Genomic DNA, 71,854 nt, shown 5'->3' on the forward strand with positions numbered 1-71,854 from the left:
CACCATGTCACGTTTGGAGAGCCCCTGTGTGCCTAAACATTGGAGATCCCCCACATATGACCCCATTTTGGAAACTAGACCCCCAAAGGAACTAATCTAGATGTGTGGTGAGGACTTTGAACTTCCAAGTGCTTCACAGAAGTTTATAACGCAGAGCCATGAAAATAAAATAAAAATTTTATTTTCTCTAAAATGATTTTTTAGCCTGCAATTTATTATTTTCCCAAGGGTAACAGGAGAAATTTGACCCCAAAAGTTGTTGTACAGTTTCTCCTGAGTACGCTGATACCCCATATGTGGGGGTAAACCACAGTTTGGGCACATGTCGGGGCTCGGAAGTCAAGTAGTGACATTTTGAAATGCAGACTTTGATGGAATGCTCTGCGGGCGTTACGTTGCGTTTGCAGAGCCCCTGATGTGGCTAAACAGTAGAAACCCCCCACAAGTGACCCCATTTTAGAAACTAGACCCCGAAAGGAACTTATCTAGATGTGAGGTGAGCACTTTGAACCCCCAAGTGCTTCACAGAAGTTTATAACACAGAGCAGTGAAAATAATAAATACGTTTTCTTTCCTCAAAAATAATTTTTTAGCCCAGAATTTTTTATTTTCCCAAGGGTTACAGGAGAAATTGGACCCCAAAAGTTGTTGTCCAGTTTCTCCTGAGTACGCTGATACCCCATATGTGGGGGTAAACCACTGTTTGGGCACACGTCGGGGCTCAGAAGGGAAGTAGTGACTTTTGAAATGCAGACTTTGATGGAATGGTCTGCGGGCGTCACGTTGCGTTTGCAGAGCCCCTGGTGTGCCTAAACAGTAGAAACCCCCCACAAGTGACCCCATTTTGGAAACTAGACCCCCCAAGGAACTTATCTAGATATGTGGTGAGCACTTTGAACCCCCAAGTGCTTCACAGACGTTTACAACGCAGAGCCGTGAAAATAAAAAATCATTTTTCTTTCCTCAAAAATGATGTTTTAGCAAGCAATTTTTTATTTTCTCAAGGGTAACAGGAGAAATTGGACCCCAGTAATTGTTGCCCAGTTTGTCCTGAGTACGCTGATACCCCATATGTGGGGGTAAACCACTGTTTGGGCACACGTCGGGGCTCGGAAGGGAAGGAGCACCATTTGACTTTTTGAATAAAAGATTGGCTGGAATCAATGGTGGCGCCATGTTGCGTTTGGAGACCCCCTGATGTGCCTAAACAGTGGAAACCCCTCAATTCTAACGCCAACACACCCCTAACCCTTATCCCAACTGTAGCCGTAACCCTAACCGCAACACACCCCTAACCACAACCCTAACCCCAATACACCCCTAACCACAACCCTAATTCCAACCCAACCCTAACCCTAAGGCTATGTACCCACGTTGCGGATTCGTGTGAGATTTTTCCGCACCATTTTTGAAAAATCCGCGGGTAAAAGGCACTGCGTTTTACCTGCGGATTTACTGCGGATTTCACCTGCGGATTCCTATTGAGGAATAGGTGTAAAACGCTGCGGAATCCGCACAAAGAATTGACATGCTGCGGAAAATACAACGCAGCGTTTCCGTGCGGTATTTTCCGCACCATGGGCACAGCGGATTTGGTTTTCCATAGGTTTACATGGTACTGTAAACCTGATGGAACACTGCTGCGGATCCGCAGCGGCCAATCCGCTGCGGATCCGCAGCCAAATCCGCACCGTGTGCACATAGCCTAATTCTAAAGGTATGTGCACACGCTTCGGAAAACGCTGCGGATCCGCAGCAGTTTCCCATGAGTTTACATTTCAATGTAAACCTATGGGAAACAAAAATCGCTGTACACATGCTGCGGAAAAACTGCACGGAAACGCAGCGGTTTACATTCCGCAGCATGTCACTTCTTTCTGCGGATTCCACAGCGGTTTTACAACTGCTCCAATAGAAAATCGCAGTTGTAAAACCGCAGTGAAATGCGCAGAAAAACCGCGGTAAATCTGCCATAAATCCGCAGCGGTTTAGCACTGCGGATTTATCAAATCCGCTGCGGAAAAATCCGCAGAGGACCAGAATACGTGTGCACATACCGAAACCCTAACCCTAACCCTACCCCTAACCCTAGTTCTAACTCCAACCTTAGTGAAAAAAAAAAAAAATTCTTTATTTTATTATTGTCCCTATCTATGGGGGACAAATGGGGGGGGGTCATTTACTGTTTTTTTATTTTGACCACTGTGATAGATTATATCACAGTGATCAAAATTCACATTGGAACGAATCTGCCGGCCGGCAGATTCGGCGGGCGCACTGCGCATGCGCCCGCCATTTTGGAACATGGCGGCGCTCGGGGAAGAAGACGGACGGACCCCGCCAGGATCGGTAAGTATGAGGGGGGGAGATCAGGGCTCAGGGGGGGGAGATCAGGGCACGGGGGGGCGTCGGAGCACGGGGGGGAGGGATCGGAGCATGGGGGAGAGTGATCGGTGTGCGGGCGGGTGGATCGGTGTGCAGGGGGGGTGGATCGGTGTGCAGGGGGGGGTGGTTCGGAGCACGGGGGGGGATCGGAGTGCGGGGGGGTTTGATTGGAGCACGGGGGGGTGTGATTGGAGCACGGGGGGAGCGGACAGGAGGACGGGGGAGCGGAGCACAGGACGGAGGGGAGCGGGCCACAGATCGGGGGGCTGGGGGGGCGATCGGTGGGGTGGGGTGGGGGCACATTAGTATTTCCAGCCATGGCCGATGATATTGCAGCATCGGCCATGGCTGGATTGTAATATTTCACCATTTTTTTAGGTGAAATATTACAAATCGCTCTGATTGGCAGTTTCACTTTCAACAGCCAATCAGAGCGATCGTAGCCACGAGGGGGTGAAGCCACCCCCCCTGGGCTAAACTACCACTCCCCCTGTCCCTGCAGATCTGGTGAAATGGGAGTTAACCCTTTCACCCGATCTGCAGGGACGCGATCTTTCTGTGACACCGCATATGCGTCACAGGTCGGATTGGCACCGACTTTCATGACGCATACGCTGTGTCACAGGTCGGGAAGGGGTTAATATTTTGGTCCAGCTGATCCAACCAGACTAACATTGATCTGCCAGGACATGTGGCTGAAATCGCCGGCTTGAATGCCGTGACACAGGCTTCCCACGATTTTTTAAGAAGTGCGTCTGATTTTCGGTCCATAGGGTCTGATAAGGAACCTGCATCCTCCACAGGCAAGGAGAAACGGCGAGATGTAGACGCGACTGCAGCATCAACCTTTGGTATTTTGGCCCAGGTATTTAGATCTTCATCATCAAAGGGGTAGCGCCTCTTACAGGATATTGGCATTAACCCTTTTTGACCTCTACTCCATTCTTTTTTAACTAGGTCTTTTATAGCCTGGTTTATAGGAAATACATGGCCTTTTTTGTGGGAAAGACCAGCGAACATGACCTCCTCTGGTGTTTGGGGTTCCTTTGACTCAGATACCCCCACTGTATTTCTTACTGATTTCACTAAGTTACTTATGCCCTCAGTTGGAAAACAGACGAAATCTTCCTCCTCTGAAGAATTGGACAGCTGAGAACCGTCTGAGTCGACTTCCCCACTCTCTGCTGACGTATCAGCTTTAGGTGAAGATATTCTTCTCTTCCTTTTTTCAATATTTACTGAGGAAGAAGAACCACCTCCTAATGACTGAAGTTCTTCCCGAATTATAAGTGGTATCTCGTTCATTTTAACCGATTCCTCCTGCCGTAGGGTATTATCTATACATGCCTGACACAGACTCTTAGGATAGGAGTCAGGCAGGGGTTCGGTACATATAGCACATTGTTTGTGCTTGCTCTTCCCAGTCCTCTTTGCCTAAAAATAATATAAGCAAAGGAATCAATATAAGCCTCAGTGGAGCTATATATACACTCACCCAGCGTATTATTTTATACCGGCTGCGGGGTTGCCTTAGCTTGGGATGTAGAACGGGATGATTTTCTTCCTGATTTATCAGTGGAGTCACTTATTTTAGAGTGTCCACTACTTCTTTTCCTGGCTTCACCACTAGTAACTAATGGCTCTTCCATAAGGTGCACCCTGACCTCCTCTTGGGACGACATAATGGCACACTGACTGCACTTACTGACTGCACTTTATAGTGCAGTAACTACCTGTACACACCCCCTGTGTTTTTTTTTTTTTTAACTCACAAGTCCGGTGTTTAGGATAGTCGGAAGCCTCCCCTCCTAGCACCGCATGGGGGAATCCAATATGGCGGTTCCCCCGGAAATGATACTCCAACCCGGAGCCCCGGAAGTTCACCACCATTTCCGGGACGCCGACGCTACTGCGCATGCGCCCGCGTCTGCAATACATCGGAGGACGCCGCTGCGAGCGCTTCCCTTCACATCATGTCGCCTCTTACCTGGAGGGACAGGAGGGAAATCCGGACCACGGAATCATCACCCCGCCGCTCAGATAACATCAAGAGGGCGTCATGTACCTGCTCCCAGTCCGGCCAGACTAAGGTACCCCCGCAGTCAGCGCCTCACACAACGGTGTCCCAGCAGGGAGACCGTTGGTTACCTTCAGGCTGTATGTCAGCCGCACCAGATGAGGGGGGAGCCCGCAGGAACATTCCCCCGACACTGTCCACCTGCTCTGGGACCCCTGACGCTCAGCAGAGACGTACAGGCGGTAACCCAGGCAGGTCTTCCTCTTAGCCATAGAGTCTTCTCTGTGGGTTCCCTTCTAGGAACAGGAAACCAACTGAGGAGCGAGGGGGGGCCGCCCCTTTTATCTCTCTGTAGGTTTCCTGTTCCTAGGGGCGGATCCCCTCTCTCTAGTGGTTGCTGTCGTGGCGAATAGAAAAAAAATTGTTTCATTGGTGAGCCAAAATAGATTCCATCTTGAAGGGGCATACTACCAAACACTCATTTAGAGCTCTAAGATCGATGATAGTCCTGAAGCAGCCATCTGGTTTCCGAACCAGAAAGCGGGGAGTAAGTAGAATCCTCTACCTCTCTCCGACCCCGAAACCACCTCAAGGACCTCCTTATGACATAGCTCCAGGACCTACGCCTCTAGGACAGCCTGTTTTGAGGGGGAGGACCGGAAGGGGTCACCATGAAATTGTCCAGCGAAATAGCCCTGATGGATATTAGGCCATGCACCCAGTCACTATTGGTGATCCCTGACCAGGCTGGGTAGAAGGCAGAAAGTCTATACCCCACAGAGGCTGCCAGTCATTGGGACAGTTTCTTACGCTCTTGTGATGAGCCTCCAAACATGAACCCTGTACCTCTTCCTCTCATCCTACTTGGCTCGGTTCCTGGAAGGCTTCCTACGACTGAACCTTCTACTGAAGGAATGCCAGCAGGAAGGGGTCAACAAGCTGGGGAATTTCTTTTCATCGTCCCCTGCCTTCTCCAGAAGCTAATCCAGGACTGGTCCAAAGAGGAATTACCCTTCACATGAGATGGAACAAAGTCTGGACCTGTCCTGAATACCCCTGGCCAGAAATTTTGCCATAACGCTCTCTGAGCTGCACTAAGAGAGGCCCACTGCTATAGCTGCCATCCTGACAATCTTCCTAAGTATCAGACCAAAAAAAAGCCACATCACCCAGAATCACTGGTAAGGTGTTTCGAATAGCCTCACGAGAGGCTCCCCTTTCAACAGAGTCTCGAGTTGGTCCAGCCAGACCATCATTGACCTGGCCGTACAAGCTGATGCCACTGCTGGTCACAGGGATCCTGCTGACATCTCTCATGCCTCCTTAAAGGAACGTGTCTGCCTTCTTGTTTAGAGGGTCCTTCAGGGTCCCCAGGTCCTCAAAGGGCAATGAGCATATTTTGATGCCTTGGCCACTGCTGTATCAAGTTTTGGGGCTTTATACCAAGTATTCACTACAGTTTCCTCAAAGGGGTACCTTCACTTAAACGCCAGAAAGCTGCAAGTTCCAAACCAGAACTGGGAAGCGGGAAATAATTAAGTCCCTGAAGAAAGAACTGGGGCAACCAAACCCCCACAGTGAAGCCTCAGTCTGCTGGACACTGGGCTGACAATCTTTTTTAGACAAGAGTCCGGCAATTGGCATCTGCAAAGGGCATATTCCTTGTGTCTTGACTTCCCTTGTACATTTCTTTCCCTGGCAGGACAGAAAAATATGGGGAAGACTGCATCACTGTGTGAACATTCATGAAGATCACTTACCAGTGTAGCAGTCAGTAGGTACCCGATTAAGAGGGAGGCACATCTCAGCCGACTCATCCACTCTGGAGGAGCTCCTGCGGCTGGACCGACCACTTGCCTGGCCATTACCCATATCATCACGGGTCTTTCGCCAGGCAGTATGGAGCTTCTGAAATTGTATCGCTGTGCAGGGTGCTCCTGCTGCTCACTAACTTCCATTATGCCAAATGGTCTCTGAAGCACAGGTGCCTGTGCGGTGTCCATCTTTATGCACGCCTTCCCCCTGATATCCAGGTCAGCAGATCCTAGCCCAGGAACCTCTTCATCCCCCCAGAACTGTAATGCCCCCAAGCAAGTCATCGAGACACCAGCCACCGCCCTGGACCCGGATGCCCCTGACCGTTGCCCCAACGGCTCTGCCATGCACACAACCATTATCCCGCTGTGTCGGCAAGGCACCTGGGATGCAACCCCAGGCGCCGCCAACAGACACGTTACCATGGCGAGCCCAGCACCATCACTGCGGACACCGATTGTGTCAGAGGGCCTACCCACGAGGCATCAGTCAAGCATCTGCTGGCGGAACCCAGGACACCCTCAGCTGCACTAGCATGCCTGCATCACCAATCTAAAGGGGCATACTTTCATTCTTCTGGTGCTGGCCCTCCATAGTTTGGAATCCTCCAGAGACTGCTCCACATGCCCACTCACTGCACTGCGGTCCACCCTGGCGCTTCCAGGAACCCCGCACCAGCCGAGGTAGGGGACCCCCGATACCTGAACCGACCAGCTGGGCCTGGGATCCATCAAATCCTTCACAGGTAGGTCTGTAGGAAGAGAGTTCCCATCAGGGACAGGAAACCAACAGATTCGTGGGGGAGGTTTTTTTGCGGTCGCCGTGTGTTGTCTTGCGTTTTGTGACGCATGCGTCTTTTTGGCGCAACAGAAAACGCTGCATGATGCAGTTTTTTCTGAGCCAAAAATCATGAAAAAATGAACGCATGCATCACAAAAAGCTGCGTTTTGCATGCGTTGTGTCGCCGATGCAGCACTGCACAACGCAAATGTGAACGTAGCCTTATTTGGTGAATAAGGCCTTTCACACTTCAATTTTTACAATCTGCACAGGATCTGTCAAAATGTTGAAAAGACGAATCCTGTGCAGATTGTAAAAAAAAAAACGGGTGCACTGGGCCCGTTTTTCTGACAGACCTGTCAAGGCTATATGCACCTGTTGTGTATGAGTCTTCGCAGCGGTTTTCTGCTGCTTAAATGCATACACAACCTAAGTTATTAAAAAAAAAAAAAAAAAAAAAGAAAGAGGCTTAACTGATTGCAACACTGGGGATGTAAAAACTGGCCCGAATCATGCTCTCAGGGGTCTCAGCTACCCCCAGCAGCTGAGACCTGAGATTTTCACAAGCTGGGGCACTATAACCTTATTTCTCAGCGCCATTAAAGCAGCGCTGAGGAATAAGCACCCTTAACTGCTGCCGTTAAAAAGTGTAGGCGGTCATTAAGAGGTTAAACATAACTGTAGACAAGTCACATGCAAGCTACCATTTGCTGCATTTTATATGCGGCATTTTTACTGTGAACCTAGTAAACATATCAAGGTTATCTACAGATGACCAAGTTTAGAGAAAAAAAAAAGTTTTGAAGTTTTTATTTGTAATTAAACAATTTTGCTGAACCATTCATCTTCAGAGTGCCATGTTGAGCAAACCGCCATCTAAAAAAAAAAAAAAAAAAAAAAAAAAAAAAAAGAAAGAGGCTTAACTGATTGCAACACTGGGGATGTAAAAACTGGCCCGAATCATGCTCTCAGGGGTCTCAGCTACCCCCAGCAGCTGAGACCTGAGATTTTCACAAGCTGGGGCACTATAACCTTATTTCTCAGCGCCATTAAAGCAGCGCTGAGGAATAAGCACCCTTAACTGCTGCCGTTAAAAAGTGTAGGCGGTCATTAAGAGGTTAAACATAACTGTAGACAAGTCACATGCAAGCTACCATTTGCTGCATTTTATATGCGGCATTTTTACTGTGAACCTAGTAAACATATCAAGGTTATCTACAGATGACCAAGTTTAGAGAAAAAAAAAAGTTTTGAAGTTTTTATTTGTAATTAAACAATTTTGCTGAACCATTCATCTTCAGAGTGCCATGTTGAGCAAACCGCCATCTAAAAAAAAAAAAAAAAAAAAAAAAAAAAGTTAAAACAGAAGAGAAAAAAAACAAAACAAACAAAAAAAACAAACACCAAACTTAACACAATGACTTCTCTATAAGTGGATATCACTATGGCGTGACTCAAATTAAGATTAAACAAGGGGAGAAAAAAAAAAAAAAAAAAAACAGTCATAGGAGCGCATGCGAGATGTTGAGTTGAGATACAATCTTCATTCATTAGTTTCCACAATGCGTTTCAACCGAATAGCTCCATCTTCCTCAGGTGACAGTTATAGGTAGACTGGGGTGGGAAAAGTACCGTATATAAAAGGGAAAGCAGCCTATGAACAAATTGGACAATTCCACAGTCCGCCCACAGTTAAAACGGGCTAATCAAGGCAACACTAGAATGTAACAAGAATGGTGCAAAATTAGACAAGTTAAAAAAATTAAAAAAAAAAAAAAAAAAAAAAATCTAAAAATTAAATGACAACAATAGTACACAAAATGTACACATAATGTATGAATAGCAGCATGCATATATTACGTAATTTTCTCAATAGTGAGGTTTAACCCCTCAGGGGCCAGTGTGCCAACCTTAAAAATCCAGAAACTCCCCCTTCTTAATATATTATACCGGTCAGGTCAATCATCTGGAATCTGGTCCATGACAGCAAGCTTTAATGTATTCAAATTGTTTTGATGCACAAAGAAGTGTTTAGAAAGACTATGTAGCATGAACCCATTACGGATGTTTTGAGGCTGTGTGCACACGATGTGGAATTAGTGCGGATCTGCAGCAGATTTATCCATGCAGAAACGCTGCAGTTCCGCAAAGTGATTTACAGTACAATGTAAATCAATAGAAAAAAAAAAAAAAAAAAAAGCTGTGCTAATGGTGTGGAAAAATCCGCTGCGGATCAAAAGTGGCATGCTGCTTCTGTTGTGCGGAACTGCAGCGTTTCTGACCCCTTCCATAATAGAAATCTGCAGGGGTAAAAAACGCAGAAAATCTGCATCAAAAATGCACAAAATCGAGCCACAACCACATTCAATTAGATAAATGGCGTAGCAGGATTGGCAGCCAACATGGCAGTTGATTTTGAAGCTGGCACCTGTAGTACGGGACTTGGAATTCCTGTGTCCCATTCAATATGGAAGCACAGCACAGGCACTTAGGGGTTTTGCATGCAAAACAACCTGGTCTAGGGCATATCCGGGTTGTGCAAGATGATGAGGACTTGAGAGTTATATTGCTGGGGAAGGGGGGGGGGGGGGAGGGGGCGACAAGATTCCGAAGGGTACGATTTTTTTTTTGAAAGATCGTTCTAGGTTGTGTAGGTATGTGCATTGATAATATAGGGTCCCCTTTAGGGATAAACCAAATGTTTTTTAATCAAGCTACGTATAGTGGTGTGGGATTGGTTAAAAGTAGTGATGAAACTTCTGTTCAACCCTTCTTTAAAGTGGTTGCTATTCTAGAAAAAATAAATAAAATTTCAGGAGCAAAGGTTATCCTAAAAAGCTGTTATGCGATGCCTTTAGTAAAGCCAAAACCTTTACACAAAAGAAATGTATAGAGAATATAAAAATCTAAGGACAACATGCTGGATAAAACCTCCAATGGAGTGAACAGGAGTTTCAGCACTACTTTTAAACAATCCCACACTACTATACGTAATTTTTTTTTTTTACATTGGTTTATCCTTAATGGGGACCCTATATTATCATTGCACATACCGGTACAACCTAGAACAATCTTTTGAAAAAATAAGTCACACTGTTGAGAATCTTGTCGCCCCCTGCAATATAACTCAAGTCCTCATCTTCTTGCACAACCCGGATATGCCCTAGACCAGGTTGTTTTGCATGCAGGACCCCTAAGTTTCTGTGCTGTGCTACCATATTGAATGGGACACAGGAATTCAAGTCCCGTACTACAGGTGCCAGCTTCAAAATCAACTGCCATGTTAGGCCTCTTTCACACTTGTGTTTTTTTTTTTTAATCCATCACAATCCGTCGTTTTTTGTGAATGCAGGATCCTGCATTTTCCCATAGACTTCTATTAGCAATGGATTGTGACGGATGGCCATCCGTTTCATCCGTTGTGCACTGGATCTGTCGTAAAATAGCGGTCCGTCGTGCAGAGAAAACATTCAGAGGAATATTTTTTGTGCAAGTTGGGGGAAGAAAAAAAAAAAAAAAAAATAGGTCAGCGTCAGCAACGCATCCTGTGCTGCCCGTCGTCGGCTACAATGGAAGACTATGGACGCAGGATCTGACGCTGACGTTACACAGGAATCCAGTGACGTATCATGTATTTCCCCTCTGAGCATGCCCGGAAGGATTTCGGGAAAAAGTCAGTATCTCTCTCAGAAATTTCTAGATGACGCATCCGTCATTACACTGGATGCGTCACACACGGTTTTACCTATTTTGGTGACGTCCGTTGATACGTCATTTTGCTGTACGACGGACAGCAGAAAACGCAAGTGTGAAAGTAGCCTTCGCTGCCAATCCTGCTATGTCATTTATCTAATTGAATGTGGATGTGGCTCGCAGTAAATTGGTCGGACGATACAGATGATGCATGCTAGACTCAACAAGCACCGTCAAAACATCTGTAATGGTTTCATGCTACATAGTCTTTCCTAACTTCTCCTTAGTGCATCAAAAGAATTTGAATACATTAAAACTTGCCTGACCGGTACAATATATTAAGGGAGAGTTTCTGGATTTTTAAGGTTGGCACACTGGCCCCTGAGGGGTTAAACCTCCCTATTGAGAAAATTACGTAATATATGCATGCTGCTATTCATATATTATGTGTACATTTTATGTGTACTGTTCTTACTTGTCTTTTAATTACCGTAATTTTAGATAGTTTTAACTTGTTTTATTTTGTATCATCCCTGTTACATTCTAGTGTGGCCTTGATTGGCCCGTTTTAACTATGTGGGCAGTCTGTGGAATTGTGTCCGATTTGTTCATAGGCGGCTTTCCCTTTATATACTTTTCCCACCCCACTACCTATAACTGCCACCTGACGAAGACTGAGCTTTTCGGTTGAAACATGTTGTGGAAACTAATAAATGAAGTTTTTCTCTCAACTTGTGCATGCTCTCCTATGACCGTTTTTTCCCCTTCTTGTTTACTCCTCCGGTTGGAGCTGCAGCGTATCTTCCGATTTAACCACCCCTAACACCAGGTTGGGCCTCATGTGAAGCAGTTTGTCATTTCCTTTTTTTCCTACTCAAATTAAGATTAGACTTTCATTGGTTTTGCCCAGTATCCCAATATTGGGGGCCTAGTAAACAAGACACCCATGATCATGCCCTCATGGGGTCTTATTTTGTGCAGAAATAGTTGTAGCTTTGAATGACACCATATACACAGGAAATTCCAACTGTTTCAACGTGTGGTAAAAAGGTAAACATTTGCACTATGATGCAAAACACGCACCCTAAGGCTATGTGCACACGTAAGAAGGGTCCTCTGCGGGTTTTCCCGCAGCAGATTTGATAAATCTGCAGGGCAAAACCGCTGCGGTTATCCCTGCAGATTTATCACTGTCTTGCGGTTTCCACTGCAGGTTACTCCTGCACTTGTTTTACTATTGATGCTGCATATGCAGCATCAATAGTAATGTTAAAAATAATAAAAAAAAATGGTTATACTCACCCCCCGACGTCCCAATCTCCTCGGGGCTGCACGCGGCGGTCCGGTTCCAAAGATGCTATGCGAGAAGGACCTTCATGACGTCACGGTCATGTGACCGCGACGTCATCGCAGGCCCTGCTCGCATAGCAACCCTGCGACCGGATGGCCGCGTGCAGCACAGAGGTGAGTATCTTATTTTTTCTTTTTTTTTTTTTAACACCAATATGGTTCCCAGGGCCTGGAGGAGAGTCTCCTCTCCTCCACCCCGGGTACCGTCCGCACATGATCCGCTTACTTCCCGCATGGTGGGCATAGCCCCATGCAGGAAGTAAGCGGATCAATGCATTCCTATGTGTGCAGAATTGCCGCGATTCTACACAAAGAAGTGACATGCTGCGGAATGTAAACCGCTGCGTTTCCACGCGTTTTTTTCCGCAGCATGTGCACAGCGTTTTCAGTTTCCCATAGGTTTACATTGAACTGTAAACTCATGGGAAACTGCTGCGGATCCGCAGTGGCAGAAACGCTGCGTATCCACAGCAAAATACACAACGTGTGCACATAGCCAAAAAACACAACCCAACAAGCAATGGTTAAATTGCACTTTGAACCCCCTTCTGTACATTATATAATAAAGTTAATGGTGTCATTCAAAACTACAACTCATCCTCAAGACTTCAAACATGTTGACAAAAAAAACAAAGGCAGCTTATGGAAAAGGTAATAATAGCAGTAACCATCTCCCTTTCTGAAGCCATTTTAATTTACCTTGAAGAGAACTAGCGCAACCTTCTAGCTTCACGTTCAGATTCTAGCAGTGTCAAGACGTCTCCTTCTCTAACTGGTCCCTTCACATTCCTTATGATGGAACGGTTGCTGTCATCCATAAATTCTACACGGACCTATAGAGAAAAGGGGAACACCATGAGGATTTGCAGCGTAATAAACTAACAATTAAAAATTGTGTTTACAGTGAAACTAGAAAAAAATAAAATAAAGTTTTGAACCAAAAATCTGGAGGAAGAAGATGGAAGCCAATGTCTATGTAAGGCTGGTTTCACATTTGCGTTTCGTGAAGCTGCATTTGTACCGCATATAAATGCATGCGTCATGTTTTCCTATACTTAACACTAAAAACGCATGCGTTTTTTTTTGTACGAGTTTGACGAAGCATGCGTTTTTTCGATGCTTGCGTCTTGCCGCGGAAATGCAACATGTAGTAATTTATAGAGGCATTTATTTGCCGCCAGGAAACGCATGCGTTCGATTGCACACGGTTTGCGTAAAAAAAGAAAGCATTGCTGTCTATGTAAACGCATGCGTTTAAGCACATGCGTTTGGTTGCGTTTTTTAACGCATGCGTTTCAATAGAGAAAAACAAGTCTAGACACTGATAAGCCACCCCCCACCATCAAGGTGATAAAGGGCTCCAATCCCTAACCCTAAGCCACCATCAAGGTGATAAATGGATCCAATCCCTAAAGGTACCGTCACACTAAACGATATCGCTAGCGATCCATCACGTTGCAGCGTCCTGGCTAGCAATATCGTTCAGTTTGACACACAGCAGCGATCAGAATCCTGCTGTGATGTCGTTGGTCGCTGCAGAAAGTCCAGCACTTTATTTCGTCGCTGGACTTCCTGCTGACATCGCTGAATCGGCGTGTGTGACGCCGATTCAGCGATGTCTTCACTGGTAACCAGGGTAAACATCAGGTTACTAAGCCCAGGGCCGCGCTTAGTAACCCGATGTTTACCCTGGTTACCATCCTAAAAGTAAAAAAAAACAAACGCTTCATACTTACCTTCAGCTGTCTGTCCCCGGCGCTGTGCTTTCCTGCACTCACTGAGCACAACGGCCGGAAAGCAGAGCGGTGACGTCACCGCTCTGCTTTCCGGCCGCTGTGCTCACAGCCAGTACAGAGAAGCAGAGCGCCGGGGACAGACAGCTGAAGGTAAGTATGAAGCGTTTGTTTTTTTTTACTTTTAGGATGGTAACCAGGGTAAACATCGGGTTACTAAGCGCGGCCCTGCGCTTAGTAACCCGATGTTTACCCTGGTTACCGGCATCGTTGGTCGCTGGAGAGCGGTCTGTGTGACAGCTCTCCAGCGACCAAACAGCGACGCTGCAGCGATCCGGATACGCTGCAGCGTCGCTTAGTGTGACGGTACCTTAACCCCAACGATCCAATCCCTAACCCTAGCCCTAACCCTAGGGATCCAATCCCTAACCCTAGCCCTAACCCTAGGGATCCAATCCCTAACCCTAAGGATCCAGTCCCTAACCCTAGGGATCTAATCCCTAACCCTAGCGGGAAAATGGAAATACATTTTTTTTTTATTTTTCCTTAACTAAGGAGTTGATGAAGGGGGTTTGATTACTATTTATAAGGGGTTTTTCTAGTGGATTTTTATGATTGGCAGCTGTCACACACTGAAAGACGCTTTTTATTCCAAAAAATATTTTTTGCGTTACCACATTTTGAGAGCTACAATTTTTCCATATTTTGGTCCACAGAGTCATGTGAGGTCTTGTTTTTTGCGGGACGAGTTGACATTTTTATTGGTAACATTTTCGGGCGTGACATTTTTGATTGCTTTTTATTACGATTTTTATGAAGCAGAATGAACAAAAACCAGCTTGTGAAATTTCTCATCATGCGTACCAAAAGCGCAAACGCAGGAAAAAACGCATGTAAACGCGTACAAACGCGCCTTTTTTTAGCCGCATGTGTCAACGCATGCGTCTAAAAAACGCAGCATTTGTACGTGTTTACATGCGCTTTTTCCACCACTTGCGGATGCGTTTAAAACGCTGCAGATTTAAACGCCAATGTGAAACCAGCCTTAGCTGTTTACATGGTCCTACACTTGATAGAGTGCCAAAGCAAGCACCTGCATTTCTGCAGGTGGCTCAATACAGTAACTAAAAAAGTTAATAAAAATAACTATTCAATTTGTCATTACCATGTTAAATTGATCAATCCTATGAATTTTTTTGTTTATTCCAGGACTTGATCTTGTTTTTGCCATTTCAAGTGTTGACAAGTGCATGCACATGTAATTTATAATACATACACATTTTGTGGTTTTTAGACTAGCGCTACAATCATAGTAACTTTTAGGGATGCTCATTAGGGATCCCACAGGCTCAGAATTTTAAGCCTGTACTGCACGATTGTTCTTTAATCCAATGAGCATCACAGTTCTCACATCAACAGTACAGAGCAGAAGTCTCTTGCAGGAGCGCTCATATGCCAGTGAAAAGTAAAAGGGAGACTGGAATAATTTACAAGAGGCATTGTTATCCATAACGTGTCCTCCAATATTCACTTAAGTATGATATGAAGTGCCAAAAAACTTTAAAATTAAGGCACAAAGAGAATGCTCTATAATGCACCTTTTGTATATGATGATGTATAGTCTGCTGCATGTATGATAGACGTCATAATGTATAATTTGAAGGCCAAAGAGCAGCAAGGGGCAATAGCGGAATAGTCCAATACTTGGCATTTCACACTTCTAATCAGCATTCCCATAGCTGCTTAAAGGGAACCTGTCACCCCCCCCCCTCAGGCGTTTAACTAAAAGAGCCAGCTTGTGCAGCACTAATGCTTCATTATGACGAGGTGGCTCTTTTAGTTATGCTTCCTGCACACACTGAAATAAACGCATATAAAATGTGACCCCTCATACCGCGAAATCGCCAGGGAGACGGGACTTTCCCCCATAATCAGACGCCTCACAGCCGTCACTCCGGGCCTGGGGGCCGCCTCCTCTTGCAAGCATTTTTTTTCCGGGCACACGCAGTTACGCTGCCCTTCGAACTTACAGCGCAAGCACGCTAATGAAGCAAGCGGAGGCGGCGCGCAAATGCCCGGAGTGATGGCTGTGAGGCGTCTGATTAGGGGGAAGAAACCCGGCCCCCGGACGATTTCACGGTAAGAGGGGGCACATTTTATTAGAGTTTATTTCAGCGTGTGCACGGAGCATAACTAAAAGAGCCACCTTGTCAGTATGCAGCATTAGTGCTGCACAAGATGGCTCTTTTAGTTACAGATACCTGAGGGGGGTGACAGGTTCCCTTTAAATCTCAGACCTTTCCTCTTTGAATTTATCCTCAGCAGTAGAAATATTTACCCGGCTTGTTACTAGGGATATAGAAATTCTGGCCCTCAATCAAAAACATAGGGATAATTTGTCCAGTGCGCATGGCATTGAGGGAGTTGCAAACGTGGGATAATGTTGTATACAAGCTAGCAGACATGGGGGAATTTAAAGGGAACCTGTCACCCCGTTTTTTCAGATTGAGATATAAATACTGTTAAATAGGCCCTGCGCTGTGCGTTACTATAGTGTATGTAGTGTACCCCGATTCCCACCTATGCTGAGACATACATTACCAAAGTCGCCGTTTTCACCTGTCAATCAGGCTGGTCAGGTCAGGTGGGCGTGGTGACATTGCTCTTTTCTTCCCCAGCTTTCCGTTGGTGGCGTAGTGGTGTGCGCATGTCGCAGTGACGAATCCACTGCGCGCACGTGAAGAAGCAGCGCGCGATCTGCGCTATTACCCCGTCATCGGTGGGGGCGGCCATCTTCCTGGGGCCACGCGTGCGCAGATGGAGTGCTCTGCTGCACGGGGCTTCAGGAAAATGGCCGCGGGATGCTGCGCGCGCATAAGAGATTGCAGCGGCCATTTTCCCAAAGCCGAGTTTGCATCTCGGCTTCAGGAAAATGGCCGCCGCGATTTCCATCTGCGCACGCGCGGCATCCCGCGGCCATTTTCCTGAAGCCCCGTGCAGCAGAGCACTCCATCTGCATAGGTGGGAATCAGGGTACACTACATACACTATAGTAACGCACAGCACAGGCCCTATTTAACAGAATTTATATCTCAATCTGAAAAAACGGGGTGACAGATTCCCTTTAAGTATCATGCTTGATCTGAACATGAAGAAAGCCGCTTACCTGAGTGCACTGCCCTTGGGATCCAGTCCTTCCAAGAACTTTAGTAACCTAACAATAAGACACAGCCGTCAGTAAGATAGGACAATCCACAGAGGACGCATGAGGTTCATGGCGTCAGACTACCGAGCGCGCTGCTCCCCCGAACTCCGCTACCAGCAGCGTGCCCCGCACACGTTATACCCCAGTTATAACGTCGGCTCTATACATTACCCTGGCGAGTTTGACGGGTGCAACACGGCTGGCATCCATTGCTGCAGCTCTGTAGGCCGAAAGAGAGAATCACGTGTGCACGCAGCGCCTTTTTATAGCACTGGGTGGAGAACGGGAAGAAGCATCAGACTGCGGCGTGCTGACGTCAGAGCACGTATGGCACGCAAGTTCCTGTTTCTGAATGAGAGGCGGGGCCTCAGGAGCGGCGCAGGCGTCCCACGATGCCGACAGCTGACGGCTGCTCCTGGCGCACGCGCAGATTGTAGTTGTAAAATGCCACCATCTTTAAGGAGACCATATTGCTTTGTAGTGGAAGACTTACGGTAGACAGGACAACGCGCGCTCTTGTGAAGGTCAATTGTCTCTCGGTCTAGTCTTTCCCCGTACACCGAGGTTCCGCGTTCTGCCTTTGACCGGTATGGCTACTGCCACCAGATTCATCCAGCGGCTGAGGAACTGGGCTTCTGGGGTAAGGGACAGCACACTAATGCTTGGCAGCCATGTTCTCACTGTTCCAGGGTGTCGTTTCTCCTCCCCTGCTTCCAGGAGCCATCACTTTTTTATGAAGTCTTCTCTATTTTTTAGCCTATTAAACTTTGCTCTCCATGGCTTTTTTTCTGTTGTATTAATGTTTCCGCTGCTTTTCCTGGTTTGCAGACCTCGGGTGGGGGCAGATTCTGGCATTTTAGTAGGTCGTTTTCTGTCTGCTGTAATGTGGACATAAAGCAGCTTCTGCTTCCACCAGATACCCGGCACGTCACCCCCTAGGACAGGAAGGTGCCCCCCGAACTGTCCACCTCGAGCTCCACCAGTCGTGTGTGGACGGCAGCAGTGAGCCATATGCCTTCCTTGGGGGGGATGAGTTGGATTTTTTAACTAGTCAATGTTTGGAGGACATATATAGTAAAAAAAAAAAAAAAAAAAGGAATAATTATTTTTGTAGTTTGTTGCTTACAGGTGACCTCTTAAAGAGCGACTATCGCCTCCTAGGAAACTTTGATGTAAAAAAAAAAAAAATTGCAGTTTGTGTAGATTTAAAATAATCATGTCTGTCAAATTTGGTGATTCTAGTTCTGTCACTTTAAAGGGAACCTGTGAAGAGAAAACACCGTGTGTACAGCTACAAATTGGTGCTAAGACTTAGGTTCACAAACCATCTATATATATATAGCACAAGAAGTCTAGCACTCAACTTCAGTAACCGTAGAAACGATTTATTGGTAGCACAAGAAACGTATTAGTCCCTTGGGACTTTCATCAGTCACTACAACAACATAAACAAAAGTAAAGAAAAAAGAAGTACATCCTGTACAAAAACAAGGCATATACAAGGCAACATAAATAAACGGACATGGTTAGCATGAAGTAAGTCAAAAATTAGGTCAACAAATATATTTCTAACTTGTAAATATGAAACAGAGGAAACGGTAGCAAATACCCAGGCTAGGTGTCAACATATAAGGAAAACATGACTGTGTCAGAGAGCGGGACAGAGAAAATAGATGGAGTAGGACGGACACACATACCGTGCATATGAGGGCCGATCTGGCCAATGAACTAGAGTTGAACACAACGTAAATGATAATAGCGCCTATAATGAGGGGGAAACGGAAAAAACCGTGAGGAGAATGCCCATAGATAGGAATGGAGAAGAAAGGTACCAAACTACTTACATCCGTAGAACGCCATGTCTGGAGGCGGCTCTCCTCCCCTCTCTTTCCAGTCTGCTCAGGTATTGTGCGTCTTTATCTCCAGGGATGGCCCCACTCCCTAGCCTATACTTATATGCTCTCCCCTTGTACCTCTCCCTAGCTGCGGGTGTGTTTTCCTGCAGGTGGTCATTTTCCACCATTTCGTCTCTGTGCTCCAGGTATCAATTTCAGTCTTCTCATACTTCACCCATATCGTTGCTTATTCACACTGTGTTTAGTGCAGCTTCCATGTCTCTCTTACAGCTCTTATTTCCGCCCCCATTTCCGTTATTTGGGGCGTTCTACGGATGTAAGTAGTTTGGTACCTTTCTTCTCCATTCCTATCTATGGGCATTCTCTTCACAGTTTTTTCCGTTTCCCCCTCATTATAGGCGCTATTATCATTTACGTTGTGTTCAACTCTAGTTCATTGGCCAGATCGGCCCTCATAAGCACGGTATGTGTGCCCGTCCTACTCCATCTATTTTCTCTGTCCCGCTCTCTGACACAGTCATGTTTTCCTTATATGTTGACACCTAGCCTGGGTATTTGCTACCGTTTCCTCTGTTTCATATTTACAAGTTAGAAATATATTTGTTGACCTAATTTTTGACCTACTTCATGCTAACCATGTCCGTTTATTTATGTTGCCTTGTATATACTTTAGTTGTTTTTGTACAGGATGTACTTCTTTTTTCTTTACTTTTGTTTATGTTATTGTAGTGACTGATGAAAGTCCCAAGGGACTGAAATGTTTCTTGTGCTACCAATAAATCGTTTCTACAGTTACTGAAGTTGAGTGCTAGACTTCTTGTGCTATATTTAAAGGGAACCTGTCACCCCAAAATTGGCCTATAAGCTGCGGCCACCGTCATCAGGGGCTGATCTACAGCATTCTGTAATGCATTCTGTAATGCTGTAGATAAGCCCCCGATGTAACCTGAAAGATAAGAAAAAGAGGTTAGATTATACTCGCCTATGGGCGGTCCTGCTGCGGTCCGCGGCCTCCCATCTTCTTACGTCCTCTTCTTGTCTTCACGCCGCAGGCGTACTTTATCTGTCCTGTTGAGGGCAGAGCATAGTACTACAGTGCGCAGGTGCCGAGCCTCTCTGACCTTTCCCTGCGCACTGCAGTACTTTGCTCTGCCCTCAACAGGACAGATAAAGTACGCCGGATGCTGTTTTTGTACTTGGTGTAATAGGCAGTAATATGGATGCCTGTGTGTTGTAGAAGCACCAGTTGTCACTGCTTCTGCGTGCTCTAGCTCTCTGTGTGCTGCAGTAAGCATCTTACTACAGGGCTGATCATATTCCTTTTGCTTCCAGATTGAAGGGGCGTTTCTGCAAAGGTCACAGTTATCTCCCAACTGTTGTGCTTGGTAGTGAATAAATCGAAAACTGTAAACTTTCAGTAATTTTCCCCGTGCAGGTTATTTTTATAGATGTAGTCATTGTGATGCTATTTAGGCAGGGTTTTTCTCTGTACATTCCAGCAGTTTAACCTCCTACGATGTGGCAATCGCCCATCCCCCACACTTTCACCATTGGACCATGTGCATCTGCTGTGTGCTTGCTGCCACTATTACATGTTCTCCCTTGTGTCATTTGACTAATTCTTTATGACCTGTTTCTTTAAGGCTATGTGCACATGTTCAGGATTTCTTGCAGGAATTTCCCGAGCAAAACCGGACATTTTCTACAAGAAATCCGCATGCGTGTTTGGTGCGTTATTTTTTTTGCGGATTTTGCCGGAGGTTCCCAATACAATAATATAGTGGGAAATCCACAAAATTAATGAACATGCTGTTTTGTTTACCGCGATGCGTTTTTTTCGTGGAAAAAAAAACATCATGTGCACAAAAATTGCGGAATGCATTCTAAATGATGGGATGCATAATGAATGCGCTTTTTTTCGCGTTTTTATAGCAAAAAATCTGCAACATGTGCACACAGCCTAAGACTATGTGCACACGTTGTGGATTTGCCTCTGCAATTTTTTGTGCGGATTCTGCATCTCTTGGCAGAAAACGCAGGTGCAGATTTGATGCGTATTTTGTGCAGATTTCTTGTGTTTTTTACCTCTGCGGATTTCTATAATGGAATGGGTACAAAACCGCTGCAGATCCGCACAAAAGAAGTGACATGCTCCTTCTTTTAATCCGCAGCATTTCCACGCCAAATTTTCCGCACCATCTGCACAGCATTTTTTTTCATTGATTTACATTGTACTGTAAATCATTTGCGGATCTGCAGCATTTCTGCACAGTAAAAAAAAGCTGCGGATCCGCAGCAAATCCGCAACGTGTGCACACAGCCTCAGGGCGTGTTCAGAAATTGACCTGCATTAACTTGTCATATTTTTAAACCATAGCAAAATCTTCAAGAGAAGTTACAGCTTCGTTATACAGAAATTGCAAGCAGGTAAGTACATGAAATATAATAATGGTTCCGTAGATGGAAAATTGCAGTAAATCTAATTGTCTTAGAATCTCACCTTCACAATTTTAAAACTTATCTCTGTTGCGAAGATCTTACCTTGTAATGGTTATACTAAGAGGGCGCTAACAGATTAGTCTCTGGGAGGTGTACTTTCTCCTTCACCTTATTGGGGGACACGGGACCATGGGTGTTATGCTGATGCCACTAGGAGGACACTAAGTAAACACAAAAAAGATTAGCTCCTCCTCTGCTGTATATGCTTAGTGTCTGTAGGAAGCACAAGGGTCTGATACTCAGACCACATTTTTACTTTTATTTTTATCTTTATTTTTTACTCAGAATCTTTTTCTCAAGGATTACAGGGGCAACGGATCCCTCTGGGTTCCAATCTCCCCAAACCATCAACAGGCGGGAATGTGGAGTGTTGCCTCCACATATGCTCTCCTGCATCGTTGAATGACATGCCTGAGCTATTTTTCTCCTTCGCCTCATTGGGGGACACAGGACTGTGGGTGTATGCTTCTGCCGCCAGGAGGCTGACACTAAGTAAACTTAAAAAAAAAAAAAGTTAGCTCCTCCTCCATCGTATACACCCTGACACTGGCTACCAGAGACTCCAGTTTATGCTTAGTGTCTCAAGGAGGCACATCTCTGGGTCCTGGATTTTTGGACCCGACTTTCAACTTTTGGATTGAGGGGGCGACGGACCTTTTTGAGGGTCCGATCTCCCCAAATCATCAACGGGCAAGCACGTGTGATACTTCTCCACGTATCCTTCCCCGCTACGTGGGATTTTTCACTGGACTTGGCCCTGACCACCCTGAGGTATCTAGACCCCAGGCTGTACAGGTGCACCTAGACGTCCGTGTGTTCCCCCCTGATTTCTACACCCCTGCTGGGGGTGTTAGCTGGGGTGGAGGACGGTCCCTCTCCTTATCCTGGGATAATGGAGTTTGGGTTCCTGCACCGTCATTCTTTCCACCCCTCGCTGAGTGTGGTGTGTCAAAGGGGGGGCTCCTGAGTACCTGTTGCGCTGGCCCTGGGTAGTCTCCGGGTGAGGCTGGCGTCCTCTTTTTGGTGGATCGGCGGCGCTTCATTTTGGTCCGGCGCCTGTGGCGCTGCGGCGTTATCTGGAGCGGCGCCGCGGCGTTCGGCGCCGCTGTTCCTCCGGAGGCTTCGGCTCTGCCTGGCTCCCTGCAGGCGTGGGGCTGTTCCTGGAGCCCGGGACTTTCGAGCGGCAGGCCGCGCTGCGGGGCTCCGCCCCTTCCGGCGTGTCACATCCGGTTCCGGTTTCTCCGGTCTCTGAGGGGGAAATTGAGGCCGCGGCTTCAGGCCTGCTCTAGGCTGCGGCTTAGTTTGGCGGTCCCTCCCCCCCTGTAGCCTGCTGGACATATAAGGCAGCACATTTGGAGTATCGTGCTGTCAGGATCCATCTCTGTATTCGTGGGGACACAGGACTGGGGTAAGTGCTTCTCTCTCCAGCTGGACTGAAGCATTCCTTTTTTTCCCAGTCTCTGGCCCTGGGTATAGCATTACGGATCATTATGTCTAGAAAGGTTAAGACTCACACGGTTCTTTTTACCGGTTGTGTATCTTGTAATGCCCTTTTTCCGCACGCCCAAAGTAATCGCCTCTGTGAGGCCTGTGACCCTGAACATGTCCAGGAGCCCCCCCCCTGCCAGTCCTCCAGTAGTCTCTCCAGCTCCGGTCCCTCAGCCAGATGCTGTGGTAGCTCCACCGGAATGGGTCACGTCCTTGTCACAATCCATGGCGTCCCTTACTGAAGCGATCAAATCGCTGCAGACCCCGGCGGTCGGGACCGGTAATCCGCCTGTCTCAGAGAGGGCCTCGGGGTCTCAGGAGTCTGCGGCCTGCAGGGGGCGCGCTCTCACTCGACAGACGCATGGAAAGCGGATTCGCAAAGCGTCTCTCAGGTGCTTCCGCATCCTGGAGTTCCGTATCTCGCTCTCCTTCCCCTGCAGAAAGCGGTGAAGTTGAGACTGACTACGAGTCAGAAGGGTCTCTTAATTTTGATAAACCTGGGTTTCAGGAGTCAGTAGATAGCCTAATTGAAGCTGTCAATCAGTCTTTGGGGATAGAAGACGAGCTCGTCTCTTCCTCTGATCATAAGGTCTCATTTAAGCGGTCTAAACGGGCCCATAGGGTTTTTTCCTCTCATCCTGAGTTCGAGGACCTGATTCGACGCAATAGGGAGCACCCGGACAAACGCTTTTCAGGGCAAAGAGCTCTCAAGGCTAGGTATCCCTTTGCTTCGGAACTTTGTAGTGATTGGGCAGAAAATCCTTCTGTAGATCCTCCAGTGTCCCGTTTAGCCTCTAACACGTTGCTATCCCTCCCTAATGGCTCATCGATTAAGGATCCTACGGATCGTCTTATAGAGAGCTTGGCTCGTTCCGTCTTTGAGGCCTCAAGCTCAGCACTTTTTCCTTCCTTTGCGGCAACCTGGGTTGCCAGGGCTATGATATCTTGGTCTGACTCGTTATCTAAGGCTCTCCAGGAAGGTAATGTGTCAGCAGAATTGGCTGAAATGTCATTTCAGGTAGCTATGGCCGGTAGCTATCTGATTAACGCATCTCTGGATGCGGCAGATTGTGCTTCCTCGGCTGCATCTAATGCTATTGCCATCAGAAGGGCCCTTTGGTTAAGGTCCTGGCAGGCTGACTCTACCTCTAAGAAATCTCTTACATCCCTGCCGTATCAGGGTGGTCGTTTGTTCGGAGAAAAGCTGGATCAGCTCATTTCTGACTCCACAGGAGGGAAAAGTAAGTTCCTTCCTCAGCAGAGGGCCAGACAGCCTTTTCGGCGCCATTTTCAGGCTCGTTTTAGAACCTTTCACTATGTCAGATGGGCCCCAGCATCAGGTTCTCCTGCGCAGGGTCGGCCCAATCAGGACCGAGACGGTCGGACCCCTTATACGGCCAGCCAGGGGGGAAGAATGCGTCCCCAGTCTTCTAGATCTAGAGGATCTAGGACGCAAAGATTTTCGACCAAGTGACTGGAGGCCTCTTCCGGGCGTCTCCAAAAAGGTAGGCGGACGTCTACTTTTATTTCGCCAGGTCTGGCTTCAGGTAATCCACGACCAGTGGGTGACAGAGCTCGTATCTTCAGGTTACAAAATAGAGCTGGTCGGTCTCCCTCCTCCCCGGTTCTTCCCATCCCGTCTTCCCAAGTGCAAATCTCTTCGTCAAAGCTTGTTCAATTCCATAGAGTCTCTCCGTATCAGCGGTGTCATTTCTCCTGTTCCAAAGGAAGAAAGATTCCAGGGCTTTTATTCCAATCTTTTTGTAGTGCCCAAAAAGGATGGAGCAGTGAGGCCTATCCTAGATCTCAAACTCTTAAACAAGTTTGTCCGCGTTCGACACTTTCGAATGGAGTCTCTGCGGTCGGTCATCGCCTCTCTGGAAAAGGGAGAATTTTTGGCCTCAGTAGACATTCAGGATGCTTATCTTCATATTCCCATCTTTCCGCTCCATCAAAGATTTCTCCGGTTTGCCGTGAACAATCTACACTTCCAGTTCACGGCATTACCTTTCGGACTGGCTTCCACTCCCAGGGTGTTCACAAAAGTCATGTCGACTGTGGTGTCCATTCTGCACTCCCGAGGTATAGTCATCTTGCCATACCTAGACGATCTGCTGATCAAGGGACCGACTTTTCAGTCTTGCAAGGAAAATGTCGACATCACTCTGGACACCCTTTCCCGTCTAGGTTGGTTGGTAAATTTAAGGAAGTCATCTCTACGGCCGTCTCGAAAAATCTCTTTTTTAGGCATGATCTTCGACACCTCTCAAGCCTTAACTATCCTTCCCCAGCACAAGGTCCTAGCCCTTCGGCGGGAAGTGAGGAATCTTCTACAACCATACCCTCATACGATTCGGTCCGGGATGAGGGTGTTAGGAAAGATGGTTGCAACCATAGAGGCGGTTCCGTTTGCACAGTTTCATCTTTGACCCCTCCAACGTGCAATCCTATCAGCATGGAACCGAAATCCTCTCTCTCTCAACCACAAATTTCGGTTATCTTTCCAGACCAAACAGGCTCTCGCTTGGTGGCTAAACAGCTCATCTCTACTCAGGGGGAAGCCCTTTCCCCCAACCAATTGGCTAGTGGTCACAACAGATGCCAGTCTCCTGGGTTGGGGAGCAGTGTTCTTCCATCACACAGCTCAGGGACGCTGGTCTCCTCGGGAATCAGACCTCCCCATCAATATCTTAGAGATTCGAGCGGTCCGGCTAGCCTTGTTACGTTTTTACCATCTTCTGGCGGGTCGCCCTGTCCGGATTCAATCAGACAACGCCACAGCGGTAGCTTACATAAATCACCAGGGGGGCACCCGCAGCAAGGCAGCCATGCAGGAGGTAAAACTGATTCTACTCTGGGCGGAGAGAAATCACTCTGTGATCTCAGCTGTCCACATTCCGGGCGAAGAAAACTGGGCGGCAGATTTCCTAAGCCGTCAGGGTCTAGCCTCCGGGGAATGGTCTCTCCACCCCGAGGTATTTTTGCAGATATGCCATCTTTGGGGAACTCCAGACGTGGATCTAATGGCATCCAAGGTGAATGCCAAGGTGCCCAGTTTTGTCTCTCGGTACCGAGATCCCCAGGCTATCGCCGTGGATGCGCTGGTACTGTCTTGGAACCAATTTCATCTCTCTTATCTGTTCCCTCCTCTGGCACTGCTCCCGAGAGTAATCAAGAAGATCAAATCAGAGAGAGTGCCGGCCATCCTGATCGCTCCGGATTGGCCACGACGGACCTGGTATGCAGACCTGGTACAACTTCTAGCCGGGGTTCCTTGGCGGCTCCCCGATCGGCCAGATCTTCTATCTCAAGGGCCGATCTACCACCAGAACTCAGAGGTCCTACGTTTGACGGCCTGGCCGTTGAATCTTGGGTTTTAACTCAGGCTGGTTTTTCTCAAGAAGTGGCTGATACCATGATCAGTGCACGTAAGTCCGTTTCGGCCAGGATTTATTATCACACTTGGAAGGTGTTTCTTTCCTGGTGTAGAGAACGCGGGCTGCCTCCTCTGCGTTTCTCCGTTCCAAACATTCTAGCCTTCCTTCAAGCAGGCCTGGATTCTGGGCTTGCTCCGAGTACCCTTAAAAGGCAGGTTTCGGCTTTATTAGTACTTTTTCAGCGCAGGATTGCTCCTAATCGTCAAGTCAGGACTTTTTTCCAGGGAGTCGCTCATAAGGTCCCTCCTTATAAGACTCCTTTGGAAGCTTGGGACCTTAATCTGGTCTTAAGGGCTTTACAGGACGCTCCTTTTGAGCCTCTTCAAGAGGTTTCTTTGATGTTTCTCTCTTGGAAAGTCGTATTTTTAGTGGCCATAACGTCCATAAGACGGGTATCGGAGCTGGCAGCTCTTTCTTGTCGTCCTCCTTTTTTGCGATTTCATCAGGACAAGGTGGTGCTCAGACCAGCACCGTCTTTTTTGCCGAAGGTTGTTTCATCATTTCACATTAATGAAGATATTGTTCTGCCCTCTTTTTGTCCGGCACCTACGCACCGTGTAGAAAAAGCTCTCCATACGTTGGATCTGGTGAGGGCTCTGAGGAGGTACGTTTCCCGTACGGCCCCCTTTCGCCAGACGGATGCTCTGTTTGTCCTTCCGCAGGGTCGCAGGAAGGGATGCGCGGCTTCAAAATCTACCCTGGCCAGATGGATAAGGGCGACCATTCAGGAGGCTTATCGCTCCATGGGCATGACGGTTCCGGCCGGAATCAAGGCTCATTCGACTAGAGCAGTGGGGGCTTCCTGGGCCGTTCGGCACCAGGCCTCAGCAGAACAGGTTTGCAAGGCTGCGACCTGGTCTAGTCTGCATACATTTGTCAAACATTATAATGTCCACTCCCAGACCTCTGCAGATGCAAGTCTGGGTAGAAGAATTCTTCAAGCGGCAGTGGCGCATTTATAGACAAACATTATCTGGATGTCTTTTTCTGGTGAGTGATTTTTCCCACCCAGGGACTGCTTTAGGACATCCCACAGTCCTGTGTCTCCCAATGAGGCGAAGGAGAAATAGGGATTTTTGGTTACTCACCGTAAAATCCTTTTCTCCAAGACGCTCATTGGGGGACACAGCTCCCTCCCTGGTAGCCTTATGGCTGCTTTGGTTATATCTGATTACTTTAGTCAGTAGGATCTTTTCTAGACATAAAGTTTCTGTATTTATGCTGTTATATTATTTTTTGTGTTTTTTGTTCTCCTACTGCTTTTTGCACCAAACTGGAGTCTCTGGTAGCCAGTGTCAGGGTGTATACGATGGAGGAGGAGCTAACTTTTTTTTTTTTTTTAAGTTTACTTAGTGTCAGCCTCCTGGCGGCAGAAGCATACACCCACAGTCCTGTGTCCCCCAATGAGCGTCTTGGAGAAAAGGATTTTACGGTGAGTAACCAAAAATCCCTTTTTTTTTTTTTTTTTTGAGTCGACGGGTCCCTTCAGGGCACCGCTCTCCCCGCACCAACAGACGGGAACATGGAATGTCGCCTCATGTACCCCCTTCTGCTGCCGGACCTTTTTTACGCCGGACATCAGCCCTGACCCATGCCAGAGGAGTTAATCCCATGATGTGCAGAGGCATTTGCCACAGTCTGTGCAGGCCCCCACTGCATCACCACTGATAAACATTGGTGATGGAAGGAGGCGGACGGTCCCTCTCCACCTCCCTATCAAAGGGATGGTGGATGGAGGGCTCTCTGCACAGTCCACGCTACAGCAGCTGACCTGTAGCAGAGAGGCCCAGTCTGGCGTTTCTCTGTCGGTTTTCACAGAGCACACCACGGGTAAGTGGGATCCGGGTCTCTATCGACAAGAGGGCTTCTGTAGCTCCACTCGTCACTCAGCAGCTCCGCTTATGTTCTTGGTGATTCTCGTCCATCGTGAGACCTCCCTCGGGATTCTGGTGGCTATTTGTTTCTCAACACCCGGGCTTTTTCATCGCACACCTGGGAAACCCCCGGAGGCTGCTCGGTGTTTGGGCTATATCTCCCTGGCGGATTTTCTCATCATCCGGCCGGTGCTCTACTTCAGTGGCCTGCTCAGGGGAGTGCAGCGCACCGGGAGGACCGTAACAGGGCCTCAGGGCTTGGGTAAGCTCTAAGTTTCATACACCCCACCACTCTCAGAGCCATTGGCCCTTCTCTGCAGTATTCACTGGGGCTTCTTAGCCACAATCTTCACCTATTGGGGCATCATGGACATACTGAGGTACACCATGTCACTCCCTAAGATATCCAGGAAGACTAACAAAGCACATACTGTGTTTTTTCACCTCATGTACCACCTGCCAGACGGCGTTGCCATGGGGACACAGTATGCCACTCTGCAAGGCCAGTGATCTCAAATGCACTCAGGAGCCCTCTGACGCTACTGATCCCAGTGTAGCCAGTCCTCCTGAGTGGGCTTCGTCACTGACACAGTCCATGGCTTCACTAGCTAAGGCTATTACGTCCCGGCTCTGGGCATTTGTTTGCCTGTGTTAGAGGATTCCTCTACCACATGGGAACCATCAGCCAGCAGGGGCCGTTCTCATTCAAAAATTACACAGGCATCTAGAAAACGGACCCATATCACGTCTCCCGGGCCCTCTCGCACCTCTGCATCCGTGAGCTCCATTTCTCGCTCCCCATCACCCGAGGTTCACAGCAACCAGGACTCTGAGTGCGAGTCTGATGTGTCCCTAGACCTAGACTCACCGTATTATCAGACGATTGTTGACAGTCTCATTGAGGCTGTCAACCAGACTTTGAAGATTGACGAGGACTCTAATTCTGTTCTAGATCACGCAGTGTCCTTCAAGGGGACCAAACGTCCTCATAGGGTTTTCTCCAGCCTTCCTGAGTTTCAGGACATAGTTCGGCGGCATAGGGAGCGGCCAGACAAACGCTTCACAGGTCAGAAACCCCTGGAGGCGAGAGACCCTTTTTCATTGGATCTGCGGAAGGAATGGACTGAATCCTATCTGGTTGACCCACCTGTATTCTGCTTAGCCACCAAAACCCTCCTGTCCTTACCTGATGGATTCTCCATTAAAGAACCCACAGACTGTCAGAATCTTGCCCGCTCAGTTTTTAAAGCTTTGGGCTCTGCTCTTTCTCCCTCGTTTGCTTCGGAGTGGTTAACTAAAGCTATGGTCACTTGGGCAGATGCCTTGACCAGAACCATTCAGGGTAGTGACCTTCCACAGGAGCCAGCGGATCTGTCCAATCGGATTTTTCTGGCCGGGAAATATATGGTGCACGCTTTTCTGGACGTGGCTAACTTTGCGGCTCTTGCAGCCTCAAACGCTATCACCATCAGACGGGCTCTGTGGCTCAGGGAATGGAAAGCGGACTCTGCTTCTAAAAAGTCTTTAACGTCTCTGCCTTACCAGAGGGAATGTTTGTTTTTTTGGGAGAGAAGCTGGATCAGCTTATTTCTGACTCTACAGGAGGGAAGAGTAAATTCCTTCCCCAGCAGAAGGCTAGGCGAACTCTCCGCCATCAGCAACAGGCACGTTTCTGATCCTTTCGCGGCAATTCCAGTGGGTCCGCAACAACCAACTCCTCCGGATCAGGGCATTTCCTCTGGGGACAAAGGCCCCCAGGTTTCGTACAGGACCAACTAGTCTTGGAAGAGCCGTCCAAAACAATCCAGATCTAAGGGATCTAGGTCCCATAGATTCTCAGTGCAATGACTCGTGGCTTTATACGGCAGACACCAGCAGAGTAGGCAGAATGGGTCAGGGACCTCCGAATACAAAATAGAATTTTCGAGGTCACCACCTGACAGCACACTGGAGGACGTCCTTCTTATCCTTGATGGGACAGGAAACACGAGAGGTTAAAAGAACCCTCTCCCTACCACCCTTCAGTGTTCCTCCTGTCCCATCATGGATAGGAACGGACGAGAGGAAAATCTACCGTTCTGTGGGGGGGGGGGGCTCTGCCTCACCCTTCCCTCCATGAGACACCCGCTGGCTGACACCCGCCCGAGGGTCCCTCGGCCTACCAGTGTAGCGCTGCTCCTGGTATGGGGATCGCTTCTCCCTGGCGAGGGTTCTCGATCCTTCCGTCGCGCCCCCTGGTGCGAGCGATCCCAGCGGCGGCCTCTGCTGATGCTGGCGTCTCCATGCGGTCGCTGGGGGAAGCAGATCCTCGCCGCACCATCCTCTTTCCGGCCGCGCGTCACTTCCGGTTTGCGGCTGAGGGGGGAGGATGGCATCTCTGTAGGGAGAGAGAGGTGGAGAGCGCGGGAGCGCTGAATTAAAGATGAAACAGAGGAACAGAAATAAAAGGTATGGTGCAGGGGGCAGTAGCGATCTCTAGAGCATCATGGAGGACGCAGCTAGAGCAGAGGGGCAGGAGTCATCAGCGCTAGTAAATAAGGCCCTGGATATTTGAAAAAAAAAAAAAAAAAAAAAAGGAATGCTAGTGTTTGCTACATATTTTTTTTTTATAGGCAGCCTCCTTGTCCAAGAAATCAGTAAAGAAACCCTGTAAAAATAAGAAGTGTCCTATCTGTGCAGTTAAACTGAAGGATACCTGGCAGAAACCCCTATGTGAAACATGCACCTGCAGAATCATAGGAGAGGAACAGGCTTCTCTTATGACAAATATGAGAGCCATGATAAGAGAGCAGGTTCAGGCTTCGGTTTCAAGTCTGGTACTCCCTCAAGCCTCACCTTCAGAGAGACCGAGGAAAAGGCCGAGGGTCGATTTACTCTTCTGAAGACTCATCATCCTTTGGGTCGGTGGTAGAGGAGGAAGAAGAGAGTAGAGATCCTCCGGAGAAAGGGAGAAGATATTTGTTCTCTGCCGCAGACACAGGAGAACTGTTGGAGGCGGTTCGGCATACTATGCAGATCGAGGAGCCTCAGCCGTCTTGTTCTGTTCAGGATAAGATGTTCGGGGGCTTGCGCTCGCAGACCTCTAAGGTCTTCCCTGTAAACTCCAATATCAGATCCATGATTCTGGAGGAATGGGAGGAAGCGGAGAAAAGACTGACTATCCCTAAGGACTTCAGACTTCGTTTGCCGTTTGATCCAAACGAAGTCAGAGTGGGTCGATATACCCAAGATAAACATAGCATTGGCTAAAGTATCCAAAAGGACTGCAATTCCTTTTGGAAGAGTCCTCAATCTAAAAGAACCCATGGATAGGAAGGCAGACGGCCTTTTAAAAAGGGCCTGGGAAAGTTCTTCGGCAATTATTGGAGCAAATATTGCAGCGACATCGGTGGCTCGCTCCATGGACCTTTAGTTAGATGATCTTCAGGATCAACTAACAGCCAAAACTCCCAGGGAAACTATCCTGAAATCCCTACCTTTGCTAAAATTAGCAACCACCTTTTTGGCAGACGCGTCCTCAGTCTGTTAGGTTCGTGTCTAGGGGTCAATCCCTATCTAATGCAGCCCGAAGAGCTATTTGGCTCAAAAGCTGGTCGGGTGACATGCATTCTAAGAACAAATTGTGTTCTATACCCTTTTCTGGGGACAGGGTCTTCGGACCGCTCCTCGACGATATAGTAGAAAAGGCCGCAGACGCAAAGAAAGGGTTCCCGGAAGAAAAACCTAAAAAGTTCCAGCCCTTTCGGAAGACCCCGCTATAATCAAAAACCCGATTACAGGGGTAAGGGATAACAGGGTAGATGGAGTTGCCAGAAAGGAGGGGATAGCAGGCCCAAAACCAAAGACTCGGGGTCTGGGTCTAGGTACCGCAGGAAATGACGCCATCAGAGTAGGGGGTCGTCTGGCCGGATTCCTGGGAGGATGGAGGGAGATTACAACGAGTCCGTGGGCCTTACAGATAGTGCCCCAGGGATACAAAATAGAATTTACATCTCTTCCTCCCGAAAGGTGTCCAGCTCCCATCTAAAATAGTCATCCCCTATGTGGTCAGATATACAGGACCTCTTAAAAATGGCAGCTATTGTTCCGGTACCCCCTCGGGAAGAGTGCAGAGGTCACTACTCCAATCTCTTCTTAATAACAAAACCGTCGGGAGAATCAAGGACAATAATAAATTTGAAACATCTAAACAATTGGGTCCTATACAAAAGATTCAAAATGGAGTCGATTCGGTCTACCATCCCTCTGTTGGGAAAAGGTATGGTGATGTGCACTCTAGATTTAAAAAGTGCATATTACCATGTACCCATTTACCTAAATCACCAGAGGTTCCTGCGGTTCACGGTAAACATGGAAGGAAAGGTCTACCATTTCCAATTTCGCTGTCTCCCCTTAGGCCTGGCATCCACTCCCAGAGGTTTTACAAAACTTATGGTGGAGGTTGTCGCTTATCTGAGGAATCAGGATATAATGGTGATTCCCTATTTAGACGACTTTTTAGTAGCGGCAGACTGAGCAGTCCAGCTCAGGATCAACTGTCAATCCCTCATTTCAACACTAGAAAATCTAGGATGGATTATAAATTGGGAAAAATCAGATTTAATTCCAAAATCCAGAATAAAATTCCTGGGAGTCCTGCTCGATTCACAAGCAAGAATGTCTTTTCTACCAGAAGTCAGGCTAAAGGGCATAATAGAGAAGATCCGTGACTTTTCTCGAGGCCGAAATACGATCAGAGTCGGGATGAAAGTACTGGGATTAATGACGGCCTGCATCCCTTGCGTGAGATGGAGTCAATTTCATTCTTGACAGCTTCAGCAGGGAGTTCTGAGGAGCTGGAACAGAAAACAGAAATTACTAAACCAGACTCTGAATCTTACTTCGCAGGTCAAAAGATCCCTGGTGTGGTGGACTCTCTCCAGAAATCTCCGACTGGGGGTGCCATGGCTTCAAACACCGAGCGTATCGGTTACGACAGATGCAAGTCAGCATGGTTGGGGGAGGTAATGTCCAAGGACGATATTTTCAAGGTCGCTGGAAAAGAAAAGACAGCAAAAGAGAACTACATGCGGTTTGGAAGGTCTTAACGACGGCACAACATCTTCTGCAGAACAAACATGTAAAGGTCTTCTCAGAAAACACGACAACTGTAGCCTTCCTGCGACATCAAGGGGGCCCAAGACATATGGCATTACAGGATCTGGCGGAACAGATCTTCAGGTGGGCAGAAAGGTCGGTTCTGTCAATCTCGGCGGTACACCTGGAGGGTTCCAAGAACCAGTTGGCGGATTTCCTCAGCAGGAAAACAGTTCCCATTCTGTAGGGGATACACAACAGCGAGGTATTCGGGCATCTATGTCAACGTTGGGGGAAGCCGACGGTTGATCTATTTGCTGCAAAAGAAAATGCAAAAGGTCAAGATCTTTTACTCCCTAAACCCCTGGGAGAGCCCAGCCGCGATCGATGCCTTCTCACAACCCTGGAACCACGGTCTTCTGTATGCATTTCCTCCTCTAGCAATGATCCCAAGAACACTCAGGAAAATCTGCGAGGACGAGGCCAAGGTCATCCTCATAGCTCCTCACTGGCCGAAACGAAGTTGGTTTCCTTTGTTAAGGAAACTGTCAGTGGAAAAACCCCTCCTGTTACCAGAAAGAGAGGATCTTCTACAGGGCCCAGTTCTACACCAGAATCCAGAGGCACTTCAGTTGGCGGCCTGGATCCTGAACGGAAGGTCTTAAGGGCTTTCAGATGACATCATTTCTACCGTTCAAGCCAGCAGGAAGCCGGTGACATCTGTATCTATACAAAAAATATGGAAGCGATTTTGTGGGTTTTGCGGGGAGATGACAGTTGATACTGACCATCCAAATATCCCCAAAATTCTTGACTTTTTGCAGTCAGGGTTTCAAAAAGGTCTTAGACCGAGTACATTAAGGGTCCAAATAGTGGCCCTGAGTGTATTTTTCGATTCTTCCCTATCTGCCCATCCCTGGATTAGTCGATTCTCTAGAGCAGTCCAGAGACTAAAACCATTGATTAGAAGATCAGTCCCACCGTGGGATCTGAACTTGGTTCTGAATTTCCTATGTGAACAGGCGTGAGATGTAACAGGGGATATAGAACACAAACTCTCCCTTTAAAACCGCATTTTTAGTTGCGATCACGTGGGCAAAAAGATTGGGGGAACTACAGGCTCTATCGGTACAGAATCCGTATTTACAAATCTTCGAGGATAAATTAGTACTAAGACTCGATCTGGCTTTTCTCCCCAAGGTCGTTTCAGATACTAATATGAATCAGGAGATTGTTTTGCCAGTTCCCTAAAAACCAAAAGGAAAGATTTTATCACAACCTAGACGTAAGAGACACTGTACTCAGGTACCTTGATTTAGCTAGACCCTGGAGACAGGACAACAATTTGTTAGTTCAGTTCAGGGGTCCAAATAAGGGGAGAAAAGCGACTATTGCACGGTGGATAAAATCCACAATCAGTTTAGCCTATAAAGCTAAAGGGCAAAATTCCCCGGTCAACATCAAAGCCCATTCATCTAGGGCCATGGCCACGTCATGGGCAGAGAAAGGGGGGGGGGGCTACGGTAGATCAGATCTGCAGGGCTGCATCATGGTCTAGCCTTAGTACCTTTTCTAAACACTATAAGTTAGATGTAGTATCGCCTCAGTTGGCCTTCAGTAGAAAGGTACTTGAAGCAGTGGTCCCACCCTAAATACCATTCTCCTTTGGTATTTCTCCAGTGTGCTGTCAGGTGGTGACCTGGAAAACAGTAATTAGACCTACTGGTAATTGTATTTCCAGGAATCCATCCTGACAGCACTATTAGTTCCCTCCCTATTGTATGATCTTTATACTCATGTGATGTAACATTTGTATGATTGATTATTTTGTTGGAATAAACCTTTGTTTTTGCATCCATCCAGATGTGTTACTTTGGAAAAGCACTGAAGGGTGGTAGGGGGAGAGTCATTTTAACCTCTCGTGTTTCCTGTCCCATCAAGGATAAGAAGGATGTCCTCCAGTGTGCTGTCAGGATGGATTCCTGGAAATACAATTACCAGTAGGTCTACTTAGTGTTTTCTTCTCACCCTCTGGCACGGTTCTTCCCCTCACAAACCCCTCCCCATCGACAAGAGAGGCGCAGGTACGGTCTTTTTACCTAGCCATCGATGCGCTCTGCCAAAACTGAGTCATTATTCTGGTCCCAGAAAACGAGACGTTTGAGGGGTTCTCCTCAAACTTGTTCGTGGGTCCGAATAGGGACTGAACGGTTCGGCCCATTCTGGAACTGAAGCTCCTAAACAAGTTTGTCAAGGTCCGGCACTTCAGGATGTAGTTCCTCCAACACATTACAGGAGACATCACAGCAGATGCAGCAGCTGACACCACCACCAAAGCAAGCCCCACAGCAACATCAACGGCAGCAGCGTCACCGCCGGGGACGTAGCAGTCGGGCGAGTGGAGGCAAAACCTGCCAGCGGACCAAGGCAGGTCAGGATTCCACCACCTCCAGAGAAGAATGTTCAATGAACCAACTCTGCTTTCATCTCCTGTACCATAGACTGAACTTCTGATTGGTGAATCATCTCCGTGAATGTTAAGCATACTAAATAGGTCACCTTTTCTCTATGTATCCTTACTAGGGAAGGCCCATGAAATGTAGCCCCAAACAAAATAACAGAGAATGCACATACACAAAATAGCTGTGTTCCCACTGTATTCAGAAGACCATCTTGGAGGAAACCCCCGGGTTTGCTACAGATATGTCCAGGACACACTGAAACAGGTAGTAAAAAAGGGGGTAAGGAGACCGAAATCAGCAGGCGTCTGGTTCGAAAGAATCGGTAATAATAGAGGACATGGACGTCTCTGACTACTTTTGGTTCCTCCCCTTCCTCCTTAGATATTGAAAAGGGGGATATCCCCCCCCCCCCCCCCGGCAGAAGACACTGAGGCTAGTGAAGGCCATTAGATCAACCATGGGCAGTACAGATTCTAAAACGGATAGTACAGTTCACAATATCCTATTTGGGGGTTTAGAACAAAGAAAGAGACACTCATTCCCAATCAATGAGAAAGTTAAAACTCAGACAGGGAATGGAAGAGACCACATAAGAAGGGTCCATTAGCATCAATGTCGAATAGAAGGTACCCCTTTTGATGAGGAGGAATTGGGATGAGAGAAAACCATCGCTGTGGCAAAATCCTCCAAATAATCCACTTTACCATTTTAAGATCTGGGAACCCTTAGGGTATGTGCACACGTATTCTGGAGGACTGCGGATTTTTCCGCAGCGGATTTGGAAAAACCGCAGTGCAAAACCGCTGCGGTTTTTCCTGTGGATTTATCGCAGTTTCTGCTGCGGGTTTACACCTGCAGTTTTCTATTGGAGCAGGTGTAAAACCGCAGCGGAATCCACACAAAGAATTGACATGTGCGTTTCCGCGCGTTTTTTCCGCAGCATTTGCACTGCGGATTTATTTTCCCATAGGTTAACATGGTACTGTAAACTCATGGGAAAACGCTGCGGATCCGCAGCAAAATCTGCAGCGTGTGCACATACCCTAAAAGACCCCCTGGATAAAAAAGCTGAGCCATAACTTAAACAGACATGGGAGTCTACGGCGGGAGCTCTAAAGCCTGCGATAGCCTCAACTTACACAGCCAGATCCATGATGGTCTGGCTACATCATCTTGAGGAGCATATAATAATAAAAAAAAAAAACAACCCCAAGGCAGGAGTTGTTAGGGTGTGTTTCCACGGTCAGGAAACGCTTCGTGTTTGACGCTGCGTAGAGCCGCAGCGCTCAGATGTTACAGCATAGTGGAGGGGATTTCATGAAATCCCGTCTCCACTATGCGTTAAAACATGCATGCGGCAGACCCGCGTAAACGGACATGCGTCTTTTCAGAACATGTCCTTTTATAATGCGGCGACGCTCCATCGCCGCACTGTAAATTTCCGATAGATAATCATTAGATGCTTTAAAATTGGATCTAATGATTAGTCACATGCGTAGTAAATGCGTAAAGGCAGCTTACTATGCATGTCTCCTAACTTTAAAAAATGTGAAAAAAAAAAAAATGATGTGGGCTCTCGCACAATTTTCTGCTCCAGAGAGGGAAAGCCTATGACTGGGATACTGATGTTTGTAACCTGGGAAGGGGTTAATACCCATGGATCTTCCCAGGCCATGAATATCAGCCTACAGCTGTATATTTAGCCTTTACTGGCCATAAAAATAGGGGGACCCGTAAAAAAAACAAAAAAAACAAAAACATTTTTTTTAATAATTAAACATATTGCTTTCAAGGCCGGGGTCATACTTGCGAGAAACTCACACGAGTCTCTCGCATCAATACCCGACACTGCCGCCAGCACTCGGGACTGGTGCGTTCTGCTGAATAGAAATACATGCAGCCGCACGCTCTGGTCCTGAGTGCCGGCAGCAGTGCCGGGTCTTGAGGTGAGACTCGTGCGAGTTTCTCACGTGTGTGATCCCAGCCTAACTCTTTATTAACATTTTATTATGTTTATTACTAAACATCGGGCTCGATATTATCTACCTATTGTATCTATCTATTATCTACCGATATAGCGGATATACCGCTTACCATTACAGGCTGGGAGGAGGGGGTGTCCGCCGCCGCTACCGCCTGCCGCCGCTGTCGTCCGCCGCCACTGCCGAGGTTGTCCGCTGCTGCCCCGGGTGATGCTGAAGGCTCCGGTGCTGCGGGGGGCTCTGGCGACATTTTGTGAAAGACCAGAGCCCCCCGGCAGTTCTTCCATGCGTTCCAGTATGACTAATTCCGGGAAAATGGCTGCCGGAATCTCGGGAGATGAGATTTCAGCGCTGAGATCTCATCTCTCGAGATTCCGGCGGCCATTTTCCCGGAGTTAGTTCCAGTATGACTGACTCCGGGAAAATGGCCGCCGGAATCTCGGGAGATGAGATTTCAGCGCTGAGATCTCATCTCTCGAGATTCCGGCGGCCATTTTCCCGGAATTAGTCATACTGGAACGCATGGAAGAACTGCCGGGGGGCTCTGGTCTTTCACAAAATGTCGCCAGAGCCCCCCGCAGCACCGGAGACAGCCCTACAGCACAGGAGCCCCCTGCAGACCCCTCATCCCAGCCTGCAGCAAAGGAGCCCCCTGCAGACCCCTCATCCCAGGCTGCAGCACAGGAGCCCCCCTGCAGCACAGGAGCCCCCTGCAGACCCCCTCATCCCAGCCTGCAGCAATGCTCCACTCCTGCCTCCGGCAACGAGCCTGGGACCCTGATCCACCACAACCACAACCCCTGGTAAGTAATAAGACGCATGGATTATAAGACGCCCCACCAATTTATTAAAAAATAGTTTTTTCCTATTTTTCTCCTCAAAATTTGGGGTGCGTCTTATAATCCGGAGCGTCTTACAAAGCGAAAAATACGGTATATATATAATATATATATATATATATATATATATATATATATATATATATATATATATATATATCTATCTATCTATCTAAACATTATTCTTCAATGGAGTATGTAAATGAAGAGGTTGGACAAGAAATTACATCACAATTCTTTTTTTTTATTTTTGTATAACTTTATTTACCGTAGCTTACAAAAACGCATGTAAAAACGCAGTTGAACTGCCAGTGACCTTTGGTGCAGATTTTACCTGCGTCAAATCCTGAGCAAATCCTGAAGCAATCCTGACCGTGGAAACATACCCTTAGCGAATCTTCGGCTAATGCAGGGAGGAGCAACCTTTCTCGCTGATGCTTCTGCAGACTCTGTTAGGCTGGCAGCCAGATCAGCAAATCTGTCAAGCGCTGCCCATAGAGCATTGTGGCTCGAGCTAGCTTTTGGCTGTCCCGTCTAAAATTAAGTTGAGTGCAATCCCTTGTGAAGGGAAATGCTTCTTTGGGCAGGCACTAGATGACATACTAGACAAAGCAGTGGAAAGGAAGAAGGGATTTGTTTGTATACTCTTCCTCCACTATAAAAATTCCTGTCTGAAGAGAAGGTAGAATAGAAACAAGACCCACTAAGAACAGGGGAAGTGGAAAGATAGGAGGCCAAGGACCGCAGGATTCTGTTTGGAGGCCCTTCTTCTGACGCTAGGAAGCCTTCCAAGTGACAGGCATTCCCAGGTGGGAGGAAGATTGTCCCACTTCCAGCCTGCCTGGAAGAGAATCTCATCCAAACCTTGGATTCTGAACATAATTTGGTCAGGACTGAAATTACACTCCCTGTCACATATTCAGAATATCCTTCCCCCAGAAGTCCTGGGGAGCAATTAGCCCTGCAGACAGAAGTATTAGGCTTAATATACAAACAGGTGTTGAAAGAGGTGCCATTACATCGGCGGGGAAAATCATTTTCTTCTCCCCTATTTCTAACAAAAAAAATGAGAAACAGATGGCAGCTTCAGGACTATAATCAACCTGAAGGGTCTGAACAAATTTCTGATACCCATGTCCTTCAAGATGGGAGTCCATAAAATCAATGATCAAGATGCTGTACCCAGGGTGTTACATGAGCGTCCAGGATTTAAAGGACGCAAACCACCATGTTTCAATCCGGGCAGAAGATCAGCAGTACCTGAGAGTAGCTGTTACGTAGACAAACAGATCAGGCACTTTCAGTACAGGTCATTACCCTTCAGGATTTCAATGGCGCCGAGGGTATTCACGAAGGTCATTTTAGAGGTTAGAGCACATGTTCAAGAAAGGAACATCCTATTTATTCCATACCTGGATGATTTCCTCATGGTAGGCAGATCAAAAGAAGACTTCAATCACCAACTTATGCAAGTCAGATCCAGTCTGACTCAACTGGGTTGTATGCTCAATATATAGAAATCAAAGCTGCATCCACTGAGAATTCAATCCTTTGGGGCTTATTTTGGACTCAAGGGAACAGATATGTTGTCTGCCGGAGGAGAAGGTAACTAAAGTGATAACCCTGATATCAGCAGCAGTAACCAGGCCGGTTATAACTCTGAGGAAGGCAGTGTCCCTGCTGGGGACAATGTTGTCCTGAATTCCGGCAGTGTAGTGGGCCCAGTTACACTCCAGGTACCTGCAGCAGGATGTATTGAAAGGCGAAAAGAAAGCTCAATGGGCAGATGGAAAGATCACACTTTCCCAAGTGACTATCTGCTCTGTTGCCTGCTTGATGAATTCTGAGAATATCGGGAGAACTTCGTGGTCCTATCAGATCATGGACATAATAAACAGATGCAAGCTCGGAAGGTTGAGGGGCACATCTTCGAGATTGCGTAGTCTAAGGAGTCGGATCGGAGGCAGAAAGTCCTTAATTGTCAAACATGGAAGAGCTAGCAGTGATGAGATTCCTTCCCCAGCTGAAGGGACGTCCTGATCGTATCATGTCGGGCAACAGTTAGTTACATCAACTATCTGGGGGCACCTTGTTGTTGGTGAAGAGAAGGGATTCTTCAGTTCGCAGAGTTCCATCAGTTAATACTAACAGCACTGCACGTAAGAGGGGAAGAAAACAGAGCAGACTTCCTCAGTCGATATACACGAAAGCAGTGGGAATGGGAGGTGCATCCAGGAATATCATTCATTTTTATAGCGCCATTTATTATGGCGCTTTACACGTGGAAGGGGCAATTATAGACAAGTACAATAAACATGAGCACAACAAGGCACACACAAGTACAGAGGGAGATAGGACCCTGCCCGCGAGGGCTCATAGTCTACAGGGGATGGGTGAGGATACACTAGGAGAGCGTAGGGCTAGTTGTGCGGTGGTTCAGCAGACTAATGATCACTGCAGGTTGTAGGCTTGTCGGAAGAGGTGGGTCTTCAGGATCTTTTTGAAGGTTTCCGTGGTAGGCGAGAGTCTGATGTGTCGGGGTAGAGAGTTCGAGTATGGGGGAAGCAGTACAGAAAATAGTGGACCAATAGGGGCAGCCAGAGATAGATTTGTTCACTAACAAGTGAAACAAAAAGAAACAGAAAAGTTCTGCTCTTTAGATCCGAGGGAAAGTCCCTATGCAATAGACTCTCTACACATTCCATGGAACTTCGACCTAGCCTATGCCTACCCCCCCCCCCCCAATTAGTGTTGATTCCCGCGGTGCTCAGGAAAATATGGGCGGAGAGAGCAAAGGTTATTTTTGATTGCCTCATTTTGACCCAAGAGGCCATGGTTCACGTGGATGAGGAAGATGTCTGTCAGGTCCCTGGGTCCTTCCAGATATCCCAGATCTCCTCAACGAGGGCCCAGTCCATCACCCTCAGAGGTGGGCCTGCATTTAACTGCATGGATTTTTGAGAGGCTTCTCACCGGCCTTAGTCGTTAATCTGCTTTAGAGCAGGAAGCCACTGACAACTAAAATATATGGTAGGATTTGTGCAAAAATTTTGACTAATTTCTGACAATCCAGGGAGGGGGATTTTTCAATTAAAGCCATACTAGAGTTCCTTCAGAAAGGACTAGAAATGGGCCTAGCTGCTAGTCGGCTCTAGGAACCTTATATAATTGTAACCTAGCTGCAGATAGGTGAATAATTTAGATTTATTAAGGCATGCGATAGATTAAGGCTGAGTCTGTCCCCGAGAATACCCCCTTGGGATCTAAATTTAGTCCTAGAGGCATTAACCAAACCTCCATTTGAACCTCTGAGTGAAGCACTGGTTTAAAATGGTCACTCTATAGACAGCTATATTGGCAGCCCTAACATCGGCCTGTATAGTCAGTAACTTGCAGGCACTGTCAACCACCCGTTTACCCAGATTTTGGAACATAAAGTTATGAGAGCAGACCCAGCATAACTTCCAAAGGTGCTGTCTCAATATATTAGAATCCAGGAAATTGTTCTTCCCTCCTTTTTATAGCAATCCTAAAAATGCAGAAGAGCACAATCTACATACGCTAGATGTCAAACTGGTTCTAGTTCAGTATTTGGCCCTAACCAAAAAAAATGGAGGAAAAGTGAGTCCTTATTTGTGTAATTTCAAGGGTTTAAGACAAGCCTTAAGCTCACGTGACCGCGACTTCATCGAAGGTCCTTCACTCTCTGCATTCTTAGGAACGGAGGCAGACACTTGCAGCGGTGACAGCCAGGGTTCGTCGGAGGGGTGAGTATATCCATATTTTTTATTTTTATTCTTTATTTTTTACATGAATATGGATCCCAGGGCCTGAAGGAGAGTCTCCTCTCCTCCAGACCCTGGGAACCATACGCACCGCACATGCCGAAGATGACTGGGAACTTATAGGAACTTCCGATATCGCAAAAATATCGAACTCGGTATCGGAATTCCGATACAGCAAATATCGGCCGATACCCGATATTTGCAGTATCTGAATTCTCAACACTAATTAAGATTAAAGTTTGCTGTGGTCTTATTTTAAAATAGATACCTTTGTTAAAACATTAGTAAGTTTAGAGTACATTATGGGTATTTGGACTTGTTTTGGATGAGATTTTAGAAAAAGCTTTAGATAAGAGGGGGGTTCCCGGAAGATAGATCCAAGAGGTTTCAGTCCCTCCCAAATAAATTAGTACCATAGGAAAGGGAAATCGGGTAGCTGGATCTACCCCAAAGAAGGTTAGGGGTAGAGGTTCCCTATTTGACTCGGGTTCTGGAATAAGAAATCCATGATGCCAGAAAGGTAGGGGGCAACTCTGGTGGTTTATAGAAGGATAGCAAGTTATATCTTAGGATCAATGAGTTTGAAGAACCATTTCAGCCGGTTACAAAAGAATTGGTTCACACAGGAAATATTCATACTAACAGTCTCCGTCCCCAGCCGCCTTTGCCCTCATGTGGTCAGATATAAAAGCTCTAATAAGATCAGAAGCAATAACTCCAGTTCCACAAGTAGAAATATTTTCAGGGTCACTATTCAAATCATTTTTTCTATCAAGAAGCCCTCTGGGGAATCTTGTTTCATAATAAATTTAAAACCTTTGAATCGATGGGTTACATACAAGAGATTCACGATGGAGTCAATAAGATTGACCATATCCTTGATGTACACAAATGCAGTATTGTGTACTTTTGATCTAAAGGAGTCTTATTACCGTACCATATATGCTTTCATGCTGCTCTGCAAAAATTCCAAAGATTTGCAGTAAAGTCCCAGGGTCAGATTCACTGTTTCCAATTTGTGTCTACTGTTTGGGCTGGCCTCGGCCCGTCTTGTGTTCACAAAGCTGATTTTCAGAAATTGTAGCCTTTCTGAGGAGAAAGGGTATAATTTAAGGTACCTTCACACTAAACGACGCTGCAGCGATACCGACAACGATCCGGATCGCTGCAGCGTCGCTGTTTGGTCGCTGGAGAGCTGTCACACAGACAGCTCTCCAGCGACCAACGATGCCGGTAACCAGGGTAAACATCGGGTTACTAAGCGCAGGGCCGCACTTAGTAACCCGATGTTTACCCTGGTTACCATCCTAAAAGTAAAAAAAACAAACGCTTCTTACTTACCTTCCGCTGTCTGTCCCCGGCGCTCTGCTTCTCTGTACTGGCTGTGAGCACAGCGGCCGGAAAGCAGAGCGGTGACGTCACAGACAGCGGAAGGTAAGTATGAAGCGTTTGTTTTTTTACTTTTAGGATGGTAACTAGGGTAAACATCGGGTTACTAAGCGCGGCCCTGCGCTTAGTAACCCGATGTTTACCCTGGTTACCAGCGAAGACATCGCTGAATCGGTGTCACACACGCCGATTCAGCGATGTCAGCGGGAGAGCCAGCGACCAAATAAAGTTCTGGCCTTCTAGCCCTGACCAACGACAGGATTCTGATCGCTGCTGCGTGTCAAACTGAACGATATCGCTAGCGAGGACGCTGCAACGTCACGGATCGCTAGCGATATCGTTTAGTGTGAAGGTACCTTAATAGTTACTTATTTGGATGACTTCCTCATAGTAGTAAACTCCAAAAGGGTACTAGAGAACAATCGAGAGATATCTTATCTCCACTCTCTGCAGAGGTTAGGTTGAATCATAAATTAGGGAAAGTCAGACCTAGTTCCAGGGACCAGAAATATATTCTTGGGTGTCCTGGATTCCAGTCAAAGAACATCATTGGTTTCTGTAGCAAAACCCGTGTTGTTAAGAGATGGAATTCGATCATTCCAAAACAATCATGTCAGCAATGAGAATTTTGGGTATGACAGCTTGTATTGCCAGCGTACGGTGGAGTCAGTAGTACCACTTGAGAGAGGGCTTCAGAAATCTGTTCTGTCCACATGAGACAGACTGCAAGTAAAGGTACCGTCACACTAAGCGACGCTGCAGTGATACCGACAACGATCCGGATCGCTGCAGCGTCGCTGTTTGGTCGCTGGAGAGCTGTCACACAGACCGCTCTCCAGCGACCAACGATGCCGGTAACCAGGGTAAACATCGGGTTACTAAGCGCAGGGCCGCGCTTAGTAACCCGGTGTTTACCCTGGTTACCATCGTTAAAGTTAAAAAAACAACCACTACATACTTACCTACCGCTGTCTGTCCCCGGCGCTGTGCTTCTCTGCTCTGGCTGTGAGCGCCGGTCAGCCGTAAAGCAGAGCGGTGACGTCACCGCTCTGCTTTCCGGCCGCTGTGCTTACAGCCAGTACAGGAGGAGTGCAGAGAAGCTGAGCGCCGGGGACAGACAGCGGTAGGTAAGTATGTTCAGCGATGTCAGCGGGAGATCCAGCGACGAAATAAAGTTCTGGACTTTCCTCAGCGACCAACGATCTCCCAGCAGAGGCCTGATCGTTAGTCGCTGTCACACATAACTATTTCCTTAACAATATCGTTGCTACATCACAAAAAGCAACGATATAGTTAACGATATCGTTATGTGTGACGGTACCTTAAGGGTAATTGTAAAGCAATCATCCTATCAATCCATTGTTTTACCAGCCTATGCTCATTGTGTGGATGGATAGTAGACCCAGGGGAGCTGTCACCACAGGGAGTCTGTCAGCCTCGGGGGATGGAATATGCTTTGTTCTGTGAGCTAAAGAAAAATGTTTAAGGGGGAGGGTATGTGTACATGTCAGGATTTCTTGCAGAAGTTTTCCTGACAAAAACCTGACATTTCTGCCAGAAATCTGCATGCGTTTTTTCATGCGTTTTTGGTGCAATTTTTCCCAAATGCATAGAATAGCGGGAAAAAGGCAGAAAATCCGCAAAATTAATGAACATGCTGCTTTTTTTACCGCGATGCGTTTTTTTCGCGGAAAAAAACGCATCATGTGTACAAAACATGCAGAATGCATTCTAAATGATAGGATGCATAATGTATGCGTTTTTAATGTTTTTATAGCGTTTTTACCGCAAAAAAAAAAAAACACGAAAAAACGTGAACGTGTGCACATATCCGGAGGGTTGAATCAGGAGTTGTTGGAGGGACTTTGAAGAGCGAGAATCAAAGCTGGGATTGATGGTCTATGGAGTTTTGGATATTGATTGTTGGCTGGAGTGGTATCCATGAGCTACCATCGTGATATCAATCGTCTGGAGGAACATGGGCTGTGACTGCACACTATACCATCTGTAGATAACAAAAGCTATGAGCCAACCAATAGCTGGAAGACAAGTGGGTATTGCCTGGTATGGGGCCTGTGGAACTACCGATGTCAGATTGGGAACTTGTAGACTGAGGACATTGTATTTTGGTAATCTACCTGGATTTGTTGTACAACCATAGATGTATGGAATAAAAATAGATGCATCAATAACCTGCCTAGGTAATTTTTATAATCCACAACCTCAGATCTTCACACCGACTTTCTCATAGGGAAGACAAAAGTTCTTGGCTAAATGAGAGCTCCTGTGTACGGGAAAGTCAGCTGAGATATCAATAGGCCAAAGCATTATCCGGCCATCAGCTATTGATGTGTATGGCCAGCTTAAAGGGAACCTGTCACCCCAACCCCCCCCCCCAGGAGTTTGTAACTAAAAGAGCCACCTTGTGCTGCACTAATGCTGCATTCTGACAAGGTGGCACTTTCTTCTTGTTGCTCTTTTAGTTCTTGTTCCTGGCACTGTCTCAATAGTCGCTTTTGAAGTTTGTCCCTCATACCTCAAAATCGCCAGGGGGGCAGGTATTTCCCCCCTAATCCAGACGCCTCACAGCCGTCACTCGTGGCCTCTGCGCGCCGGGCGCCACCTTCTCTTGCTTCATTGGTGTCCCTGGCGCCTGTGCTGTAAGTTCGAAGGGCAGCGCAAAAAAAATAGCACAGGCGCCGGGGATGCTAATGAAGGAAGAGGAGGCAGCGCCCGATGCGCAGAGGCCATGAGTGTTGGCCGTGAGGCGTCTGGATTAGGGGGAAAGACCCGCCCCCCTGGCGATTGAGGTATGAGGGACACACTTCAAAAACGATTATTGCAGCAGTGCCAGGAACAAGAAGTAAAAGAGCTACCTTGTCAGAATGCAGCATTAGTGCAGCACAAGGTGGCTCTTTTAGTTACAAACGCCTGGGGGATGACAGATTACCTTAACCTTTAAAGGGAATCTGTCACCCCCAAAATCGTGTATGAGCTGTCGCCAGGGGCATCAGGGGCTTATCTACAGCATTCTCTAATGCTGTAGATAAGCCCCCGATGTAACCTGAAAGATGAGAAATAAAGGTTATATTATACTCACCCAGGGGCGGTCCCGCTGCGGTCCGGGTCCGATGGGCGTCGCAGTCCGGTCCGCGGCCTCCCATCTTCTCACGATCATGTCCTCTTCTTGCCGCGGCTCCTGTGCAGGCGTGCTTTGTCTGCCCTGTTGAGGGCAGAGCACAGTACTGCAGTGCGCAGGTGCCAGGAAAGGTTAGAGAGGCCCAGCACCTGCGCACTACAGTACTTTTCAATGCCCTCAACAGGGCAGGCAAAGTACGCCGGAGCCGCGGCAAGAAGACAAGAAGAGGACTTCATCGTATGAAGATGGGAGGCGCTGGACCGAACCGCGATGCCAATCGGACCCGGACCGCCCATGGGTGAGTATAATATAACCTTTATTTCTCATCTTTCAGGCTACAACGGGGCTTATCTACAGCATTATAGAATGACTGACTGGGAGTCAGTGGATTCAGGGAGAATATAACTTCATCTTCTTCCTGCAGCTACACTTCCAGTTAGTAAGCTGCACGTTTAATACTTTAATACTGTGGCTTCAGGTGAATATTAATACTTTTTTTTATTTTATTTTTTTATATATAAACGGAACCTGTCACCCCCCAGGTGTTTGTAAATAATAGAGCCAACTTGTGCAGCACTAATGCTGCATTCTGTCAAGGTGGCTCTTTTAGTTGGGGTCCCTTCCACCGCTGAAAGAATCGTTTTTATAATTTGCCCTCCATACCTGTAGTTTGTCAGGGCAGCATGTCTTTCCTCCCAGGACACAAACGCCTCACAGCCATCAGTCATTTCCTCCATTTTCCTGGGTGCCGCCTCCTCAGCGTTCAGTTATGTCCCCGGGGCTTGCGCTGTATTTTTTTTTCTCGGGAATGCGCAGTTAGCGCTGCCCTTCCACTGAGGGAGAGCCGCAGAGAACTACAGCAGATTCCCAAGATTCCCAGCCCCGCAGTGTGAGTAAATCAGAAGATTCTACAGGGTGGGATTTCAGGCTGCGCGTACACGGAGGCGCGAGAATGAAGGCATCATGTGATGTCAGTGGAAGGGCAGTGCTAACTGCGCATGCCTGAGAAAAAAATACAGCGCAGGCGCCCGGGACATAACTGAATGAATGGAAGACAATTTATAAAAACGATTTTCAGCGGTGGAAGGGACCCCAATTAAAAGAGCCACCTTGACAGAATGCAGCATTAGTGCTGCACAAAGTGTCCTTTAGTTACAAACGCCTGGGGGGGGGGGGGGGGGTGACAGGTTCCCTTTAATTTTGCTGTCAGGTTCCCTTGAATAAGACTGTACTGGGCAATAGCGAATTGTTACTTAGGTCATCACTAACCAATTTATTGTCATAAGGCCTGTACACAGAAGTTTCATGTAGTAAAGATATGTAATTCTCAACTAGGACTCAGCCTCTACCACATCTTCCAGTGGGTCCAAGTCACAAGTTTGCAAACAATTACTACTGCACCCGAGATGGGCGGAGAGAAACTTTACCACCTACTATCATTATGCCATCACAAAAGGCTCTGGTGTCTGGAGAATCTTCACCCAGGTTAGTTGAGTCATTACTTTACACTAGTACAATAATTTTTGAAATTGATATACTGTATATACTAGAGTATAAGCCGACCCCCTACCCCCCCACCCCCTAATTTTGCAACAAAAAACTGGGAAAACTTATTGACTCGAGTATAATCCTAGGGTGGAAAATGCAGCAGCTACCGGTAAATGTCAAAAATAAAAATAGATACAAATAAAAGTAAAATGAATTGATACGTCAGTAGGTTAAGTGTTATTGAATATCCATATTGAATCATGAGCCCCATATAATGCGCCATACTGTTCATTATGGGCCCATAAGATGGTCCATACAAAATAGGCCCCATATAATGCTCCATACAGTTCATTATGGCCCCATAAGATGCTCCATATACAAATATGCCCCCTATAATGCTCCATGCAGTTCTTTATGGCCCCATATAATGCTCCATGCAGTTCTTTATGGCCCCATATAATGCTCCATGCAGTTCTTTATGGCCCCATCGATGCTCCATATAATGCTCCATGCAGTTCTTTATGGCCCCATAGATGCTCCATATAGCATTGTGCCACATGTAGTGCTGCTGCACTAAAAGAAAAAAAAAAATTACATACTTGCCTCTCGTCGCTGCCCGCTGCTCCTCAGCGTCCCGTCTCTCCGCACTGACTGTTCAGGCAGAGGGCGGCACGCACACTAATACGTCATCGCGCCCTCTGACCTGAACAATCACTGCAGAGGACGCGGAAGACGAGGCGGCGGTGGAACGCGGAAAGGTGAATGACATACTCACCTGCTCCTAGCGCGGTCCCTGCATGTCCCACGTTTCCAGGAGCTGCAATTTCTTCCTGTAGTGAGCGGTCACGTGACACCGCTCATTACAGTAATGAATATGCGGCTCCACCCCTATGGGAGTGGAGTCCATATTCATTACTTTAATGAGCGGTACCAGTGACCGCTGAACAAGGGAGGAAGCTGCTGCGCCCGAACACCGTGGGACATGCGGGGACCGCGCCAGGAGCGCTGGGAGCAGGTGAGTATTTGACAGGCGTTGCTCCCCCTCACCCGCCGACCCCCGCCTTCCATGACTCGAGTATAAGCCGAGAGGGGCACTTTCAGCCCATTTTTTTGGGCTGAAAATCTCTGCTTATACTCGAATATATACGGTACCATACTTCCCCCTTTGTCAGCACTATGTACCACAACATCATTGTTATCTTGAAGTGCCATTAAAGCCACCTTTTCCTCTCTAGTGAGGTTGTGTGCGAGATATCTAACGTTTCCTTTTCCCATTTTTCTGATGTCCGAGTAACTAAAGTTTCAAATGTAAGAAAAGCATTGGAATATTCCCCAATGGTATTAAATGTAGACGGATTAGCTAGTGTGTGTGTGTGTGTGTGTGTGTGTGTGTGTGTGTGTTTTGCAATTAGTTGATACACCTGTCCACTCCTGCAGTCCAGGCACAACAGCATTACCCTCTACAACCACCGGAGGGAGCCCAAAAGCTGAATTCACAACACCTGAGCCCCCAGCGTATCCCTGTCTCCTGTGCAGGCTTTATCAATGGCCCTCTCTCCCCCCAAAGGAGGTGGACTGCACCAGTGTATAAATACAACAATTAACAGGGTATACACACAAGGTAACTAAAACTCTCAAACTCACCAAATGCTCACACAACCGCAGAGGAAACACATAGAAGGGAAGAGAAGGAAAAAACTAGGAAGGTAAACAGGTTTAACATGCAACCAAAACAGCAGACACCAATCTCTGTAAATAAACCTCCAAGCTCCTAATACCATGCTCCTTCAACCTCCAAGCCAGGCAGCAGAACTGATCACTGACAACAGTTGTAGACAAAGCTGAGTCTATATAGGAGAGGAGATTACAAAAATCTATTCAGCTGAGAGACCAAGCTCTCAGCAACTTCAGCAACTAGGTTTAACTCCTGACCTGCTGGCAAAAGACAGCCAGGTCAGAATTCAGGAGAAGAGCTTCTGTTCATCGTGTGTGAACGAGGCCCAGAGCGCTGCGGTTCTCTGGAACCTCTGTCGCGGAAGCCCCGTGACAAGGACCTTTTTTCCCCTATTCTCTGTCCATATCATTTATGCAACTCCCTGGGGGGATTAGTTGAGTAAGGTTCCTGGACCTCTATAATTTGGGAGATAGGGAACATTAGGGGAGGAAAGCTGAGAGCTCGTTGAGGGGTTTCTGGTACAGTGTACCAACGTTAGGTAGGTGGAGCGAATAGGGAGGCGTGCACAGTAATAAAAGCACAACGGTATTGCAGGAAGCCATACCTTGAGAAAGAGGGATGATTCCCTCGAAAAAGCGTCGGGATTGGCCCCTGCATGTGTCCGATACACACACAGGTGACGTCACCGTTTCAGCCACGCCCCCCCCGCTCACCACACGCATTCACAATTTCACAGTGGCGCCATTGGCCGAGGCTTACCACTGTACTCAGTGCTACAACGGGGGGGGAGGGTTTCGCAGCGGGAGGACGCTTCCTAGCATTTGATAATCAGCTGCAAGAGTTCACCCGAGTGTCACCACTCCTCACTGAACTACATCGCACGCTTTCCAGCCAGCCTACAAGTAAGTGCCCTAACCAGGAACCACTCAGTGTGCTTTCACCTGTGCAGTATAGTACTGTAAAGTGCCAGTCAAGTAAAAATATTATCCTCAAAGGGTCTCAAATCTAAGGCTGCTTTCACACATCAGGTTTTTGGTTTCAGGCACAATCTGGATCAGTTTTTTTCTGATGCCTGATCCGTTTTTTCCCTATAGAGTTCTACTACTGCCGGATTGTGACTGAAGGACATGCGTTTCATCCGTTTTGTGCCGGATCCGTCCCTTCAGGCTTTTTTGCCGGATACAAAAAACGTCTCCTGCAACGTTTTTTGTGTCCGGCGAAAAAGCCTGAAGGGACGTTTCCAGCAATGAACGCATGGAACGGATGTGTGAAAGAACATTTCCGGTGACCGAATCCATTTTTAACACACTGAGCATGCCCAAATCAGTTTGCATCAGTTTTTTCACTATTTACACCGGATCCATTTTTTAGCAAATTTGACGGATTGTGCCTGAAACCAAAAACCTGATGTGTGAAAGCAGCCAAACAGACTTATTGCAGTGATTGCGCTGCAACTCATTCTAAGCGTGGCATTCCCCTATTTTATGTGAATCATTGACAGTCTTTAGGCAGACCCGCACACTACATCTGCCAGATTGCCTGCAGCTTAATTTTTAGATACATTGTGATTCATTGTTTCAGTGTTGAAAATGTATTGTTCCTCCCACCATGCCATTACTAAATTAGCAACCGATGGGGAAAAATTTGACCCCATTGAAACTCCATTGTTTAAGGAAAAAAAAAATCTTTTACTAAATAAATAGTTGTGTAAATGAAGAAATAAGAGTACTGAAGTGATGTAAGCTTGTAAATCTGGACTGTATGTACTGTATTTGTTTAAATGAAATTGAACTGCACATATAGCAGTACTATGTGGGATACAAGTAAGATTGTCCAACAGCCTGGCTTTTTCATTTTAAGATAGATAAAGACATTTGATTTTAGCCCTGGAGCTGCATCAGACTGCGCTGCTCGCCTGTCAGGATAATGTACCAGAGAAGTCCAAATAGATGTACCGTAATAGAGAATAGACTTTATTTCTCTGCGTTTCGTGGTGATCACACCACTTCCTCAGGACAGTCTATACACATACAGGTATTTATAGCAAAAGAAGGCACATGGAGACACCTCCTTTCAAAAAACAAAAAAAAAAAACATACACCACACCCAGTGGGTGGGGAATCTGACTTAAACACATATTCAAACATATATGTACATCATAAAACACACAAAACCATAATAAAATATAATTGAGTATAGCACTTAAAACCATTGCTCATACATGTAAAAATCTAAATACAAAAAAACACATTAAAAAGAGTAGTTAAGCAAATGAATAACTTTTGCAAGCTGGGGGAGTGCTAGAACCTACAGTGTTAAAACATTTATTCTTTGTCAGGACCCTGCTACTGATGTTTTGAACCATTGAGCCGTGGGTGGATTTGATTGGATTGTTTTGTTTGGTGGTAGTTTCAGGCTGTGTGCACATGATGCCGATTTGGTGCAGAATTTTCTGCATAAAATCTGCATCTCCTGGCAGAATCCGCAGGTGCGTTTTTGATGTGTTTTTTTATGCGTTTGTTACCAATGGATTTCTATTATGGAGGGTGCAGAAACGCTGCAGAACTGCGCAAAAGAAGTGACATGCACTTCTTTGAAATCTGCAGCGTTTCTGCGCAGATTTTTCTGCACCATGTGCACAGCTTTTTTTTTTTTCACATTGATTTACATTGTACTGTAAATCACAGTGCAGTTCTGCAGCGTTTCTGCTGCAGAAACATCTGCTGCAGTTCTGCACTAAATCTGCATCGTGTGCACATACCCTCACAAGAGTCTGTGAAATCAAAGAGATAACAGTGGAAAACAAAAAAATAAATAAAACCTCAAAAAAAATACCCGAGTTTTTTTTTTTTTTAATTTTTTTTTTTTTTTTCTTCAATTGAACAAATCAGTTGTTTCGTTGAGTCCATGGAGATTTATAGTATTCAGCTTGTGAATCCAGAAGATCTCTTTTCTGTTGAGAGTCTGGACTCGATTAGGATTATCAAGGGGGACATGGTCAATAGGGATCACCCTGAAGGAGATCCTTTTGTTGTGATATATTGCATAATGCCTGGAAAAGCCATGCTGTAAAAATCCTTCTTTTATATTATACCTGTGTGAGTTTATTCTTTTATGCAGCTGTTGCGTTGTCCTGCCCACATATAATTTCTTACAATCGCATATAATGACATAGATGACAAAACTGGATTGACAAGTCAAATGGTATTTGATTTGAAACTCATCTGAATTTCCACTGTCATGAATGATGCTGGAGCAGCATAGGCATCTCGGGATGCCACATCTATAGGAGCCTTGTCTGGGCTTTTTTGTAGAGGGATTGAGATGCTCTTTTTTCTTTAGCCGGCTGGGGGCCAACATGTTTTTCAATGTTGGGGCCCTTCGAAACGTTATCAGGGGATTGCTGGGAAGAAGCTTCCCAATATGGGATCATTAAGAAGTATGCCCCAATGTTTTTTCAGAACCAGGCGAATTCTCTTGTTTTGGGCTGAAAAAGTGGTGATAAAATTGAAGCTGCACTTAGTATCAGATGCTGATTTTTATTTTTTTTTGTTTTTATATTATTAGAGATTAAGTCTATCTGTTCTATTTTTTGGCTTTCAGAGAAGGCTCTATGGATCAATTTTTTGGGGTAACTTCTTTCAAGAAATCTGTGTGATAAAACTTTTGATTGCTTAATGAAATCTATGTCCATACTGCAGTTCCTCTCGATTCTTTTGTATTGGTTGAGTGGAATATTCCTCAACCATTTGGTGTAGTGTCCACTTTGATAATGGACATAACTATTCGCATCCACAGATTTGAAGTAGGTTCTTGTATGAATTTTTATATTGTCATGAAAAAAGTGAGGTCAAGGAAGTCAACTGTGTCAGGGTTTACTATGGGGGTGAAACCCAAACCCCAGGTGTTATCTTTAATGCTCCTGTGGATAGATATATCCATCTATCGATCTATCTACATATAGCTACAGATAGATCTATAGATACAGATACATCTATCTATAGATAGAGATAGATGTATCTATAGGTCTATGTATCTATAGATCTGTCTCTATCTATATCCATCTATAGATCTATCTATCTGTAGATATATCTATCTACATAGATAGATATATCTATAGATAGAAAATAATCTGTTAGGCCGGGGTCACACTTTACGAGAAACTCGGACCTCAATACCTGGCACTGCCACCGGCACTCGGACCGGAGCGTTCAGCGGAATACATGCAGCTGCTCACTCCGGTCCCAAGTGCCGGCGGCAGTGCCAGGTATTGAGGTGCGAGACTCGTGCCAGTTTTGTCGCAAGGGTAACCCCGGCCTTAAACGCGATATCTGTTTAATTTAAAAAGAAAAAAAATGGAAAAAAATTGTGTGGGCTCTCGTGCAATTTTCAAGTCCAGAGTGGGAAAGCCGGCGAATGGGGGCCGGTGTTTATAACCTGGGAAGCGGATAATATGCACGGATCTTCCCAGGCTATGAATATCAGCCCACAACTATCTGCGTAGCCTTTACTGGCTATTAAAATAGGGAGACCCCCCCTCCAAAAAAACACATGGGGTCCCCATATAATTTAGAGCCGGAAAAGCTACGCAGACTGCGGGCTGATATTCATAGCCTAGAGAGGCGTCATGGATATTGCCCTCCCCCCCCCCAGCTACAAAAACCAGCACCCAGCCGCCCCAGAAATGGCACCAATTCCGGCACTTAGCCTCCCTCTTCCCACAGTCCTCTAGCGGTGGCGTATGGGGTAATAAGGGGTTAATGTCACCTTTGTATTGTAAGGTGACATCAAGCCCGGTTAGTAATGGAGAGGCGTCAATAAGACACCTATCCATTACTAATCTTATAGTAGTGAAAGAGTTAGACACCGCCAGAAAAAAGTATTTTAATCTTAATTTCACCATACTTGCAGCCACCATCGATCACCTGCAAAAAATAAAAAATAATAAACCAACCGTATACTCCCTGGTCCAACGCAGTCCATTTAATGACGAGTGTCCCACGACAATCTCCCCTATAGAGCTGTGACATCAGGAGATGTGACAGCTCTATAGGCCTCCAGTGACACACTGACAGGAGACAATGGCTCCAGCAGTGTGATCACTGAGGATTCAATGAGTTCATTGCTCTCACTTTACGGCACTGCTGCGTGAGAATTTTTCCATGCAGCTGTGCCGCAAGTGACAGTATGAACTAGACTGTACTCACAGCAGCGGAGGAATACAGTGTGGAAGGATAGCTTCCGTCATTGTCTCCCGGAGCCCCAAGAGAGCTGTCGAATCTGCCGATGTGACAGCTCTCCACGGGAGATCGACGTGGGATCCTCGTTATTACATGGATTACATCGTATCAGGGAGTATACTTTTGGTTTATTATTTTAATATTTTTTTTACAGGTGATCGATTGCTTCGGGGACTTGGTGATTGGTGAGTGTACTGTATGTTGTATGTCTATATGTGTGTGTGTGTAATTTTTTTTTACACTTGAACACAGTAGCCGGATGATGGGACTATACTGTCCCATCATCCGGCTATCTGTCACTGTAGCAGGCATAGCCGGATGGAACTAGTAGTCCCATCGAACGATGGCTGCCTACTTACAGACCCGAACACACACAGCCCCTCACACACCCACACACACACCCGCAGACACGCAAATCTTCTCCGCACACACATTCTCCACCCATACACTCTTCCTCCTCCCAATCTGCAGCGTTTCTCGCACTCAATTCCTTAGAAAAACCACAGATCCTATGGTTTTGCTGCAGATTTGACTGAATCAATGGAAGTCAATGGGTGCAGAAACGCTGCAGATCCCATCGGCAAAAGGAATTGACATGGTCCTTTTTTGAATCTGCTGCGTTTTCCATGTAGAATTTTCTGCACCATTAGCACAGCATTTTTTTTTCCCCCATTGATCTACATTGTACTGTAAATCACTTGTGGATCTGCATGGTTTCTGTCTGGAAAATTACGCTGCGGATCTCCTCAGGAAATCTGCAACATGTGCACTTACCCTTAACCTCAATATGCAAAAGCTGTGAAGTATAGCTGAAGAGTTGGCATGGGGAAAAATGTACTGATTAAACCCTAAAATCCTACAGATTTAATATATTTTCATGATGTGAAGTAAAGATGAATTAATCATCCAGCGATCATGGCAGTAGTCCACAGGGCACCTTACAAACTGCCTCCTGCCATGCATAACTTGTCTTTTGATTAGTCTTCTTGGCACACTGTCATTGTTGCAACATTAGGCACACATGACGTCGCGCCAGGCGGCTAATCGAAAGCAGATCCGTGGGTAGAGTAAGGTAGGAGGCAGTTTGAAGCTTTCCCATCCAGTGGTCATGGAATACTACCCTGGATGCTGAACCAAGTCCTGCAAATTGATTGTAGAAGAAAGTGGAATCGGTTCCTATCAGAGATGAGAAAAACAAATATTGGTTATACATAGCAGGCAGATTATATATATATATATATATATATATATATATATATATATATATATATATATATATATATATATATATATATATAATTTTATAGTAATGTGTTTTGAGCGAAAGCTACTATATGTGTATTTAACTTTCTATACTGTTTTATAGCTCTGTTGCAAAAGTATTAAAGAAGCCAGTAACACCAGGAACTTGTCCTCCTAAGCTGATGTTGACACGTGATGAGCCGTACCTGTGAATGGAGCTTGGATAAAGTAATTTCAACTATTGTATCATAGTAATGGAAATAAAAGAAATGTATGCATATCTTTAAATCTTGTAAGTTGATTAACTGCTTCTGCCCCCTCAATATTTGTCATGTTGGTAAGTGCTTTGGAGGCTATTCTAATAATGTTATTAACCCCTTAATGACCAGGCCAAAAAAAAAAGTGCTAAAAAACTCTATTAGCTAAATATAAATTTCACCGCACCCTCACAGGGAATTTGATGCCAAAATATTAACAAATTTATTCAATGTGTTCAGGGAGCATAACAGAATATTTCAAAAAAGCGATAAGAGACGTTTCGGCTCCACCAGAGCCTTCATCATACTCGCTTTTAACCCCTTCCCGACCTTTGACGCATACGCTGCGTCATGAAAGTCGGTGCCATTCCGACCCATGACGCAGCATATGCGTCATGGAAAGATCGCGTCCCTGCAGATGGGGTGAAAGGGTTAACTCCCATTTCACCCGATCTGCAGGGAAAGGGGGAGTGGTAGTTTAGCCCAGGGGGGGTGGCTTCACCCCCCCGTGGCTACGATCACTCTGATTGGCTGTTGAAAGTGAAACTGCCAATCAGAGCAATTTGTAATATTTCACCTAAAAAAACTGGTGAAATATTACAATCCAGCCATGGCCGATGCTGCAATATTATCGGCCATGGCTGGAAACACTTATGTGCCCCCACCCCACCGATCGCCCCCCCAGCCCTCCGATCTGTGGTCCGCTCCCCTCCGTCCTGTGCTCCGCTCCCCCGTCTTCCTGTCCGCTCCCCCCGTGCTCCAATCCCACCCCCCGTGCTCCAATCCAACTCCCCCGCACTCCGATCCCCCCCGCACAGCGATCCCCCCGTGCTCCAATCCACCCCCCCGCACAGCGATCCCCCACCCCGTGCTCCAATCCACCCCCCCGTGTTCCGATCCACCCCCCCATGCTCCGATCCACCCCCCCGTGCTCTGACACCCCCCCCCCCGTGCCCTGATCTTCCCCCCCCCCCCCCTCATACTTACCTGGCCTCCCAGGGTCCGTCCGTCTTCTTTCCTGGGCGCCGCCATCTTCCAAAATGGCGGGCGCATGTGCAGTGCGCCCGCCGAATCTGCCGGCCGGCAGATTCGTTCCAAAGTGAGTTTTGATCACTGAGATAGGTTATATCTCAGTGATCAAAATAAAAAAGATAGTAAATGACCCCCCCCCCCCTTTGTCACCCCCATAGGTAGGGACAATAAAAAAAAATAAAGAATTTTTTTTTTCCACTAATGTTGGGGTAAGAACTAGGGTTAGGGGTAGGGTTAGGGGTAGGGTTAGGGTTCGGGATGTGCACACGTATTCTGGTCCTCTGCTTATTTTTCCGCAGAGGATTTGATAAATCCGCAGTGCTAAACCGCTGTGGATTTACCGCGGTTTTTCTGCGCATTTCACTGCGGTTTTACAACTGCGATTTTCTATTGGAGCAGTTGTAAAACCGCTGCGGAATCCGCAGAAAGAAGTGACATGCTGCGGAATGTAAACCGCTGCGTTTCCGTGCAGTTTTTCTGTAGCATGTGTACAGCGATTTTTGTTTCCCATAGGTTTACATTGAACTGTAAACTCATGGGAAACTGCTGCGGATCCGCAGCGTTTTCCGCAGCGTGTGCACATACCTTTAGAATTAGGCTATGTGCACACGGTGCGGATTTGGCTGCGGATCCGCAGTAGAGTTCCATCAGGTTTACAGTACCATGTAAACATATGGAAAACCAAATCCGCTGTGCCCATGGTGCGGAAAATACCGCGCGTAAACGCTGCGTTGTATTTTCCGCAGCATGTCAATTCTTTGTGCGGATTCCGCAGCGTTTTACACCTGTTCCTCAATAGGAATCCACAGATGAAATCCGCACAAAAAACACTGGCAATCCGCGGTAAATCCGCAGGTAAAACGCAGTGCCTTTTACCCGCGCATTTTTCAAAAATGGTGCTGAAAAATCTCATACGAATCCGCAACGTGGGCACATAGCCTTAGGGTTAGGGTTGGGTTGGAATTAGGGTTGTGGTTAGGGGTGTGTTGGGGTTAGGGTTGGGGTTAGGGTTGTGATTAGGGTTAAGGCTACAGTTGGGATAAGGGTTAGGGGTGTGTTGGGGTTAGTGTTGGAGGTAGAATTGAGGGGTTACCACTGTTTAGGCACATCAAGGGTCTCCAAACGCAACATGGCGCCACCATTGATTCCAGCCAATCTTGTATTCAAAAAGTCAAATGGTGCTCCCTCACTTCCGAGCCCTGACGTGTGCCCAAACAGTGGTTTACCCCCACATATGGGGTACCAGCATACTCAGGACAAACTGCGCAACAATTACTGGGGTCCAATTTCTCCTGTTACCCTTGAGAAAATAAAAAATTGCTTGCTAAAACATCATTTTTGAGGAAAGAAAACGTATTTATTATTTTCACGGCTCTGCGTTATAAACTTCTGTGAAGCACTTGGGGGTTCAAAGTGCTCACCTCACATCTAGATAAGTTCCTTTCGGGGTCTAGTTTCCAAAATGGGGTCACTTGTGGGGGGTTTCTACTGTTTAGCCACATCAGGGGCTCTGCAAACGCAACGTGACGCCCGCAGAGCATTCCATCAAAGTCTGCATTTCAAAACGTCACTACTTCGCTTCCGAGCCCCAGCATGTGCTTAAACAGTGGTTTACCCCCACATATGGGGTATTATCTTACTCAGGAGAAACTGGACAACAACTTTTGGGGTCAAATTTCTCCTGTTTCCCTTGGGAAAATAAAAAATTGCGGGCTAAAAAATCATTTTTGAGAAAAGAAATTTTTTTTTTTTATTTTCATGGCTCTGCGTTATAAACTTCTGTGAAGCACTTGAGGGTTCAAAATGCTCACCACACATCTAGATTAGTTCATTTGGGGGTCTAGTTTCCAAAATGGGGTCATTTGTGGGGGATCTCCAATGTTTAGGCACACAGGGGCTCTCCAAACGCGACATGGTGTCCGCTAATGATTGGAGCTAATTTTCCATTTAAAAAGCCAAATGGCGTGCCTTCCCTTCTGAGCCCTGCCGTGTGCCCAAACAGTGGTTTACCCCCACACATGGGGTATCTGCGTACTCAGGACAAACTGGACAACAACATTTGTGGTCCAATTTCTCCTATTACCATTGGCAAAATAGGAAATTCCAGGCTAAAAAATCATTTTTGAGAAAAGAAAAATTTTTTATTTTCATGGCTCTGCATTATAAACTTCTGTGAAGTACCTGGGGGTTTAAAGTGCTCAGTATGCATCTAGATAAGTTCCTTGGGGGGTCTAGTTTCCAAAATGGGGTCACGTGTGGGGGAGCTCCAATGCATAGGCACACAGGGGCTCTCCAAACGCGACATGGTGTCCGCTAACGATGGAGATAATTTTTCATTCAAAAAGTCAAATGGCGCTCCTTCCCTTCCGAGCCTTACCATGTGCCCAAACAGTGGTTTACCCCCACATGTGAGGTATCGGTGTACTCAGGAGAAATTGCCCAACAAATATTAGGATCCATTTTATCCTGTTGTCCATGTGAAAATGAAAAAATTGAGGCTAAAAGAATTTTTTTGTGAAAAAAAAGTACTTTTTCATTTTTACGGATCAATTTGTGAAGCACCTGGGGGTTTAAAGGGCTCACTATGCATCTAGATAAGTTCCTTGGGGCGTCTAGTTTCCAAAATGGGGTCACTTGTGGGGGAGCTCCAATTTTTAGGCACACGGGGGATCTCCAAACGTGACATGGTGTCCGCTAAAGAGTGCAGCCAATTTTTCATTCAAAAAGTCAAATGGCGCTCCTTCCCTTCCAAGCCCTGCCGTGCGCCCAAACAGTGGTTTACCCCCACATATGAGGTATCAGCGTACTCAGGACAAATTGGACAACAACTTTCCTGGTTCAGTCTCTCCTTTTACCATTGGGAAAATTTAAAAAATTGTTGCTGAAAAATCATTTTTGTGACTAAAAAGTTAAATGTTCATTTTTTCCTTCCATGTTGCTTCTGCTGCTGTGAAGCACCTGAAGGGTTAATAAACTTCTTGAATGTGGTTTTGAGTACCTTGAGGGGTGCAGTTTTTAGAATGGTGTCACTTTTGGGTATTTTCAGCCATATAGACCCCTCAAACTGACTTCAAATGTGAGGTGGTCCCTAAAAAAAATGGTTTTGTAAATTTTGTTGTAAAAATGAGAAATCGCTGGTCAAATTTTAACCCTTAATAACTTCCTAGCAAAAAAAAATTTTGTTTCCAAAATTGTGCTGATGTAAAGTAGATGTGTGGGAAATGTTATTTATTAACTATTTTGTGTCACATAACTCTCTGGTTTAACAGAATAAAAATTCAAAATGTGAAAATTGCGAAATTTTCCAAATTTTTGCCAAATTTCCGTTTTTATCACAAATAAACACAGAATTTATTGACCTAAATTTACCACTAACATGAAGCCCAATATGTCACGAAAAAACAATCTCAGAACCGCTAGGATCCATTGAAGCGTTCCTGAGTTATTACCTCATAAAGGAACACTGGTCAGAATTGCAAAAAATGGCAAGGTCTTTAACCCTTATCCGGCTGAATAGGTACAATTGTAACTATTCCGTTTTAAAATTGCAATAACTTTTTTTTGAAAAGACGTAGAGGGCTGAAATTTCGTGACATCTCTACATTTTTGGTCCAGAATATATTGGCCAAATTTCAATAAAATATCTCCACCCGCTTCCGAGATAAGGGGTCGAGATCTTTTTGCATCCATAACAAGCTGCATAGGTACAAATGTACCTCATATATTTTGAATGAAGATAATGCAAGGGAAAAAGCATAAATTTTTTTTTAATGATAATGCTATTTAACTATTATAAACAAGTAAAAAACTGTTCATTTACATTATAAAAGAAAATGTAAGAAACTTTTTTTTATTGATTTTCTTTGCAAGTAATGCATGTTGGCTTTGCTACAGAGTGTTCATCGCAAATGGGTTTCACACAAACCACACAAGACTTTCTAGTCTTGCGTTGTTTTCGCCTCAGGTCTCTGCAGACATAGCAACTACCAACAACAGGGGAGGGTCCACGACTACCATGAGGTATTTTGGGGCCAGCTGCTGGCTGCGATGCTACCACAATGCATCGTCCAAGCACCATTTCTACTGCACCTCGAAGAAAATGGTTTCTCATTATCATTTTGTTTGTACTACGATCTTCAATTGCAATCATACACAGCTGATTTGCGAGATCTTTCAGGAACTTTCTTCGTTGATCCTTTGCCCTGAAGCTTGGATTGTGTTCTCTGTAGATGATGTAGGATGCTAACCCACTGACATCAATCATATTGTAGAAAAATGCCAAAGTCCAACGTGATGTTCGTCGTTTCACAGTGTACTCTCCCAACATTTTATCCATAACATCAACGCCACCTTTTGTTATGTTGTAGTATTTTATTATCTCTGGCTTGGCTGCTAGTGTCTCTTCAACTTCTCCCGTCATGTGCATAGATGATAGAAGCACGACTGATTTGTTCTTCTTTGGTACATATGAACAGACTGTTGCATCATGATTGTAGGCAAAATTTGTCGAGTATACAGGCCTTTCTTTGGCAGGCTGCATGTTGTTAGGTAGGAACCTTTTGTTTTTTCTCACTGTACCAACTAGTGTCATGTTCCAGGAGTTCAATACCTTAGCTAGTTCCATGGTTGTAAAGAAGTTATCGGTGGTGACATTTCTTTCAGAGCCTTTATACGAGCTCACTAGGTCCAATACTGTTCGTTCTCCAATGTTTACTTGTCGAGGACCATCAGTTGGTTTCCCAGTGTAGAGCTGACCTTGTTAAGGGTAGGCATTTGATGAGTCACAAGCCCAGAAAATCTTTATGCCATATTTAGCTGGTTTTGAAGGTATATACTGGGTAAATTTAGTATGACCTCTAAATGGAAATAATTGCTCGTCGACGGTGATACAATGATATGGCTTGTAGGCTCTCTCCAGATTACTGTTCAGCATTGTCCAGATGTCCCGTATTGGTGCAGCTTTATCTGTTTGCACACGTTCTGCACGTGTATTTTCGTTGTCAAACCTGATAAATCTGAGTATCATCTTGAAGCGGTCACGAGACATGGCTGCACGTATAAGAGGCAGAGCAGCAACATTCCACATTTCCTCCAGATTCTCTTTGTTGGCTCTGTGCACACCAGCAGCAATCAGTATGCCCAAAAATGCATGAAGTTCAGTTTCAGTAAATTGCTTGAATGTTTTTTGTGGTGGCCGTTTGGAAGAATCAGGAAAACGTTGTACCAGTTCGTTGTTGTAAGCATCACAAACTCTCTTGGCCTTTCGATTCGTTTCCCGTAATATGATGTCACACATCTCGGGAGTCATGATGGACTTGAATAGCTCTTTTGCTGTATATAGGTTGCTGATTGCTGCAGGGCCACCTCTTTGTCGTAGGACATTACGAGATTTTGTTTGTGCATTTGGCAGTGGATTACTGCACCATTGAGTTTCATCCTTAGCAGTCCAAATGTCGCCTGCACTTTGAGGCACAGAATCATCCTCAACACTTTCGTCTGATTCGTATTCATTTTCATGCTCTATGACCATTTCTTGTTCAATGTCTGAATCTTCTTCAGTAACATCCACTTGTGGTACATAGTTTTCATCATCAGATGGAACATATGGTTCATCCTCATGCTCAGAATCAGATTCTTCTAGCATTCGCATTATTTCGTCAGACGTAAATCTGTAAATATGAAAAAATGTAAAATAAATAATTTTCCGAAATACTACATTATTGGCTTTTCACAAAATTATACTAACCTGCAAACACGTTTTCTTGGATTATGGCGGAAACTAGATCCAGCATTACTATCACTCATGATGACTTGCTAGATGAATTTTGGCTTCGTATTTTGTGCTGAATATAAATAAAACATCGTAAAACAATATGTAGATACTAATTATTATCCATTTTTCGTATAAAAATTATACCTATAGTGATAAGTTTCATACAAAATATATGTAAGCCAAGTCCAGGCTGAAAGACAATTTGACTGTTCTGTCCCCACATAATGAGAATAAAGGTATAACTGGCTGTTAGATGCTGTGAGACTTTCCTACCTTCGTTTCCAAGAAATTGAAGACTTCACAAGCCTAGAAATGTGTGCTCACAGCAATGAGATGAACAGCAAAATGGCTAATGAGAGGAGGGAGGCAGGAAGACAAGTAGAAGCCACTCCCAGTTTGAATTAACTTAATTGACAGCAACATAAGTGACCAGTAACAACACTGAACAATAGATATCAGCATAACATTTGTAGCTGAATGAACTTTAGTTTCTGAAACCAAGTAAAGTCTTCCCACAGTGGAGGTATATGTGAAGGTACAATTGTACCTATGCAGCCTGTTAAGGTTGTAAAATTATGCAGCCTGACAAGGGTTAAGGTCAAAATAGGCTGGGTCATGAAGGGGTTAATCTGGGTAGAGGAAGGAGGTAGCGGCGCTCCCGTGCCTAGCTGCAGCGATCACTGCAGCTAGGCACGGGAGCGCCGCTACCCCCTTCCTCTACCCAGATTAAAAGTTGTCCCAACATTGCGCAGATACGCCTGGGCATTACGCAAACATAGCATCACCGGGATCCTTATCCCTACTCTCCCTATACGCTCTAAAACTCTCTAAACAAGCGAGTATGATGAAGGCTCTGGTGGAGCCGAAACGTCTCTTATCGCTTTTTTGAAATATTCTGTTATGCTCCCTGAACACATTGAATAAATTTGTTAATATTTTGGCATCAAATTCCCTGTGAGAGTGCGGTGAAATTTATATTTAGCTATCTACGAGACCATTTGGTCTGTTACACCTGCACCCCAATTCTCTGATATATACACGCTATATCCGTTACTAAAAAACTCTATTATACACGAGTATATACTGTATATATTATAATTATACTGGACTATACTTATATTATGGAGTATGACACTGACTGTCAGTGGCCTTGAATATAATAAATATATATTCAATCCCACTGACTGTCAGTGTCATGCTCCATTCAGCTGAATCCAACAAGGAAGTTGGGTAGCTGTGTGATTTATAATTTTCCAAATTATTTATTTATTTTTTTGTTTTCAACCCCTTAACGACCACCGATACGCTTTTTATTGGCAGTCGATAAAGGTACTTATTCCGCAGCACTGATTTTTAATGGCACTGAGGAATAGGAGTACAGCAACATCGGTGTCATCTTTATCGGCCCCTGACATTTTTGCGACCGATAAGAGACAATTAACTCCATTGGAACAGCGGTATTTAAGTTGTTACAAGGGGGTCACAACATCGGACCCTCACAATAATGATAGGTAGGGTGGCCTGTGAGATCCAGCTCTAAGCGGAGTCTCACAGGCAGTGTCACTGAGACACTAACTGCTCGCATACATTGCTGTACATGTGTATGAAACCAGTGATCAAAATAAAAATTACACATGTCCCACAGTGAAAGTGGGGAAAAAAACAAAAAGGCACACAAATCACGGAAATCTTTTTCGCCACTCAAAACAGTGTTGGTTATAAAACAAAAATACACAAAAAAATGCACTTAATTGGCATCTCTGCATCTGTAACGACCCACTCTATAAAATTGTTCTTTATTCCTTTTGGCGAACGCCATAATAAAACACATGCAAAAAATGTTTTTTCATCATAGTGACTCATAAAAAAGCGATCAAAAAGTCATATGTAAAATAAAATTTTATAAATGAAAATGCCAAACCGTCCCACAAAAAACAAGCCCTAATATGGCTCTTTCGCCAAAAAAATAGAAGTTACAGCTCTCAGAATATAATGATACAAATACATTTTGCTAAAATATTGTTTATAGTGTGTAAAAATAGTAAAGCATAAAAAAACCTAAATCTGGTCTCGCTTTAATCGTACCAACCCGACGAACAAATTGGTCTTCTCACTACTGTATGGTGAACTGCGCAAAAAAAAAAAAAAAAAAAGCAAATAACTGAATTGTTGGTTTTTTTGTTAATTCTGTGTGTGAAAAATCTGAATAAAAAAGCAATGAAAAAAAGCAACCCCAAAATGGTACCAAAAAAATCTGCAACTTGTCCTGCAAAAAATAAGCCCTTATACTTATCTGCCCTGTTGAGAGCAGAGAAAAGCAATGAAGTTCGTAGGAGCTGGGCCTCTCTGACCTTTCACGGCACCTGTGCACTGCAGTGCTTTCCTTTGTCCTCAACAGGGCAGATAAGTTCGCCTACACAGGAATGCGATGCTGGGGAGCCATGAAGCAAGTAGGAGGGCAACGATCATAAGAAGTTGGGAGGCGTCGTACCTGTGACACCCATCAGACCGGACAGCCCCCCTGGAGAGTATAATAAAATGTTATTTTTCTAATCCTTCAGGTCGGATCGGGGGCTTATCATAGAATGTTGTAGATAATCCCCGAAAGGCGGTGGCCATATCTTATATTGTCCATCCAAGAAAACAGCAACTGTGTATACCAGCTACAATGAACTCGTGGTGGGATAGGAGAGCCTGATCCTCACAACGGCGGTGCTCGCATGAAGACAAGTGATAAGTCCATAACATATAGAAGAAGAATGCGGCAGCACTCACCGAAGGTTGCGTGGTCCAAATCCTTTATTGAAAACGGGACCCGTTGAAGCGCTACAGTCGGCGCGAAACGGCCGTTGTCTTTCCCTGCTCACCTCCTCTTCTTTCCTGCTCCCCCGTGCCGTCAGCATGCTACTTGCATTGTAAGTGTTTTCAATAAAGGATTTAGACCACGCAACCTTCGGTGAGTGCTGCCGCATATCTTATATTGTCCAAACCTGGTGACAGGTTCACTGTAAAAGTTGATTAGCAATTTTTCAATCAATATTTCAAAACCTTTTTTTAAGGGACCACATCACATTTGAAGTGACTATGACTGGCCTATGTGACATAAAATACCCTAAAGTGACACCATTCTAGAAACTGCACCCCTAAAACCACATTTAAGAAGTTTATTAACTTTTTATATATATGCTTCACAGGAACTGAAGCAATGTAGAAGGTAAAGCTTTAACTTTTTTTTTTCCTCCTCCAAAAATTTACTGTAGACCATTTTTTTTTTTTTTTTCACAAGTGTAACAAAGAAATGGATGTAAAAATTTGATTACAAATTCTATGAAGTATGCTGTCACCTCATATGTGGGGGAAAACTACTGTTTGAACGTGTAACAGAGCTCATAAGGAAAGGAGCACAGTTTGACTTTGAACACAAAATTGGCTGTAATCGAGAGCGGATGCTTGGAGAACCCTTGATGTGCCTAAAACCCTCAACAAGTGACGCTATTTTGGAAACTAGATCCCTCGACGACTGTATCTGCATTCAGGAAACACAAGAGGTCAAATAGCTCCTCCCACATCCTCCCTCCAGTTGTTTCCGGTCTGTCATCCGAGGGTGTGCTGTGCTAATGGTAGGCACCCAGGAAAATTTAAGGATAGCCGAGCAGCAGGGGACCGAGCGGCTTACCTGTCCTCCCCTAATGCTGCAACCGTCTGCCAGAGGGACTCTGGACTACCCTCCAGTCCACACTCGGGCAAAGTCTGAGGGCCTCTCTGAACTCTCCAGACCATCTCCTTTCGTTCCTCCTCCCCTCAGAGAGAGAGAAGCGCCAGTCTCCAGGATCCTTCTGGAGCGTGTGCGTCATAGCAATCGCTGGAAATGACATCAGACACCAGTTGCCGGATTTTGATGTGGTTTCTTGGTTCTCGAGAACAAACACCGCTAATGGGCGCTGATAGATGTTGGAGCCTTCCACTCACATCTAGACGTCAGAGGGAGGAGATCCTCTAATCAAAGGATGAGTGATAGGTCCGGTCGCCCATTAAAGAGCCCTGGATAAGAAAAACACCTCAAGGTAGGACCAGCCCTGTTTATCATCATGTAGGTCAGGGGTGTCAAACTGCATTCCTCGAGGGCCGCAAACCATGCGTGTTTTCAAGATTTCCTTAGCTTTGCACAAGGTGCTGTAATCATTATGTGTGTAGGTGATTAAATTATCACCTGTGCAGTACAAGGAAATCCTGAAAACATGACCTGGTTGCAGCCCTTGAGGATTGCAGTTTGACACCTCTGATGTAGGTTCTAGATTCTTTTCGCTCTGCATCTGCAGCTCTCAGCGCTCTTTTGGTCCCAGTAAGTAGTCTGGCACTGGTGCAAGTGTGATGTCTTATTGTTTCCTTCTCCTATCTCTTCCAGGAGGACAAGAAACCTGTATCAGGGAGCAAATCTTAAGCCTCACCCAAATGTGCAATCGAATGCGCAAAGAAACTGACTTCTTCCCCTAAAGGTACCGTCACACTTAGCGACGCTGCAGCGAAACCGACAACGATCCGGATCGCTGCAGCGTCGCTGTTTGGTCGCTGGAGAGCTGTCACACAGACCGCTCTCCAGCGACCAACGATCCCGAGGTCCCCGGTAACCAGGGTGAACATCGGGTAACTAAGCGCAGGGCCGCGCTTAGTAACCCGATGTTTACCCTGGTTACCAGCGTAAAAAAACAAACAGTACATACTTACATTCAGCTGTCTGTCCCTTGCCGTCTGCTTCCTGCACTGACTGCTGGCCGTAAAGTGAAAGCAGAGCACAGCCACAGCGGTGAGTCACCGCTGTGCTGTGCTTTCACTTTCACTTTACGGCCAGCAGTCAGTGCAGGAAGCAGACGGCAAGGGACAGACAGCTGAATGTAAGTATGTACTGTTTGTTTTTTTACGCTGGTAACCAGGGTAAACATCGGGTTACTAAGCGCGGCCCTGCGCTTAGTTACCCGATGTTTACCCTGGTTACCAGTGAAGACATCGCTGAATCGGTGTCACACACACCGATTCAGCGATGTCTGCGGGGAGTCCAGCGACCAAATAAAGTTCTGGACTTTCTTCCCCGACCAGCGACAGCACAGCAGGGGCCTGATCGCTGCTGCCTGTCACACTGGACGATATCGCTAGCGAGGACGCTGCAACGTCACGGATCGCTAGCGATATCGTCTAGTGTGACGGTACCTTAAGAAACACTTATGTAAAGAATGTACTGAGAAGATTATAAGGGAGGAGCAACTGCCTTCCTTAATTGAAGAGTTCATGGGGATAGTCTGCCAGGAAATTAAAACTTCCTTGGCATCTTTTTCCCAGCCCACACCCTCCCCCATTATTCTTCCAGTGACTAAAAACTAAAAAAAGAAAATTAGCCTTGAAGGGGACAATAAATTAAGAGGAGTCCATTCCAGAAGAACTTCTGAGGAAGGCAAGTTAAGTCTGGACCCTGATACCTCCCAACCTAAGAAATATTACTCCTCCTCAGAGAACATGGAAGAGCTCCTTATGGTGGTGTGGAGAACCATGGAGGTAGAAGATGAGACTTCCCAGACAGTACAGGAAGAGATGTTTGGCGGGCTCCCGTCAAAGAAAAAGTGGTATTTTCCATCCATAAAATATATTTGGAACCTAGTATTGAAGGAGTGGTAATACCCAGAGAAAACATTTAACATGCCCACCGAGCTGAGTGACAGATTCCTGGTGGACAATGAGACCGTGGAATGCTGGTCAGAAATAACAAAGATGGACATCCAGATTGCACAAGTAGCCAAGAAAACGATCTTGCCATTTGAGGCTTCCTCGCAGCTGAAAGACCCTAGAGTGCAAGATGGATGGTCTTTTGACAAAATCCTGGGAGACCTCAGCGTCAGTACTTTATACCAATGCAGTCTCTAAGTGTGTTGCAAGGTCAGTGTCCTGTTGGCTTATGCAGCAGGAAGAATATCTGTCTACAGGTATTCTTAGGGAGTACATTCTGGCATCTCTCTCCTCCAGAAGGTAACGGGGTTTCTAGCAGATGCCATGGCAGAATCTGTAAGAGTAGCTGCAAGGTCATCAGGCTTGTCAAACTCAGACATGCGCTCTGGTTGAGATCTTGGAGTGGGGACACAAGTTCAAAGATTAAGTTGTGCTCCATTACCTTTTAAAATGGAAATAAGGGAATTGCACGTTTGGACCAGCCCTTTGACGATCTACTAGAGAAGGCCTCTCGGATAAAAAGAAAGCCCTACCTTAACCTAGAAGTTCTAGGGAAAATACTCTTTCGACCTTCTCAGGAGCAGACTCCTCAAAATGGGAAAAAGCAAGTCAGGCCTGTAGAACTATCGAAAAAGGTGGGCAGGACAGAAGTATTTTTCTTCCCCACACTCAGCGTCAAAGTATACCATGACACCAAGATAGTAAGGGGTCGCATCTCAAGGTTCCTTCCCCAGTGGCATGATATTTGCAGTCTCAGACTTGTAAAATCAGTCAAAGAGGACAACATGACTCTCCTCTCCAGAGCTGCAATCCACCTTAATAGCTGGAGTAAAAAGCCTGCTATCCTCAAGGGTAATCTCCCAAGTCCCAGAGATGGAAAGAAATGGGATGCTACTACAATATTTCTAATAAAATAAAAAAAGCCAAACGGATCTCCTCTATATACATAATTGTTTAAGGGATACTTTCATCTGTCTGTCCTTCTGTCACGGTTATTCGTTCGCTGATTGGCCTCGGCAGCTGCCTGTCATGGCTGCCACGACCAAAGTCCGATTAGTCCCTCCCCTGCACTCACCGCCCGGCGCCCGTTCCATAATCCCCTCCACTCACACAGGGTTAATGGTAGCGGTAACGGCCCGTTACCGCTGCTATTAACCCTGTGTGTCCCCAACTATTTACTATTGATGCTGCCTATGCAGCATCAATAGTAAAAAAATGTCATGTTAAAAATAATTAAAAAAAACAAAACCTGCTATACTCACCCTCCACCGCCTTTCTCGCTCCTCTCCACGCCCCCGGGACCGCTCCATTGCAAGCGGCAGCTTCCGCTCCCGTCCCAGGGCTGGTGTGCGACAAGGACCTGCCGTGACGTCACGGTCATGTAACCGATGTCATCATAGGTCCTGCTCACACGGAGCCCTGGCACCGCAAGCTGCCACTTGCAATGGAGTGAACCCGGGAGCGTGGAGAGGAGCGAGAAAGGCGGCGGAGGGTAAGTATAGCAGGACTTCAACGGGCTATAGGTGAGTATATGTTTTTGTTTTTTTTAAGTCTCTATACTACGTGGCTCTGTGCTGGGCAATATACTGCGTGGCTGGGCAATATACTGCGTGGACATGCATATTCTAGAATACCCGATGCGTTAGAATCGGGCCACCATCTAGTCAGATCATAATCAACTTGAAACCCCTGAACCAGTACATAGTATACAGGAGGTTCAAGATGGAATCCATCACATCAACAATTCTCTTGATAGCCCAGGACTTCGTCATGTCTATGATCGATATACAGGATGCATACTACCATGTCCCTATTCACCCGACCTATCAAAAGTACCCAAGTTTCGCTGTCCTCCAGGGATAACATACTGTACACTACCAGTTCAATGTTCTCCTTTTTGGAATATCATATGCACCACGGATCTTCACAAATATATCACAAGTCAGGTCGGGATATTTCGTATAATTCTGTAACTCGACGACTTTCCGCATTTCTTGTGCAAATGTTGCATTTTTTTCCGCGAAAAAAAAAGCAACATGTTCATTAAATTTGCAGAATTGCGGTGACTCCGCACACCTATGAATGCATTGATCTGCTTACTTTCCGCATGGGGCTGTGCACACCATGCGGGAAGTAAGCAGATTATGTAAAGTTGGTACCCAGGGTGGAGGAAAGGAGACTTTCCTCCACGGACTGGGTACCATATAATTGGTAAAAAAAAAAAGAATTAAAACAAAAAATAGTGATATACTCAACCTCGATGTCTTCCCGCCTCTCAACGGTGCACGCTGCCGGTTCCGTTCCTATAGATGCTCTGTGTAAAGAACCTGCGATGACGTCACGGTCCTGTGATTGGTCGTGTGACAGAGACGTCCTCGAAGGTCCTGCGCGCACCATCTATAGGAACGGACGCCACTGAGGACATCGGCTGTCTGCAGAGGGCGAGTATAACCATTTTTTTTATTTTTTTTTATTATTTTTAAAATGATATCCTTTACTATTTATGCTGCTTAGGCCCCCTGAGGAAGCGGGATTTATTGTACGCGAAACGCGCGTTGGGGTAGCTCACTTGGACCTGGACTGGACTCACCACCCCCATGGGTAATTAACCTTTAATCTTTATATATG

At 46.0% G+C, this 71,854-nt stretch overlaps 2 protein-coding genes across 3 annotated transcripts; one reads left to right on the plus strand and one right to left on the minus strand.

The window, feature by feature from the left end:
* Nucleotides 1-8,241: 8,241 nt before the first annotated feature.
* Nucleotides 8,242-17,300, minus strand: RPS28 (ribosomal protein S28). The gene is made up of 4 exons (XM_069767874.1): nucleotides 17,150-17,300; nucleotides 16,940-16,987; nucleotides 12,740-12,873; nucleotides 8,242-8,323 (listed from the first exon to the last, which is right to left on the minus strand). The coding sequence occupies exons 1-3, from the start codon at nucleotides 17,186-17,188 to the stop codon at nucleotides 12,751-12,753; spliced, it is 210 nt and encodes a 69-aa protein (XP_069623975.1). The 5' UTR covers nucleotides 17,189-17,300; the 3' UTR covers nucleotides 8,242-8,323; nucleotides 12,740-12,750.
* A 128-nt stretch (nucleotides 17,301-17,428) lies between these two features.
* On the plus strand, nucleotides 17,429-56,737 carry NDUFA7 (NADH:ubiquinone oxidoreductase subunit A7). Of its 2 annotated transcripts, XM_069767872.1 has the most exons (5): nucleotides 17,429-17,618; nucleotides 21,212-21,261; nucleotides 48,140-48,289; nucleotides 55,362-55,392; nucleotides 56,574-56,737. In XM_069767872.1, the coding sequence occupies exons 1-4, from the start codon at nucleotides 17,568-17,570 to the stop codon at nucleotides 55,363-55,365; spliced, it is 255 nt and encodes an 84-aa protein (XP_069623973.1). In that variant the 5' UTR covers nucleotides 17,429-17,567; the 3' UTR covers nucleotides 55,366-55,392; nucleotides 56,574-56,737. The 2 variants fall into 2 exon arrangements, with proteins under 2 accessions (XP_069623973.1, XP_069623972.1); XM_069767871.1 differs by lacking the exon at nucleotides 55,362-55,392.
* The last annotated feature ends 15,117 nt before the right edge of the window (nucleotides 56,738-71,854 follow it).

The sequence above is a fragment of the Ranitomeya imitator genome, chromosome 1 (genome assembly GCF_032444005.1).
Source record: "Ranitomeya imitator isolate aRanImi1 chromosome 1, aRanImi1.pri, whole genome shotgun sequence".
NCBI classification, from domain to species: Eukaryota; Metazoa; Chordata; class Amphibia; order Anura; family Dendrobatidae; genus Ranitomeya; species Ranitomeya imitator.

Bases quoted from the DNA above. Each gene is read 5' to 3' on its own strand.
- RPS28 (XM_069767874.1), bottom strand. From the start codon at position 17,188: ATGGATGCCAGCCGTGTTGCACCCGTCAAACTCGCCAGG. The intron at 16,988-17,149 runs GTAATGTATAGA...TCTTATTGTTAG, and splicing joins CACCCGTCAAACTCGCCAGG to GTTACTAAAGTTCTTGGAAG. The intron at 12,874-16,939 runs GTAAGCGGCTTT...TTTTCTCTATAG, and splicing joins CCCAAGGGCAGTGCACTCAG to GTCCGTGTAGAATTTATGGA.
- NDUFA7 (XM_069767871.1), top strand. From the start codon at position 17,568: ATGGCTACTGCCACCAGATTCATCCAGCGGCTGAGGAACTGGGCTTCT. The intron at 21,262-48,139 runs GTAAGTACATGA...ATTCTCAACTAG, and splicing joins TATACAGAAATTGCAAGCAG to GACTCAGCCTCTACCACATC. The intron at 48,290-56,573 runs GTTAGTTGAGTC...ACTGTTTTATAG, and splicing joins TCTGGAGAATCTTCACCCAG to CTCTGTTGCAAAAGTATTAA.